The sequence below is a fragment of the Ranitomeya imitator genome, chromosome 3 (assembly GCF_032444005.1).
Source record: "Ranitomeya imitator isolate aRanImi1 chromosome 3, aRanImi1.pri, whole genome shotgun sequence".
In the NCBI taxonomy this organism is placed as follows: domain Eukaryota; kingdom Metazoa; phylum Chordata; class Amphibia; order Anura; family Dendrobatidae; genus Ranitomeya; species Ranitomeya imitator.
In genome coordinates this window covers 201,878,024-201,950,112 of record NC_091284.1, presented here as the reverse complement: position 1 = coordinate 201,950,112, position 72,089 = coordinate 201,878,024, and the positions used below count along the sequence as shown (strand labels likewise).

General features: G+C 44.1%; 1 protein-coding gene across 3 annotated transcripts; it reads left to right on the top strand.

The window, feature by feature from the left end:
• Nucleotides 1-33,655: 33,655 nt before the first annotated feature.
• Nucleotides 33,656-69,433, top strand: LOC138673126 (uncharacterized). 3 transcript variants are annotated; one of them, XM_069761749.1, is made up of 11 exons: nucleotides 33,656-33,695; nucleotides 40,150-40,240; nucleotides 46,113-46,201; nucleotides 54,206-54,333; nucleotides 55,576-55,627; nucleotides 55,710-55,807; nucleotides 56,350-56,489; nucleotides 57,724-57,789; nucleotides 57,993-58,039; nucleotides 58,137-58,285; nucleotides 68,429-69,433. In XM_069761749.1, exons 1-11 carry the CDS (start codon nucleotides 33,667-33,669, stop codon nucleotides 68,725-68,727), a joined length of 1,188 nt encoding a protein of 395 aa, XP_069617850.1. In that variant the 5' UTR covers nucleotides 33,656-33,666; the 3' UTR covers nucleotides 68,728-69,433. The 3 variants fall into 3 exon arrangements, with proteins under 3 accessions (XP_069617850.1, XP_069617849.1, XP_069617848.1); XM_069761748.1 differs by lacking the exon at nucleotides 33,656-33,695 and adding an exon at nucleotides 38,005-38,080; XM_069761747.1 differs by lacking the exon at nucleotides 33,656-33,695 and adding an exon at nucleotides 38,632-38,766.
• The last annotated feature ends 2,656 nt before the right edge of the window (nucleotides 69,434-72,089 follow it).

The window sequence follows — 72,089 nt, the reverse complement described above, 5'->3', positions numbered from 1 at the left end:
ATTGTACTAACAGAAAATGTGCAATCTGCATTGAAATAAAATCTGACAGATGCATAAGTATGGGCACCCCACCAGAAAAGTGACATTAATATTTAGTAGATCCTACTTTTGCAAAAATAACAGCCTCTAGTCGCTTCCTGTAGCTTTTAATGAGTTCATGGATCCTGGATGAAGGTATTTTTGACCATTCCCCTTTACAAAACAATTCCAGTTCAGTTAAGTTTGATGGTCGCTGAGCATGGACAGCCCTCTTCAAATGATCCCACAGATGTTCAATGATAGGTCTGGGGACTGGGATGGCCATTCCAGAACACTGTAATTGTTCCCCTGCATGAATGCCTGAGTAGATTTGGAGTGGTGTTTTGGATCATTGTCTTGCTGAAAGATCCATCCCCTGCGTAACTTCAACTTTGTCACTGATTCATGAACATTATTGTCAAGAATCTGCTGATACTGAGAGAAATCCATGCGTCCCTCAACTTTAACAAGATTCCCGGTGCCGGCATTGGCCACACAGCCCCAAAGCATGATGGAACCTCCACCAAATTTTACTGTGGGTAGCAAGTGTTTTTCTTCGAATGCTGTGCTTTTTGGCCACCATGCATAACGCCTTTTTGTATGACCAAACATCTCAATCTTGGTTTCATCAGTCCACAGGACCTTCTTCCAAAAAGAAATTGGCTTCTCAAAATGTGCTTTTGCATACCTCAGCCGACTCTGTTTGTGGCATGCTTGCAGAAACGGCTTCTTTCGCATCACTCTCCAATTCAGCTTCTCCTTGTGCAAAGTGCATTGTATAGTTGACCGATGCACAGTGACACCATCTGCAGCAAGTTGATGCTGTAGCTCTCTGGAGGTGGTCTGAGGATTGTCCTTGACTGATCTCACCATTCTTCTTCTCTGTCTTTCTGATGTTTTTCTTGGCCTGCCACTTCTGGCCTTAACAAGAACTGTACCTGTGTGCTTCCATTTCCTTACGATGTTCCTCACAGTGGAGATTGACAGGTTAAATATCTGAGACAGCTTTTTGTATCCTTCCCCTGAACAACTATCTTGAATATTCTTTGTTTTCAGATCATTAGACAGTTGTTTTGAGGAGCCCATGATGCCACTCTTCAGAGGAGCTTCAAACAGGAGAACAACTTGCAAGTGGCCACTTTAAGTAGCTTTTCTCATGATTGCATACACCTGGCTATGAAGTTCAAAGCTCAATGAGGTTAGAAAACTAGAAAAAGTGCTTTAGTAAGTCAGTAAAAAGTAGGTAGGAGTATTTAAAATAAGAAAATGATAAGGGTGCCCATACTTATGCACCTGTCAAATTTTGTTTGAATGCAGATTGCACATTTTCTGTTAGTACAATAAACCTCAATTCAAGGCAGAAACATTACTGTGTCCAACACAAAAAAAAAACAATTTTTATAAAACATTAAGCTTAAGATTAATAGGGGTGCCCAAACTTTTTCATATAACTGTAAGATAACAGCATAGGCGCCGGGACAGTTGAAAGTAATGATGAGGAGGCGGCGTTAGGCTCCAAGAGGGCATGAGTGACTGCGGTGCTGCGTCTGAATTAGGGGGGGGAAAGACCTGCCCCAGAACTATTTCAAGGTATTTTGGAGAAATTGCAAAATCGATTATTTCCACAGTTACAGCACCAAGAACTAAAAGAGCCACCTTGTCAGAATGCAGCATTAGTGCTGCACAAGGTGGCTCTTTTAGTTACAAACGCCTGGGGGGTGACATGTTCCCTTTAAGTCCCTGTGTCATGAACAGAGTTTAGCACTTTGTGTTTTAAATGTAGCACCTCTCAGTGAAATAACTAAGCTTGGTACTCAGGGTTCCAAACATACTGAGTGGTGTAAGCTTAGTGTGTCTAGGGTAAACACTCGCTGCTTGGTCACGTCATTGTTCTTACTAGCAGCAGGTTGCATCTCTGCACGGTGGATCCCGGGTTGCAATTGCACTTTAATTTATATTTTATGTGAAATCCGCCAACCCTAACAACAACTCTCATCATTGTTGCATGGGTTCCGTGATCACAGGGAGGCCAGGTGACAATGATGAGAGCTGCCTTCAGAAGTCGGCCCTTGGTACGTGATACACAGTCCATGTGGAAAACCTGACATGTGCGCACAACCTTTAAATACGATGGGTGTGCATGTGTCATTATTTTCTGTCCTTAAAAACTGAACTGCATATGAATGCAAAAAAACAAATGTGTGAAGGGGGCCTTAATGTCACTATCTGTAAACCAGTTCTTCACAGCATAGCTGCGAGTCTCAAATGTTAAGCCCGGAGGCCATATTTTTCCCTTCTGATTCATTTTCAATAATTACACTCTATACATGCTATTGAGCTCTATAAGTAAGGTCTTATCCTTTTTTTTTATAGAAGATAGTAAAAACACTTGTAAAGATTTTCTGTGTTTTTCTGTTAAAATTATTCCTCTCGTCACTAACAGTTATATACCATGGAGATATCAAATACGCTTCTGCCTGAAAGGTAGGTAGTTATCAGGTGAGAACTTTATCTAACAGTAGCACAGTACATTATTCAATGTGTCACTGGCTTTAGTGATAATGGGCTTGTTAACTGTTTTCTGATGCTTGCTTTGAACTTCGACAGTCAGCATTGTGAAATTCTGGTCTCTCTCTTCACATTCTAGAAATCTTATTTAGAACTCTCAGTTACTAGGCTAAATGACTGAAAAAGCGGAAGACAGAATTTGCTTTTAACATACTGTATATGTAGGCCATATATTACACTATTCCAGAGCTAAAATGCACAGGTTTTATGTCAGGTCCTCACATTTAGGTTGGTCTCCAGAGCTGAGCCCCCATACCATCAAGATGCCAACTAATTGGAGAGATGAGCAGATCGGGCAAAACACAAATTTGCCTTTTCAGTTGTTTTCAATCTTGATACGAGGAGAAGTTATTACCTGTCTCATGAGATCCCAGAGCATAATATGTAAAAATACAAAAAATCATTATACTCACGCTCCCCTTACCTCTCCGGGACCTCCACTATTTAACAGTGTTGAGGCTAGTGGATCGCACCGAGTAAATATTGATCATGCTATTAGTGCATTCACAGCCTGGGGTCCACTGTGCAGGAGGAACCCACTACCAGTAAACGGCACCACATGGCGGTATACGCGAACTCTGTTACCTTACAGAGCTGCCGATATTGAAAAGGACTGTGTCCTGTCAAGCTCACAGGAGCACACGGATAACTGCAGAGCAGATAGCAGTCAGTGGTCATGCAGTCAGGAAAGCACACAACCAATTCCTCACCGGAGGAGCTGGTATTCTCGTGGCTTATTTCAGTCAGGCCCTGAATACATGCAACCAAACTCCTGCCCGGAGGTGCCGTATTCTAATGGCTTTTACAGCCGACCCTAACCACAGGCATACATGACCACACTGGCGCAAAGCACATAACAAGGATTAATACTGTTAGGGCTAGCGGAACGCACAAAATAATAAGATAGATTAAGGTGTGTTCGCAGCCCGGGGTCCACCGTGCAGAGATGGAACCTGCTGCCAAGTAATGACGGACTATATGGCGGTACAAAGTGAATACACACACGGGTTAACTTCACCCTGTGTGAAGGAAGCGAACCCTGTTAAGTCACAGGGCCGCGGTACAGCACACAAGAGCGCAAGCAAGGAGTCACCAAGCTCAGTCACAAGACTTGGGATCCGAGTCCGACTAGACTAATTGCGCTCGACATCGCTAATGGGGTGTCAGCGTAACCAAAGTAATAATAAAAGATGCACGAGAGTGCATGCGGTGCCGCATTGGCGGACGCCACTAACCACCCAGGCTTGGGTCAGGAAAGCGCTGTGAAAGCGCACGGCGCCGCACTGGCGGTCACAGCAATTAGACGCTGTAAGGTGTGTAACGTGCTGGTAGCTAAGTCGGGCGCTAGATAGCAATCACCCACCTTCCGCGAACAGTCATCCAATAGGGAGGGGATTTTAATGAACGACTTTCACTCACAACACACACACGTTTACAAATGTACACTAGCGCATGGCCGTGCGGTCATGCGCCGCTTATATAGCTGCAGCACGTTCAGGACCTTCCAATAAAGGACCAATGGGAACCGTTACAGCATCTGAGCATGTGACCCTCGATCTCCAATGGGAGATCTCACACTGGGCATGCTCAGAAGGGAAAAAGCAGGACTTAGATCCCAAAAGCGTCTGCTCACCGCTGCCCAGCACTGGCTTCAATGGCAGAAGCAGGAAAAGCAGCAGTAATCCTATTCAAAGAGTGAGACTGAGCAAGACGCTGGGAACGACGTCTCCGCTGAGCAGACTCCACTGTGGCTGGAGAAGAATGGAAGACCGCAGCAGAGATGGTTCGAGATTCCCCCTGTGCAGAGGCGGGAACTCGACACCTAACATTACCCCCCTCCCAGGGCCCCCCCTCCTTGGACCTTGCTACGCTCAAAGGCAGCAATGAGCTGTGGAGCTTGAATGTGTTCAGCAGGCTCCCAGGACCTATTCTCTGGGCCATAACCCTTCCAATCCACCAAATAGAATTTTTTGCCACGTACCACCTTGCACCCCAAAATAGCGTTCATTTCGTAATCATCCGTAGACGAACCAGATGTCCCGGGAGATGACTCGGAAAACCAGGACATGTATACGGGTTTCAAGAGGGACACATGAAAGGTGTCGGTGATACCCAAGCGTGGAGGAAGGGCCAAACAGTAGACCACAGGGTTAACCTGTTCGAGGACCTTGAAGGGACCCAAGTAGCGAGGTGCAAACTTAGTGGACTCAACACGCTGTTAGGACTGGCGGAACGCACCAAGACAGATGGTATAGATGCGTTCGCAGTCCGGGGTCCACCGTGCAGGTGAAAACCTGCTGCTAGCAATTAGCAGACTATATGGCGGTACAGTAGAGTATACACGCGTGGGTTAACCTCACCCAGCGTGAAAGAAGCAATCCTGTTAAGGCACAGGACCGCGGTACCGCACCTAAAGCGCGAGCAAGTAGTCAGCGAACTCAACCCCAACTGGGATTGAAGTCCGATTAGACCCTTGCTGGCGCAACACCGCAACTGGGTGTGAAATGAAACAGAAGAGCATGCAGTGTCGCACTGACGAACGCCACTAACCACCCAGGCTTGGGTAAGGAAAGCACAGAGGAAGTGCACGGCGCCGTACTGGCGGTCACAGCAACTGGACGCTATAATGTGTGAATAGTGCTGTAGGATAAGTCGGGGGCTAGGTAGCAGCCATACACCTTCCACGAACAGTCATACTATAGGGTAGGGGTATCCAAGGACGACTTGCACTCACAACATACACACATTAGCAATTGTTTGACAATACTAGCACATGGCCGTGCGGTCATGCGCAGTTTATATAGCAGCAGCACAGGAAGTGGCCACAGCACTTTTGCCCTTCTAGGACCTGCCAAGAGGACCAATGGAATGTGCTGCAGAGCCTGAGCACATGACCCTCGATCTCCAACGGGAGACCTTACGCTGGGCATGCTCAGTACGTGCAGACAAGGACTTAGTCCCAGAGAAGTCCGCTCGCTGCTGACCAGCACAGACTTTAATAGCAGAGACTGGAGAAGCAGCAGTAACTCTCAGAACAGAGTGAGAATGAGCAAGACGCTGGGACCGACGTCCTTGCTGAGCAGACTCCACTGCGGCTGGACAAGAATGGGAGACCGCAGCGGAGGTGGCTCGAGATTCCCCCTGTGCAGAAGCGGGAACTCGACCCCTAACATTACCCCCCCTCTTTGGGCCTCGCTACGTTCGAAGGCAGCAATGAGCTGCGGAGCCCGAATGTGCACAGCAGGCTCCCAGGACCTATCCTCAGGGCCGTAACCCTTCCAGTCCACCCAAAAAAATTTTTTGCCACGTACCACCTTGCACCCCAAGATAGCGTTCACCTCGAAATCGTCCGTAGACGAACCCGATGTCCCGGCAGATGACTCAGAAAACCGAGACATGTATAGGGGCTTAAGGAGGGACACATGAAAGGTGTCGGTGATACCAAGGCGTGGAGGAAGGGCCAGACGGTAGACCACAGGATTAACCTGTTCGAGGACCTTGAAGGGACCCAAGTAGCGAGGAGCAAATTTAGTGGACTCAACTCGCAGCCTGATGTTACGGGCGGAGAGCCACACCAAGTCGCCAGGAGCAAAGGACGGGGCGGGGCGCCGATGAGCATCGGCGGAGGACCTCATTCTCTCCTTAGAGGCCCGAATGGCATCCTGAGTGCGGTCCCAAATATCCCGTGCCTCCACAGCCCAGTCTGCCACCCTGGAGTCTGCGGAAGACACGGGCATAGGCACAGGTATCCGTGGATGCTGACCATAGTTGAGGAGGAATGGGGTTTGTCCAGTGGAGTCGGCTACGGCGTTGTTCAGCGCAAACTCTGCCCATGATAGCAAGGATGCCCAGTCATCCTGCCTGGCTGAAACAAAATGTCGCAGGTATGTGACCAAGGTCTGGTTGGCCCTCTCTACCAACCCATTCGTCTCGGGATGATAAGCGGAAGAGAGATTCAACTCAATACTGAGAAGACGACACAGCTCTCTCCAGAACCGAGACGCAAACTGGGGACCCCTGTCACTGACAATTTTGTCAGGCATACCATGTAGGCGGAAGATGTGCTTAATGAACAACACAGCCAAGGCCCGTGCAGAAGGTAACCGTGGTAGCGGCACCAAATGCACCATTTTCGAGAAATGATCGGTGATGACCCAAATGATGGTACAGCCGCGAGACTTGGGCAAACCCACGACAAAGTCCATCCCGACCATCTCCCAGGGCCTATCTGCCACCGGCAAGGGATAGAGCAACCCAGCTGGCCTTTGACGCGGAGATTTATTTTTGGCGCAGGAGACACATGCCAGAATATAATCCCTGACATCCCGGACCATATGCGGCCACCAGTACGTCCTCGCCAGTAGCTCAGATGTCCTCTTTGTCCCAAAGTGTCCACCCACTCTGGACGAATGAGCCCAAGAGAGAACCTCCGGTCGCAAATTAATGGGCACAAAAGTCTTGCCCGGAGGCACAGACTCAAGCGAAACTGGTGCTACGGTTCTCAGGCTCTCAGAGGGAACAATAAGCCGAGGCTCCTCTTCCTCCTCTTCAGTTGACATAAGGGAGCGAGAGAGAGCATCAGCACGAATATTCTTCTCCCCGGCGAGAAAATGAAGAGAAAAGTGGAACCGGGAAAAGAACAAGGACCATCTGGCTTGGCGAGAATTTAGCCGCTGGGCTGTCTGTAAGTAGACCAAATTTTTGTGGTCAGTGTAAACCTGGAAGGGAAACCGCGCACCTTCCAGAAGATGTCTCCACTCTGAAAAGGCCAACTTCATTGCTAGCAGCTCCCTATCCCCGATGGAGTAGTTTCTCTCCGCTGGCGATAAAGTCTTAGAGAAGAAGAAGCATGGATGCTTCCGACCTTGAGCATCCTTCTGGTAGAGGACTGCTCCAGCACCAACGGACGAGGCATCCACCTCCATTAGGAATGGCTTATCCACATCGGGACGATGCAAGATGGGAGCGCTAGCAAAGTGGGACTTAATAGAAGTGAAGGCCTTGGAGACCTCTTCCGACCACAATTTAGGATTTGCTCCCTTCTTGGTGAGGGCTACCAAGGGAGCTACCAGAGTTGAGAAGTGGGGAATGAACTGGCGGTAATAGTTAATGAACCCCATAAAGCGCTGCACCGCTTTAAGAGAATGGGGCTCTTGCCAGTCCATCACAGCCTGTAGTTTGGCAGGATCCATAGCCAATCCCTGGGCGGAGATGATATAGCCCAGGAACGGCAAAGACTCCTGCTCAAACATACACTTCTCCAACTTAGCGTAAAGAGAGTTTGCCCGTAGGAGGTCGAAGACTCTGCCAACATCTCTCCGGTGGGAGTCAATATCTGGAGAAAAGATGAGAATATCATCCAGATAGACAACAACTGAGGTGGAAAGCATAGCCCGGAAGATGTCGTTGACAAAGTCTTGAAAAACGGCTGGGGCATTACAGAGCCCGAAGGGCATCACCAGATACTCATAGTGCCCATCTCTGGTGTTAAACGCCGTTTTCCATTCGTCCCCCTCACGGATGCGAATCAGGTTGTAAGCACCCCGCAGATCTAATTTAGTAAATACCCTTGCTCCCCGAAGCCTATCGAAGAGCTCAGATATCAAGGGCAAAGGATACTTGTTCTTAACGGTGATAGCGTTAAGACCCCTGTAGTCTATGCATGGACGTAGCTCCCCATTCTTCTTCTGCACGAAGAAGAACCCTGCCCCAGCAGGTGACACTGACTTCCTGATAAACCCTCTTGCCAGATTCTCTTAAATGTACTGAGACATGGCCTCCGTCTCCGGGAGAGATAATGGATAAACTCGACCCCGGGGAGGCTCCGCACCAGGCAAGAGATCGATAGGACAGTCATAGGGGCGATGGGGCGGAAGGGTCTCCGCCGCCTTCTTGGAGAACACGTCTGCGTAAGACCAATATTGCTTGGGGAGAGAGGATAGATCTGCGGGTACCTCAGTAGTAGCAACCTGAACGCACTCTCGGTGACACCTACCCCCACATGATTCACCCCATCCCAGAATTCTGCCTGAGGACCACTCGATGTGAGGAGAGTGGTACCGTAGCCAAGGTATCCCCAACAGGACCTCATCAATACCCTCAGGAATGACGAGCAGAGAAATAATCTCTTGATGGGATGGCGACAGGGACAGAGTAACAGGGATGGTCTGATGTGTTATCTGTGCGGGGAGTGTCGACCCATTCACCACTCGTACCGTTACTGGTTGAGATAGCATAACCAGGGGTATTGCGTGACGCTGGGCGAAGGCAGAAGACATAAAATTGCCCTCCGCCCCAGAATCCACGCAGAGGTCTACCGAGTGGGAGGATGAGCCAAAGGTAATTGTCCCCTTAAAGGACAATTTGGAGGCAAACGTCAGTGTCTAGTGCACCTCCACCTACTACCACTAGACGCTGACGTTTCCTCGACCGCTGATGACATCTGGTGGCAAGATGTCCTGACTGTTGGCAAACATGGCAACCCTGGAGTGCACGAGCGGTCTGGGACTTAGATCCCGCTCGTGACACCACCTTAGGTTCCTGGAACTCAGGAGCCTGGACTGAAGATTCCAAAGGTTTGGCGAAGGTGGGAGCCAGCCGAAACCTCTACCTACACTGGGCTCGCTCTAACCTCCGCTCGTGAAAACGGAGGTCAATGCGAGTAGATACTGCTATTAACTCCTCCAGTGTGGCGGGAATCTCCCTAGTGGCCAGAGCATCCTTAACGTGGTCAGCCAGCCCCCTCCAAAATATAGGGATAAGGGCTTTATCCGACCACTCCAGCTCAGATGCCAGAGTGCGAAAATGGACGGCAAAAGGCTGACCAAGGATGAGCCCTGAGTCAGTGCCAACAGTTGGAGCGCCGTGTCATGGGTGACACGAGGTCCTAGAAAGACCTGTTTCAGAGTGCTCAGGAATAACGGAGCACTCTGCACCACATGATCGCCACGCTCCCACATCGGCGTAGCCCACTGCAACGCCCTGTCCGACAATAAGGAAATTATAAAGCCCACCTTAGCCCGCTCTGTAGGGAATCGAGAGGCCAGAAGCTCGAGATGTATTGAGCACTGACTCACGAAACCCCTACAGGACTTACTGTCACCAGAAAATTTCTCTGGTAGCGGGAGGCGAGATATCGTCGGTACAGGAGCGGCAGTGGACAAGGTAGCTGCAGCCACACTTGCAGCCTGAACAGCGACAGCAGTAACATCCACAGCTGAGGTTGAACGCTCAAGAGCCGCCAACCTTCCCTCCAGCTGCTGGATGTACCGCTGAAAACGCTGGTCGTCCGCCATTTTACTAGCCAGACCCTGGCGCTAGTATTCTGTTAGGACTGGCGGAACGCACCAAGACAGATGGTATAGATGCGTTCGCAGTCCGGGGTCCACCGTGCAGGTGAAAACCTGCTGCTAGCAATTAGCAGACTGTATGGCGGTACAGTAGAGTATACACGCGTGGGTTAACCTCACCCAGCGTGAAAGAAGCAATCCTGTTAAGGCACAGGACCGCGGTACCGCACCTAAAGCGCGAGCAAGTAGTCAGCGAACTCAACCCCAACTGGGATTGAAGTCCGATTAGACCCTTGCTGGCACAACACCGCAACTGGGTGTGAAATGAAACAGAAGAGCATGCAGTGCCGCACTGACGAACGCCACTAACCACCCAGGCTTGGGTAAGGAAAGCACAGAGGAAGTGCACAGCGCCGTACTGGCGGTCACAGCAACTGGACGCTATAATGTGTGACTAGTGCTGTAGGATAAGTCGGGCGCTAGGTAGCAGCCATACACCTTCCGCGAACAGTCATACTATAGGGTAGGGGTATCCAAGGACGACTTGCACTCACAACATACACACATTAGCAATTGTTTGACAATACTAGCGCATGGCCGTGCGGTCATGCGCAGTTTATATAGCAGCAGCACAGGAAGTGGCCACAGCACTTTTGCCCTTCTAGGACCTGCCAAGAGGACCAATGGAATGTGCTGCAGAGCCTGAGCACATGACCCTCGATCTCCAACGGGAGACCTTACGCTGGGCATGCTCAGTACGTGCAGACAAGGACTTAGTCCCAGAGAAGTCCGCTCGCTGCTGACCAGCACAGACTTTAATAGCAGAGACTGGAGAAGCAGCAGTAACTCTCAGAACAGAGTGAGAATGAGCAAGACGCTGGGACCAACGTCCTTGCTGAGCAGACTCCACTGCAGCTGGACAAGAATGGGAGACCGCAGCGGAGGTGGCTCGAGATTCCCCCTGTGCAGAAGCGGGAACTCGACCCCTAACACACGCAGCCTGATGCTACGGGCGGAGAGCCACACTATGTCGCCAGGAGCAAAGGTCGGAGCGGGGCGCCGATGAGCATCGGCGGCGGACCTCATTCTCTCCTTGGAGGCCCAAATGGCATCCTGAGTGCGGTTCCAAATGTCCCGTGCCTCCACAGCCCAGTCTGCCACCCTGGAATCGGTGGAAGACACAGGCATGGGCACAGGGACACACGGATGCTGCCCTTAATGTAGGAGGAATGGAGTCTGACCGGTGGATCCGAATACGGCGTTGTTAAGCGCAAACTCTGCCCATGGTAGCAAGGATGCCCAATCATCCTGTCTGGCAGAGACAAAATGTCATAAATATGTGACCAAGGTCTGGTTGGCCCTCTCTACCAACCCATTCGTCTTGGGATGATATGCCGAAGAGAGATTCAACTCAATACTGAGTAGACGACAAAGCTCTCTCCAGAATCGAGACGCAAACTGGGGACCACGGTCACTAACAATTTTGTCTGGCATTCCATGTAGGCGAAAGATGTGTTTGATGAGCAACACAGCCAGAGCCCGTGCAGAAGGTAGCCGTGGAAGAGGCACCAAGTGCACCATTTTGGAAAAATGTTCGCTGATCACCCAGATAATGGTGCAGTTACGAGACTTGGGTAAGCCCACTACAAAGTCAATCCCGACCATCTCCCAGGGCCTGTCCACCACCGGCAGAGGGTAATGCAAACCAGCTGGCCGTTGCTGAGGGGACTTGTTCTTAGCGCAAGAGACACACGCCCGAACATATTTTGTGACATCACGAGCCATATGCGGCCACCAGTATGTCCTCGCCAGTAACTCAGATGTCCTTTTGGAACCAAAATGTCCACCCACCCTGGACGAGTGTGCCCAAGAGAGAACCTCCGGTCGCAAACTGGATGATACAAAAGTCTTGCCCAGAGGCACAGACTCTAGCGAAACCGGGGCCACAGTTCTCAAGCTCTCGGTGGGGACAATAAGCCAAGGCTCCTCTTCCTCCTCCACAGATGACACAACGGAGCGAAAGAGAGCGTCGGCCCGAATGTTCTTCTGCCCAGAAAGAAAATGGAGGGTGAAATGAAACCGGGAAAAGAACAAGGACCATCTGGCCTGGCAAGAATTTAACCGCTGGGCTGTCTGCAGGTACACCAAGTTCTTGTGGTCAGTGAACACTTGGAAGGGAAAGCGAGCTCCCTCCAAGAGGTATCTCCACTCTGAAAAAGCTAACTTCATAGCTAGCAACTCCCTGTCCCCGATGGAATAATTCCTCTCTGCTGGTGTGAAGGTCTTGGAGAAGAAGAAGCAAGGATGCTTCCGACCTTGAGCATCCCTTTGGAAAAGGACTGCCCCAGCACCAACGGAAGAGGCATCCACCTAAATGACAAATGGCTTATCTACATCGGGGAGATGTAGGATGGGAGTGCTAGCGAAGTGTGACTTAATCGAGAGAAAGGCCTTGGAGACCTCCTCTGACCACAACTTGGGATTTGCTCCCTTCTTGGTGAGGGCAACCAAGGGAGCTACCAAAGTTGAGAAGTGTGGTATGAACTGACGATAGTAGTTAATGAACCCCATAAAGCGCTGCACCGCTTTAAGTGAATGGGGTTCCTGCCAGTCCATCACAGCCTGTAGTTTGGCAGGATCCATAGCCAATCCCTGGGTGGAGATGATATAGCCCAGGAAAGGTAAGGACTCCTGCTCGAACATACACTTCTCCAACTTGGCATAGAGGGAGTTTGCCCGTAGGAGGTCGAAGACTTTGCAAACATCTCTCCGGTGGGAGTCAATATCTGGAGAGTAGGGTTGAGCGAAACGGGTCGTTCATTTTCAAAAGTCACCGACTTTTGGCAAAGTCGGGTTTCATGAAACCCGATCCGACCCCTGTGCGGGGTCGGCCATGCGGTACGCGACTTTCGTGCCAAAGTCGCGTTTCAATGACGCGAAAAGCGCCATTTCTCAGCCAATGAAGGTAAACGCAGAGTGTGGGCAGCGTGATGACATAGGTCCTGGTCCCCACCATCTTAGAGAAGGGCATTGCAGTGATTGGCTTGCTGTCTGCGGCGTCACAGGGGCTATAAAGGGGCGTTCCCGCCGACCGCCATGTTACTGCTGCTGATCTGAGCCTAGGGAGAGGTTGCTGCCGCTTCGTCAGAAGCAGGGATAGCGTTAGGCAGGGTCCATTAACCACCAAACTGCTTGTGCTGTAGCGATTTCCACTGCCCAACGCCACCTTCGGTGTGCAGGGACAGTGGAAGCTACATTTTTTTTTTTTCCCCCTCAGCGCTGTAGCTCATTGGGCTGCCCTAGAAGGCTCCCTGATAGCTGCATTGCTGTGTGTACGCCGCTGTGCAAACCAACTGCTTTTTTCAAAACACAAATCCTCTTGTTCCTTCCTTTCTGCACAGCTATCTTTTTGGTTTGTACACACTTTTTATTTAATTTGTGCATCAGTCCACTCCTTATTGCTGCCTGCCATACTTGGCTGAGATTACTGCAGGGAGATAGTAATTGAAGGACAGTTCCTTTTTTTGTTGAGAGGCTCCCTGGAGATTTTTTGTCTCGGTTGAGCACTCCATCAAATCCTGACCACGTACTGACTGCCGTGTCCCCTGAGGATTCTTCCCTGAGATGAAACGCGTAGGGAGGTGGTCTTTTACTCAGGAAGTGGTCCGGGAGTCCAACGGATCTTAGATGGTCGGAACCTGATCCATAGGACTCTGATTTTGACATGGGGAGCACATTTCAATATTACAGTGTTCATTTTAGGACATGGTCACAAATCAAAGTCAAACATCAGAAATACTCTGTCTGATACCTCATTCTGATACTTGACTCTTATACCTGACTTTCACACATGGTCACAAATCAAAGTCAAACATCAGAAATAACATCAGAAATACTCGGTCTGATACCTCATTCTGATACTTGACTCTGATACTTAACTCTGATACTTGACTCTGATACCTAACTCTGATACCTGAGTCTGATACCTAACTCTGATACCTGAGTCTGATACCTAACTCTGATACCTGAGTCTGATACCTAACTCTGATACCTGAGTCTGATACCTAACTCTGATACTTGACTTTGATACCTAACTCAGATACTTGACTCTGATACCTAACTCTGATACCTGAGTCTGATACCTAACTCTGATACTTGACTTTGATACCTAACTCAGATACTTGACTCTGATACCTAACTCTGATACCTGAGTCTGATACCTAACTCTGATACTTGACTTTGATACCTAACTCTGATACCTGAGTCTGATACCTAACTCTGATACTTGACTCTGATACCTAACTCTGATACTTGACTTTGATACCTAACTCTGATACTTGACTCTGATACTTAACTCTGATACTTGACTCTGATACCTAACTCTGATACCTGAGTCTGATACCTAACTCTGATACTTGACTCTGATACCTAACTCTGATACCTGAGTCTGATACCTAACTCTGATACTTGATTCTGATACCTAACTCTGAAACCTGATTCTGATACCTAACTCTGATACTTGATTCTGATACCTAACTCTGATACTTGACTCTGATACCTAACTCTGATACTTGACTCTGATACCTAACTCTGATACTTGACTCTGATACCTAACTCTGATACTTGACTCTGATACTTAACTCTGATACTTGACTCTGATACCTAACTCTGATACTTGACTCTGATACCTAACTCTGATACTTGACTCTGATACCTAACTCTGATACTTGACTCTGATACCTAACTCTGATACTTGACTCTGATACCTAACTCTGATACTTGACTCTGATACCTAACTCTGATACCTGAGTCTGATACCTAACTCTGATACCTGAGTCTGATACCTAACTCTGATACCTGAGTCTGATACCTAACTCTGATACCTGAGTCTGATACCTAACTCTGATACTTGACTTTGATACCTAACTCAGATACTTGACTCTGATACCTAACTCTGATACCTGAGTCTGATACCTAACTCTGATACTTGACTTTGATACCTAACTCTGATACCTGAGTCTGATACCTAACTCTGATACTTGACTTTGATACCTAACTCTGATACTTGACTCTGATACCTAACTCTGATACTTGACTCTGATACCTAACTCTGATACTTGAGTCTGATACCTAACTCTGATACTTGACTCTGATACCTAACTCTGATACCTGAGTCTGATACCTAACTCTGATACTTGACTCTGATACCTAACTCTGATACTTGAGTCTGATACCTAACTCTGATACTTGACTCTGATACCTAACTCTGATACCTGAGTCTGATACCTAACTCTGATACTTGACTTTGATACCTAACTCTGATACTTGACTCTGATACCTAACTCTGATACTTGACTCTGATACCTAACTCTGATACTTGACTTTGATACCTAACTCTGATACTTGACTCTGATACTTAACTCTGATACTTGACTCTGATACCTAACTCTGATACCTGAGTCTGATACCTAACTCTGATACTTGACTCTGATACCTAACTCTGATACCTGAGTCTGATACCTAACTCTGATACTTGATTCTGATACCTAACTCTGATACCTGATTCTGATACCTAACTCTGATACTTGATTCTGATACCTAACTCTGATACTTGACTCTGATACCTAACTCTGATACTTGACTCTGATACCTAACTCTGATACTTGACTCTGATACCTAACTCTGATACTTGACTCTGATACCTAACTCTGATACTTGACTCTGATACCTAACTCTGATACTTGACTCTGATACCTAACTCTGATACTTGACTCTGATACCTAACTCTGATACTTGACTCTGATACCTAACTCTGATACCTGAAATTAGTAAAATTAGTAAAATTAGCTAAAATTAGCACCTGGGAGATTGTGGTGCAATGGTAAGGCCAACGGCTGTAGTCTCTAGACGCAGGATCCGTTTTTTTACCGCCGATCCTTTTTTTTTCCGCCAGATCGGTTTTATTTTTCTGCCGGATTAGTTTTTGTCGGCCGGATCCGTTTTTTTTTCCCACCGGATCCATTTTTTTTCTGACGACTCCATTTTTTTTGCGCAGGATCCGTTTTTTTTTTCTGCCGCATGCGTTTTTTCTGCCGGATCCATTTTTTTGCGCAGGATCCGTTTTTTCTACCGGATCCGTTTTTTTCTGCCAGATCCTTTTTTTTTACGCAGGATCCGTTTTTTTGCCGCATCTGTTTTTTTCCGCCGATCCTTTTTTTCCGTCGGATCCGTTTTTTTCTGCCGGATCCGTTTTATTTGGCGCAGGATCCGTTTTTTTAACCAGATCTGTTTTTTTTCCGCAGGATCGTTTTCTTTTCCGCCGATCCGTTTTTTTTCCGCCGGATCCGTTTTTTTTTTTTGCCGGATCCATTTTTTTTGCGCAGGATCATTTTTTTTTTCTGCCGGATCCGTTTTTTCCTGCCGGATCCATTTTTTTGCGCAGGATCCGTTGTTTTTCTACCGGATCTGTTTTTATCCGCCAGATCCGTTTTTTTGCGCAGGATCCGTTTTTTTCCGCCGATCCTTTTTTTTCTGCCACACGATCCGTTTTTTTCGCCGGATCTGTTTTTTCTCCTGGATCCGTTTTTACGTCGGATCAATTTTTTTCCGCCGCACCCGTTTTTTTGGCGCAGGATCCGTTTTTTTCGCCAGATCCGTTTTTTGTGCCTGATCCGTTTTTTTCCGCCGGATCTAGTTTTTTTGTGCAGGATCCGTTTTTTTTTTGCCGCATCTGTTTTTTTCCACCGATCCTTTTTTTTTTCCGTCGGATCCGTTTTCTGCCGGATCCGGTTTTTTTTGCGCAGGATCCGTTTTTTTCATTGGATCTGTTTTTTTCCGCAGGAACGTTTTTTTTTCCGCCGATCCGTTTTTTTCTGCCGGATCCGTTTTTTTTTGCGCAGGATCCGTTTTTTTCTGACGGATCCGGTTTTTCCTGCCAGATCCATTTTTTTGGCGCAGGATACGTTGTTTTTCTACCGGATCCGTTTTTATCCGCTAGATCCGTTTTTTGCGCAGGATGCGTTTTTTTCCGCCGATCCTTTTTTTTTGCCGGATCCGTTTTTTTGGCACATGATCCGTTTTTTCGCCGGATCGGTTTTTTTCCGCCAGATCCGTTTTTCCGCCGGATCAATTTTTTTCCGCCGCACCCGTTTTTTTGGCGCAGGATCCATTTTTTCGCCAGATCCGTTTTTTTTGCCGGATCCGTTTTATTCCGCCGGATCTAGTTTTTTTGCGCAGGATCCGTTTTTTTCTGACGGATCCGGTTTTTCCTGCCAGATCCATTTTTTTGGCGCAGGATACGTTGTTTTTCTACCGGATCCGTTTTTATCAGCTAGATCCGTTTTTTGCGCAGGATCCGTTTTTTTCCGCCGATCCTTTTTTTTTGCCGCACCCGTTTTTTTGACGCAGGATCCATTTTTTCGCCAGATCCGTTTTTTCTGCCGGATCCGTTTTATTCCGCCGGATCTAGTTTTTTTGCGCAGGATCCGTTTTTTTCCGCCGGATCCGTTTTTTTCTGCCAGATCCGTTTTTTTGCGCAGGATCCGTTTTTTTCTGCCGGATTCGTTTTTTTTCCGCCGATTCTTTTTCCTGTCCGCCATCCCGTTTTTTTTTGCTCAGGATCCGTTTTTTTTTTTTTTTGCAGCATCCGTTTTTTTCCCTCCGGATCCGTTTTTCTGGCGGATCCCTTTTTTTTCCGCAGGATCCGTTTTTTTCTGCCGTATCGGTTTTTTTCCGCCAGATCCGTTTTTTTTTACTGCCAGATCCGTTTTTTTCCGCAGCATCCGTTTTTTGCAAAACTCGCCGGATCGTGCCCGATGACAAAAACCTGATGTGTGAAAGCAGCCTTATGCTTTTTCATCACACATAGTTTTGGTTTAAAATAATAAGAAAAATAATAATAAAATAAAATTAACTTTCATAGCTGGGATTCGAACTCACAGCTCTCTGTTTGCAAGCCTGCACACCTTACCACTGTACTATACACTCTGTTGTAATTTACTTGTCTTCTAGTTGCCTTATGTCACAGTCAATGTAAACATGTGGCAGACACTCCTAGTTCTGTGATTTCCATAAATGAGTTTGATACTTGATACCTGATACTTGACTTTTGTCAAACATCAAAATCAAAATGTTTTTGTCTGATACCTGATACTTGACTCTGATACCTAACTCTGATACCTAACTCTGATACTTGACTCTGATACCTAACTCTAATACTTGACTCTGATACCTAACTCTGATACCTGACTCTGATACTTAACTCTGATACCTGAAATTAGTAAAATTAGTAAAATTAGCTAAAATTAGCACCTGGGAGCTTGTGGCGCAATGGTAAGGCCAACGGCTGTAGACTCTAGACGCAGGATCCATTTTTTTTACCGCCGATCCTTTTTTTTTTTTTTTCTGCCAGATTAGTTTTATTTTTCTGCCGGATCAGTTTTTGTCGGCCGGATCCGTTTATTTCCCGCTGGATCCGTTTTTTTTCTGCCAAATCCTTTTTTTTCCGCCGGATACGTTTTTTTTCTGCAGGATGTTTTTTTTTTGCCAGGTCCGGTTTTTTCTGTTGATCCGTTTTTTTTCCGCCGGATCCGTTTTTTTCCTCCGGATCCGTTTTTTCCGCCGGATCCGTTTTTCTGGCGGATCCGTTTTTTCCGCAGAATCCGTTTTTTTTATGCCGGATCCGTTTTTTTTGTGCAGGATCCGTTTTTTTCTGCCGGATCCGTTTTTTTTGGGCAGGATCTTTTTTTTCCGCCGGATCCGTTTTTTTCTGCCGTATCCGTTTTTTTACATCGATCCGTTTTGTTTCTGCCGGATGCGGGTTTTTTTTTTTCGCAGGATCATTTTTTTACGATCCGTTTTTTTCTGCCGGATCCGTTTTTTTCCGCCAATCCGTTTTTTTCCACCGGACCTTCTTTTTTTCCGAATCGTTTTTTTTTTGCGCAGGATCCGTTTTTTTCCTCCAGATCTGTTTTTTTCCACCGGATCTGGTTTTTTTCGGCCTGATCTGTTTTTTTGGCGCAGGATCCGTTTTTTTCTGCCGGATCCGTTTTTTTTCCATCAATTTGTTTTTTTTGGCCGTCTTGTTTCTTTGCGCAGGATCCTTTTTTTTACCGCAGGATCCGTTTTTTTCTGCCAGATCCGTTTTTTTTTTACTGCCAGATCCATTTTTTTCCGCAGCATCTGTTTTTTGCAAAACTCGCCGGATTGTGCTCCACGACAAAAACCTGATGTATGTTTTTCAGATACTCACAGAATGAAAGGGAAGAAAATGGATCCATCCATCGACTGTTAAGCTCATGGCTGAGTGGTTAAGCTTCTGGTTTATGGAATAGCAAACTTTTGAGTTCTAGCCCCAAATAATTTTTTTTTTTTTCTTAAGTAACATATGATATGTGACTTTCTGCACTCATCAAAGAGATGTTTCACTATGTGACATATGTCAGAAAAAAAATCTAAGTGATTTTTCCAGTAACTGACAGTGTGCATAGTTTTCATAGCCAAAGAAAATCAAAGCATAGTTACATTAGGGCTTATGGGCTGGTGGTAAGATTGCTGGATGCAGAGTCTCATGTGTAGCTTTTCTTCGGTTCGAATCCCATGTTTGATCATTTTTTTTTTTTTTTTTTTTTTTAATTCTGCAGGTTAACACACAAACTCAATCATGTTACACTTTTAATATCTGACATTCTTATCCCCCTACCTTGTTAGCAAATAGTTTCAGATATGCTGTGTATTTACATCACATGGCCAAAGAAATTGGGTGGGAGCCACTGATTTACTATATATCTATTTCCAAGTGACTGTACATTTACTTAAAGTCATAGGAAAGGTTCTAATGGTCAAATTACTTTATACAATTGTTTACTTTGCATCCACCCAAGAACTGGTTGCAAATTCATGACCACTAGGGGTCTCACTAATCCACTGTCTACAGCCTGCGAGGAGTGGTCCTTCTGTAGCAGCAAACACAGGGACGATGGGAGTGTCCTACACGATCTGATTCTGCAGGGGCCGTGCATGTCTGCAGCGCCATCTCACAGATCTGCGGAGCATCGTTTCCCTCTGTAAGTTATACTTTGATGCAACTTGTCCAAGTGTTTTTGCAGCACCATTATATCTCCAACCATGATTTCTCAAGCACTTCTCCAAATTTGTGTAGTCAAGCTAAGGGAATTCACTATCTACCTTTCTGTTATTTCATAGCAGTTGCGATGATGATAGGCATCTTCTCTGACGTACTGATGAACACAGAATCATTTTACTGCTTTTCAAGAACAGTTTAGTGCTTCTCTTGGTTCCTGTTCTCACTTAGCTTGTCCCATGACTTCTATCTCACTAATGATACAAGGAGCTTTCCATTCTCTACCAATGATGTAGCAGCATGTCTCCCAAGTGTCAGACTGGGGTGTTTAGAGTCCAATAGACGAATGCGAAGGGTCACCCTACAGCTGCAAGAAAAGATTTTCTTTTTGGTCTTATGCTCAAGGACCAAGTATTCTACCATTCAGTACATGTGCAAAACAGGACCCTAATGTACACGCTCCAAGTTAAAAACTAGGTGTCCATCAAGCAATTAAAACCCTTTTTTAACAACTTCCACTGCTAATGGCTGGGAGTGCTCCTGTGTGCTGGAAAAAATCAAGGTAAAGTTTATTGTTACTGTTGTACAAATATGTATAAACCTAGATTTGCTATTTCTTTTAAAATCTTTGCATACCCTTTCCAACTTTTTCATAACTCATCACAGTTTTCTCCTGTTAATTGTAATGTAGGCAGCCTCATTTCATAATACACAGTTGGGGGAATATTTACCAAGACTGACATGTCATATGACGGTCGTGATATCTCCCTTGCAGGTGCAGGATGTCCCAAAGGTAATCATAGGGTCACATGACTGATATTTTTCGTTCATGTTTTGTCAGTGCAGTGCGCAAGCTTCCCCCCTCCTTATTTTCTTCCTGACTTCTCGATGTATACATCCTGAATGCGCCCAGTGGCATGAGGTAGTGCACTATGTGTGTCTTACAACACAGTGAGTGTTATAAAGGGCAAAAATACATGTGGAAAATAACATTGAGTTGAAAATATTGTTTGCATGCAGTTTCAGATCTATCCAATATATTTTTTTCCTGTGTTACACAAAAGCATTCCACCTCAAGCCACAAATATTAATGACTTTTAAGAACATATTGTAAAGTAATATCTTATAAAATTAAAAAAATGTATGTCTGTCTATCACCCTACCTGTTCCCTCTGTTCCGCTAATGACCTAAGGCCGACGTCACACTAGCATATTACATCCGATGCGAGAGCATAGGATGCGATATGCTAATGACCCGCAGCTCCTGCTCTGCTGCGAGCGGAGCCGAGTGTCATGCATCTGTGCTCCGAGGCTCTCGCACAGGGAGGATCGGAGCACAGCTGCGGAGGAGGCGGAGAAACTAATTTCTCCATCTCCTCCATTGCTGGGGTCCGCTTATAACGCACAGTACTCGGATGATATCCAAGTGATGTGCGTTGGCTCACTCGCACCCATAGGCTTATGTGGGTGCGAGTGAGCCAAGAGTTGGCCGAGTGTCCATGACAATCGCAGCATGTTGCGATTGTCTTGGCCCGAGGAAAACGGCCAAAAAGTCGGCAGCTTGGAGGGGCCCCACATTGTAACATTGGTCCAAGTCCAATGCGATTTTTTTATTGCATTGCACTCGTCCATTTAAGTTGCCAGTGTGACGTCAACTTTAGACTCTAAGCCTCAATAATCCGAACCTCCCATTCCCGTCTTCAAGACTTCTCACGCGCTGCACCAATGCTCTGTAATGTTCTACCAATAACAATTTAATAACTTCACAATACCCACGGGTTTAAGCATGCCCCAAAAACGCATTTCTGCAGACTTGCCATCTCCTCACCTGACATATCTAACTATCCCCATTCTGCCCTTTACAATTTTTCTCCCCCAAAAAGTCTGGTCCCTTGTATCATCTGATTGCACCCTCCATGGCTGTAATAGCACTTTATCTGACTTGTACAGATCCAGGCTGGTAACCGGTTCATGAAGCGTTATGTGAATCTTCTATTTATTATATTGATAGCTGGACCATATATCAATGCAGTTTTTACCATGTTCCTTTTGTTCCTTCGATTTCTTCATAGATTGTAAGCTCTTGTGATCAGGAACTTCACTCCTCTTGGTATCTGTTGAATTTTCTGTTACTCTGTATTGTCTCATATTGTATGTACATGTCCCCTCTGAATTGTAAAGCTATGTACACACGTTGCGGATCTGCAGCGGTTTTTCAGCGTGGAATTGCACCACATCCGTCAATGATTACTAAAGCAAGGTTCATAAATGGGAATCCAGAATTGATGTGCACATGCTGCGGAAAATTCCATCCTTATTCTCTCCGTTTATTTTTAAGCAGCATGTCAATTCTTTTTGCTGATCTGCAGCATTTCTGCACCAATTGACTTACATTGAAGCACTCAAATCCGCAACAAATCCACATCTTCTCTGAAGTACTGATGAACACATCGAATGCAATACACTAGTGTGACACCGGCCAAAGATTCTTCGCAGCACACAGTGCAGGCGCTTGGAAGATTAATTAGTCTGCAGTCACCTGGAGTGATTGGACAACCCCGTTCAAAAGCGCTGTCAGTGTCCCTTGTTGATCATACAAAAAGTTGTGTGTTTAGGAGCCGAAAGGAGAAGATTATTTGCATTAGGGAATGGAAGTCACTGCAGTAAAATATCGGCAGATTCCTGTGAATTAACCCCTTGGTGCCCACTCCCTTACATGTTTGTCACGCTAAACAGGCAAATGCTCTAACCATACTCACCCAATCAGTAACAGGTGTTCGCCTGTTACTGACAGATTTCCAAAAATAGGCCTGGGAATGAAGATGAGAAATGATTTGGTCTTCAAAGGGTTTAAAACTCTCCTGCTTAAAATACAAATGAAAATTATATTCTACGTGACGACAGGTTGTTACAACACAGCCAGTATAGGACGCAAAAAATGAGGCTTGGTCCATCATATTAAACTTTGCCAATTAAAATACGAATAGTTTATCATGAAGTTCTGGACATATAATTCAGGTGCTGTAGCAATAGAGCAAATTAGATACGAAAAATTGTGTGCAACCATACTTTGCAATCATACAAAACAATGTGAATTCTTGTTAACAAATGTATTGTTGATAATTTTTTTGTTTTATTTTTTAGGCTTTAATTACTATGGACTTGTCACAGAAGTGTAGTATCCTTTACAGGTTATATTTTTCATTAAATATTTATCCCCATTTCTTAGGTATCCATTTATTTTCTTTTTAAATCCAAATGAATGTGCTTTAACCCTTTAATCACCACCACTCTGTGTTTACATGCTGGTCACTAATGTAATGTATATAACACCTTTGAATACTCGCTACATCGGATTCTTAGCTCTCCTAAGTGAGCCTGGCTGCTATTTTAACTGCAGAACAACATATCTGGCCAGTTTAAACACTTAGGTGCCTCTGCCAATAGCAGCTGTTGCATTGAAAGAGTTTTCCACTAATAAATTTACCCCCTTTAGTTTGTCGTAACTCATCCCAAGTAACAATTTCCTAGTATACTTCTACTAGCTTACCTGCTCGTGTAAGCTCATCTCTCCGTGGCTCCTATATTCTTCAGTTCTTGCTTTTGCTCTGCTATTTCCGATCTGAGGACTGGAATCAGACAAACTCAGCAGGGCATCACTGGTGGTGGCAGGGTACCTTACGGTGAGTGACAGCACTCTGGGTCCGCATTGTTAGATCAGACTTCACTCTCCTCTCAGCCTGGAGCTTGGTTTACAGTGTGGTGCTTCCATCTGACAAGTACTACAGTGTGCAGATCACTAGCTAATATATCATCGGGTTTGTCAGCAGAAGCCAGTTCAAAGCTTTATAAGACTCAGGAAGGAGACACACTAGCTAACAAATAATCGGTCTGATTTTGATGCAGGAGAGTCGGACGACTGCAATGCAATTGTCATACAAGTGTCATGCATTTTTTTTCTTTTCGCCACGACACCAACCACTAGAGAGAGGGGATCCGTTCCTAGGAACAGAAAACCTACAGGGAGATAAAAGGGGCGGTCCCCCCCCTCGCTCCTCAGTTGTTTTCCTGTTCCTGTTCCTAGATGGGAACCCACAGAGAAGACTCCGATGGATGCTATGAACGAAGAGGAAAACCCGCCTGGACTGCCGCCTGTGCGTCTCTGCTGAGCGGCAGGGGCTCCAGAGCGGGTAGACAGTCGGGGGGATGATCCTACTGGCTCCCCCCTCATCTGCTAATGCTGCTGCGTTCTCAACAGTCTCCCTGCTGGGACACTGTTGTGTGAGGCTACCGGTGAATGGGTAAGAAGCGGCACCTACCTCGTCCGGCCCTCACTGGGGACAAGTAAGTGGAGTGCGCTCCTGGGGTATGAGCGCTGTGGCTGCTGTGACACTGGCGTCTCCTCTGCCTACAACACTTACCCCGCTTTTCCAGAGTGGGAAGGTGTTGATGGGCGACATGAGATAGCTGCTGCAGGTGCAGCACTTACCACGGCATCTTCTGCTGGTGCAGCAGAGATGAGGACGCATGCGCAGTAGCATCAGCGTCCCGGAAGTGGTTGGTTGAACTTCCGTGTTCGTGAGGTTAGAATGCAACTTCCGGTGGAGGCGCCATGGTTATTACCTGTGCGGTCCGGTACACTATAACAAAGCCTGGATCAGTATACAAAGGTAAAAAAAATAAATAAATAATGGCAGGAAAGGTTGTGTTTAATGGTTCCTACACTATAAAGAGCATGTTGGCAGGTTGCAGTGTGCGCAATCATGTCGTCCCAAGAGGAGGTCACTGAGTGCCCTATGGAGGAGTTAATGTTACCTGTGGGTGATACCAGGAGGAAGAGTACTGGACACTCGAAAGTGAGTGACTCCACTGTCCACTGACAAATCGAGGAAGAAGTCGTCCTGTTCCACACCCCAGGCTGATCAAGCAACCCGATAGCCGGTATATATTTTTATTTCCGGGTGAGTGTATAGACAGCTTCATGGAAGCTTATAGTAGTCTCTTCTGCTTGTGTTTTTTGTAGGCAAAAAACACGGTGAAGTCTAAGCAAAGCAGTGTGCGATATGTACCGAGCCCCTGCCTAACTGTTATATAAAGAAATTTTGTCAGAGTTGTATAAATAACACCTTGCAGCAGGAGGGGTCGGTCAAAATGAATGAGATCCGTCTCATGATCCGTGAAGAGCTTCAGTCATTAGGTGGTGGGCCATCAATGAATATTGATTGGAGAAGCAGGAGAGCACCCTCATCTAGAGCAGACACATCTGCAGAAAGCAGGGAGATTGATTCTGACATCTCTCAGGTTTCGGGTTCCTCTGATGTGAAGGATTGTCTTTTTTCCTACTGACGGTGTGAATAATTTGTTGAAATCAGTAAGGAGCACAATGGGGTTATAAGAGGCTAAGGAACCTCAGACGCCGCAGGAGGTTATGTTTGCAGGTATCTGTCAGCGAAAAGGTCATGTATTTCCTGTAAATCAGACCATTAAGGACCTTGTCAAAAAGGAATGGAGTAAGCAGGGGCAAAAGGAGTTTGTACCGATATCTTTTAAGAGACGTTACCCCTTTGACGATGAGGACTTGGCCACCTGGGCTAAAGTGGATGCGGCCATAGCATCCACCTCTCGCTGTTCCTCTTTACCTGTGGAGGATGCGGGTTCTTTGTCTGATCCAATGGACAGAAAATCAGACGCGCTTCTTAAAAGATCATGGGAAGCCTGTATTACCGCATTTAAACCGACAATCCCAGCCACGTGCACTGGCAGGTCTATGCTGGATTGGCTAGACCAGCTGGATCAGCACATCAAGAGTGGTATATCAAGAGAAAAAATGTGTGCCTCTATTCCCTTGATTAAGGGTGCTGCGGCCTTTCTATCAGATGCCTCAATAGACTCGCTCTGCTTAGCAGCCAGAACAGCTAACCTTACTAATACAGCTTGACGAGCGTTGTGGTTAACCCCTTAATCCCATATGACGTACTATCCCGTCCAGGTGACCTGGGACTTAATTCCCATGGACGGGATAGTACGTCATATGCGATCGGCCGCGCTCACGGGGGGAGCGCGGCCGATCGCGGCCGGGTGTCAGCTGCCTATCGCAGCTGACATCCGGCACTATGTGCCAGGAGCGGTCACGGACCGCTCCCGGCACATTAACCCCCGGCATACCGCGATCAAAGATGATCGCGGTGTGCCGGCGGTGCAGGGAAGCATCGCGCAGGGAGGGGGCTCCCTGCGGGCTTCCCTGAGACGATCGGTACACGGTGATGTGCTCACCGTGTACCGAGCGTCTTCTCCCTGCAGTCCCCGGATCCAAAATGGCCGCCGGGCTGCATCCGGGTCCTGCAGGGAGCACTTCCGGGTCAGGATCAGGCTGCAGCTGCAGCTCTAATCCTGCCCGGCTGTATGTCAGATCACCGATCTGATAGAGTGCTGTGCACACTGTCAGATCGGTGATCTGTGATGTCCCCCCCTGGGACAAAGTGAAAAAGTAAAAAAAAAAATTTCCACACTTGTAAAAAAAAAAATAAAAAAAAAATTCCTAAATAAAGCAGAAAAAAAAAAATATTATTCCCATAAATACATTTCTTTACATAAAAAAAAAACAAAAAAACAATAAAAGTACACATATTTAGTATCGCCGCGTCCGTAACGACCCGACCTATAAAACTGGCCCACTAGTTAACCCCTTCAGTGAACACCGTAAGAAAAAAAAAAAAAAACGAGCCAAAAAACAACGCTTTATTATCATAACGCTGAACAAAGAGTGGAATAACACGCGATCAAAAAGACGGATATAAATAACCATGTTACCTCTGAAAACGTCATCTTGTCCCGCAAAAAACGAGCCGCCATATAGCATCATAACCAAAAAAATAAAAAAGTTATAGTCCTCTGAATAAAGCGATGCCAAAATAATTATTTTTTCTATAAAATAGCTTTTATCGTATAAAAGCGCCAAAACATAAAAAAAATGATATAAATGAGGTGTCGCTGTAATCGTACTGACCCGAAGAATAAAACTGCTTCATCAATTTTACCAAACGCGGAACGGTATAAACGCCTCCCCCAAAAGAAATTCATGAATAGCTGGTTTTTGGTCATTCTGCCTCACAAAAAAATCGGAATAAAAAGCGATCAAAAACTGTCACGTGTCCGAAAATGTAACCGATAAAAACGTCAACTCGTCCCGCAAAAAACAAGACCTCACATGACTCTGTGGACCAAAATATGGAAAAATTATAGGTCTCAAAATGTGGAGACGCAAAAACTTTTTTGCTATAAAAAGCGTCTTTTAGTGTGTGACGGCTGCCAATCATAAAAATCCGCTAAAAAACTCGCTATAAAAGTAAATCAAACCCCCCTTCATCACCCCCTTAGTTAGGCTAGGTTCACATTGCGTTAATGGGTTAACGCTAACGGACAGCGTTGCACGGCGAAAATGTCACAATTAACGCCGTGCAACGGGTCCGTTAGCACAACCATTGACAGCAATGTGATTTTCAGGTGTAGCGCATCGCTAGAGCGTGCCATTTTCGGCTCGCGCTAGCAAGGTGCCATTCTTTTGTGGCGCGCCTCAGACGCTGCTTGCAGCGTCCGCGGCGCGCCCGAGGTCCGATCCCCGATCTTCCAGAGCGGGGACGTTAACGCGACCACTAAACACGACACCTAAAAAGACATTGTGTTAGCGCAATCCGCTAGTGCTAAACGGATTTCCCTAACGCAATGTGAACCTAGCCTTAGGGAAAAATAATAAAATTTAAAAAAATGTATTTATTTCCATTTTCCGGTTAGGGTTAGGGTTAGGGCTAGGGTTGGGGCTAGGGTTAGGGTTTGGATTACATTTACGGTTGGGATTAGAATTAGGGGTGTGTCTGGGTTAGGTGTGTGGTTAGGGTTACAGTTGGGATTAGGGTTGGGATTAGGGTTAGGGGTGTGTCAGGTTTAGAGGTGTGGTTACGGTTACCGTTGGAATTAGGGTTAGGGGTGCGTTTGGATTAGGGTTTCATTTATAATTGGGGGGTTTCCACTGTTTAGACACATCAGGGGCTCTCCAAACGCGACATGGCGTCCGATCTCAATTCCAGCCAATTCTGCATTGAAAAAGTAAAACAGTGCTCCTTCACTTCCGAGCTCTCCCGTGCGCCCAAACAGGGGTTTACCCCAACATATGGGGTATCAGCGTACTCGAGACAAATTGGACAACAACTTTTTGGGTCCAAGTTCTCTTGTTATCCTTGGGAAAATAAAAATTTGGGGGGCTAAAAATCATTTTTGTGGGAAAAAAAAGGATTTTTATTTTCACGGCTCTGCGTTGTAAACTGTAGTGAAACACTTGGGGGTTTAAAGTTTTCACAACACATCTAGATAAGTTCCATGGGAGGTCTAGTTTCCAATATGGGGTCACTTGTGGGTGGTTTCTACTGTTTGGGTACATCAGGGGCTCTGCAAATGCAACGTGACGCCTGCAGACCAATCCATCTAAGTCTGCATTCCAAATGGCGCTCCTTCCCTTCCGAGCTCTGCCATGAGCCCAAACAGTGGTTCCCCCCCACATATGGGGTATCAGCGTACTCAGGACAAATTGAACAACAACTTTTGGGGTCCAATTTATTCTGTTACCCTTGTAAAAATACAAAGCTGGGGGCTAAAAAATCATTTTTGTGAAAAAAAAAAGAATTTTTATTTTCACGGGTCTGCGTTATAAACTGTAGTGAAACACTTAGGGGTTCAAAGTTCTCACAACACATCTAGATAAGTTCCATGGGAGGTCTAGTTTCTAATATGGGGTCACTTGTGGGGGGTTTGTACTGTTTGGGTACATCAGGGGCTCTGCAAATGCAACGTGACTCCTGCAGACCAATCCATCTAAGTCTGCATTCCAAATGGCGCTCCTTCCCTTCCGAGCTCTGCCATGCGCCCAAACAGTGGTTCCCCCCCACATATGGGGTATCAGCGTACTCAGGACAAATTGGACAACAAATTTTGGGGTCCAATTTATTATGTTACCCTTGTGAAAATACAAAACTGGGGGCTAAAAAATTTTTGCGAAAAAAAAATAAATTTATTTTAACGGCTCTGCGTTATAAACTGTAGTGAAACACTTGGGGGTTCAAAGCTCTCAAAACACATCTAGATAAGTTCCTTAGAGGGTCTATTTTCCAAAATGGTGTCACTTGTGGGGGTTTTTAATGTTTAGGCACATCAGGGGCTCTCCAAACCAACATGGCGTCCCATCTTAATTCCAGTCAATTTTGCATTGAAAAGTCAAATGGCGCTCCTTCCCTTCCGAGCTCTGCTATGCACCCAAAAAGTGGTTTACCCCCACATATGGGGTATCGTCGCACTCAGGACAAATTGCACAACAACTTTTGTGGTCTAATTTCTTCTCTTACCCTTGGGAAAATAAAAAATTGGGGGCGAAAAGATCATTTTTGTGAAAAAATAAGATTTTTTATTTTTACGGCTCTGCATTATAAACTTCTGTGAAGCACTTGTTGGGTCAAAGTGCTCACCACACATCTAGATAAGTTCCTTAAGGGGTCTACTTTTCAAAATGGTGTCACTTGTGGGGATTTCAATGTTTAGGCACATCAGGGGCTCTCCAAACGCAACATGGCATCCCATCTCAATTCCAGTCAATTTTGCATTGAAAAGTAAAATGGCGCTCCTTCCCTTCCGAGCTCTGCCATACGCCCAAACAATGGTTTACACCCATATACGGGGTATCAGCGTACTCAGGACAAATTGGCCAACAATTTTTGAGGTTCAATTTCTTCTCTTACTCTTGGGAAAATAAAAAATTGGGGGCGAAAAGATCATTTTTGTGAAAAAATATGATTTTTTATTTTTACGGCTCTGCATTATAAACTTCTGTGAAGCAATTGGTGGGTCAAAGTGGTCACCACACATCTAGATAAGTTCCTTAGGGTGTCTACTTTCCAAAATGGTGTCACTTGTGGGGGGTTTCAATGTTTAGGCACATCAGTGGCTCTCCAAACGCAACATGGTGTCCCATCTCAATTCCTGTCAATTTTGCATTTAAAAGTCAAATGGCGCTCCTTCCCTTCCGAGCTCTGCCATGCGCCCAAACAGTGGTTTACCCCCACATATGGGGTATCAGCGTACTCAGTACAGATTGTACAACAATGTTTGGCATCCATTTTATCCTGTTACCCTTGGTAAAATAAAACAAATTGGAGCTGAAATAAATTTTGTGTGAAAAAAAGTTAAATATTCATTTTTATTTAAACATTCCAAAAATTCCTGTGAAACCCCTGAAGGGTTAATAAACTTCTTGAATGTGGTTTTGAGCACCTTGAGGGGTGCAGTTTTTAGAATGGTGTCACACTTGGGTATTTTCTATCATATAGACCCCTCAAAATGACATCAAATGAGATGTGGTCCCTAAAAAAAAATGGTGTTGTAAAAATGAGAAATTGCTGGTCAACTTTGAACCCTTATAACTCCCTAACAAAAAAAAATTTTGGTTCCAAAATTGTGCTGATGTAAAGGAGACATGTGGGAAATGTTACTTATTAAGTATTTTGCGTGACATATCTCTGTGATTTAAGGGCATAAAAATTTAAAGTTGGAAAATTGCGAAATTTTCAAAATTTTCGCCAAATTTCCGTTTTTTTCACAAATAAACGCAAGTTATATCGAATAAATGTTACTACTAAAATGAAGTACAATATGTCACGAGAAAACAATGTCAGAATCGCCAAGATCCGTTGAAGCGTTCCAGAGTTATAACCTCATAAAGGGACAGTGGTCAGAATTGTAAAAATTGGCCCGGTCATTAACGTGCAAACCACCCTCGGGGCTTAAGGGGTTAAAGAACTGAAAGGGGGATGCCCAGTCTAGGTCTAAGCTGTGTGCCATACCTTGTCAGGGTGAGTAGCTTTTTTGGAGCTGTTCTGGCTGATATACTGACCAAGGCGGGTGAGAGGAAGTTGGGGTTCCCTAGTCCTTTTATTCCTTCTTACAGAAGGGCGTTCAGGAAGCCACCTTTTGGCAAGAAAAGAGACTTTAAGGACCGCTGGAGTAACAAGGAATTCAGGCACAAGGGAAACTTATTCAATAAACGTCCCTTCAAACCAGCGGATAAATTCCGTTAATCCTATTCTACCTGTAGGAGGTAGATTGCTGAAATTTGTAGATCAATGGAAGGAAATAACAGCTAATTCATGGGCCATAAATTTAGTATCTTCAGGCCTCACCTTAGATTTTTTCCGGACACCTCTGGATTCTTTCCTTCTAACTTCCTTAAAATCCAGGCTACAGCAGGAAGCACTTGAACTTGAGCTTAGGTCTCTCTTAACCAAACATTTTTAATAGAGGTTCCGTCATCTCAGTTATGGAAAGGATTTTACTCTCCCTTGTTTCTGATAACTAAACCTGATGGCTCTTTCAGAGCTATAATAAATTTGAGGAAGTTAAACACCATCATAAGATCCAGGACATTTAAAATGGAATCCATTCGTTCAGCTATAAAAACTTTATTTCCAAACTGTTATATGGTAGTCTTGGATCTTAAGGATGCTTACTACCATCTTCCTATACACCAGTTACACCAGCAGCTTCTCTGGGTGGCTGTACTAGTGAATGGTCAGGTTTGTCATTTTCAGTTCAGAGCAATGCCCTTTGGGTTATGTATGGCCCCTACAGTGTTTACTACATTGTTGTTAGAAGTGATGTCCTTTCTACGGTTAAAAGACACTCCCATGTTGTATAATGACCCCCACAATAGCTCCCACTCCTTGGATTCTGTGGGCTGATACTTGCACAGCTCATATATATGTGACAAAGAGCTAAATAGAAGAAAACAGAAAGAGCTAGTAGGTGCGTATAGAGGCCACAATATGGGTATACCTCCCTGAATGTATCCAGGTAACCCTAAAGGAATACTCTTGTCTGGACAAGAACCCAGATGGTAAGGAGGCAACCACAAGAAAGAGAGGGAGGTAGAATATTACCAATCTAAAAGAAGTACACCCCTTGGTTCGTCAGTTCCTTTTCCCCTGCTCCCCCTTTGGGGGTCTTGTTGTCTACATAGAGTATATGTTCAGGGTCTTGCACCCAGATATAATCTCCTTTACACACCTATTTGCTGTTTCCATTTTATTCTGTCTTGCTATTTATCATATATACACAGCCTTAACTTTTTGTTATTTTTAATAAAAGGTTTCATAATGGGGTTTTCATGTTTACCACATTAAATTTACTGATATGAGATCATGCAGACACTGGACTGATAGGATCTTGACCCCGGCTATAAGATGGATGCATAGATAGATATCCTATAGCTGGGGTCAGGGTCCTATCAGACCAGTGTTTGTGTTATCTTATATCAGTAAATGCAGTGTGTGTGTGTATATATATATATATATATATATATATATATATACTGACAAGACTGGTCGGTAATGTGCACCGATAGATAGATATATATCTCCTCATCTGTGGGGTCCTGCAGCCGGGGTCATATCTATCAGTGCACATTACCGACCAGTCTTGTCAGTCTCTGTCTGAGACACCATGAGACTTATGGCTGCTGTTTTGAAGTCATTTACAGATTGGGTCATGCTTGGGTGACCCGCACTGACAGTGATCCGGTTTGTAGTTCTAGCAGCCGCCATAAATCTACAGTGCCTCAGATATAGACTGCAGATATACAGCACAAGGCCTGGTCTTATCAGGAGGGGAGCCGGGTCCTGCCAAATCCACCTTGCACGGTGCTGACATCTCCTGCCAGTACCTGCAGAAATCTGTACTGTTACTTACAGCACCACTGTCCTGTGACTGTCTTGCTCTTCTCTGGACACTCTCAGAAGCCGTGCCGTGGTCCTCCGGACTTCTCTGCAGCAGAGCACACACACTCACACAGCTTGCAATGTGGGCATGTCTGCTGTATACTGGAGCCAGCAGACCGATACAGTGCCGGCACCTATCGTTCTGCAGACATGCGTTCCTCTGGCTCTCCCCGGTCACTTCCTGCGGTAGTGCAGGGAGATCGTGTCTCCCTGCTCTACAACGGAGCATGGAGCTTAACTACTATATCAGCGGGCTGTGAACGCTGATATAATTAAAGGGACACTGTAACCTGAATTTGGAGGGAACAATCTTCAGCCATGGAGGCGGGGTTTTTGGGTGTTTGATTCACCCTTTCCTTTACCCGCTGGCTGCATGCTGGCTGCAATATTGGATTGAAGTTCATTCTCTGTCCTCCATAGTATATGCCTGCACAAGGTGCAATCTTGCCTTGTGCAGGCGTGTACTATGGAGGACAGAGAATGAACTTCAATCTAATATTGCAGCCAGCATGCAGCCAGCGGGTAAGGAAAGGGTGAATCAAACACCCAAAAACCCCGCCTCCATGGCTGAAGATTGTTCCCTCCAAATTCAGGTGACAGTGTCCCTTTAAGTGTAGTGTAGCTTCAGGTGGGCCCCTGTGAGCAGTGGGCCCAGGGCGGCTGCACCCTCTGCCACCTTGGTAGCTACGCTACTGGGTCATACACATCGAGTTAAGTTATCACCTGTATTCTGGTAAGCATGATGCTACATTTTTAAGAACTCCACTTCCTTTGTCAAGCAAATAAAGCTGTGTATGGGAGAAATGGCAAACACTTCATGAGGCATTTGTAAGTTGTCATACATGGGAGCGAGAGTTACGTTAATAATGCTGAGACTTTTCTTACAGGGGTATCAGCCATGAACGATATGAAAATTAAAAAAACAAGGTATTTTAAAAAATTAAAATACAGTAACTAAAAAATAATGTATTAATGCATAATTTGTCTGTTCTGACACTTCAAGGGATATTTATAAGGGTAACTCAACCTTGTAGTGAAAGCATAATTGTGCTGCATTGCTTCTGAGAGCACTCTGCACCTATCAACATTTTTGTGAAATGGCAGCTAAAAATATCACCTTATTCAGCCTCTGCACTGCATTCCCTACATTCTTATAGCACCCCCTAACTACCCTTGCATACTCACAAAAACGTTTTTTAATGTCTCCCACGCTGTATGGTAATCTCAGTCCGGTCCAATGGACGTGCTTTCGGGCCTCTGCATCCCTCCTCCCGGCTTCTGCTTGCCATCCTCCTAAAATGGATAAAGATCCACATCACCATGTGACATCTCGCGCCTGCTCAGAAATATTGCTTTCTTCGCCTGTGCAGTATTCTTTTCCCAACTGTGGGCAAAGCCAAAAAACAGAAGTATGCATGTGCTGGCAAACGTAGTTCCGGTACAAGAGCCGGATGTATGTGTATCTGTGCATGACACTTCTGTTTTTTGTCTTTACGTGCTGTTCGGAATAGCAAGGTGCAAAACTCTGTATTTCTGAACAGGCGCGAGATGTCACTCGGCAATGTGGATGATGCAAGAGGCGTCATCAACAAAGTAGAAGTGCAAGTAACAGTTAATAGGAGGGATTAAGAAAGCCCAAAGGCTCGCACATCGGACAGGACTGAGACAATTACCATACAGTGCGGAAGAAACTAAAAATGGTTTTTGGGGAGTATACAAGGGGAGGGAGGGGGGTTTATAAGGATTTAGGAAATTCATAGCAGATGCTTAATAAGGAGATAGCTTTGGCTGCTATGTCACAAAACTGGTGACAGGTTTCATTTAACTTTTGCTACCCACCAAATCCACTCCAAGGTTGAAGTACCGTTCAATATCCATTGTGCATACTCATTCTCTTTTTTTTTTGCAATTGTTTATTCAGAGAGGAAGAGAACTAGAAGTCTAGTGCCATCTATTGGAAGTAGCAATCCTACAAGTCAATGTTGACCCTTTAACGAACCTTGTCACATAACTTAGTATAATAGTGAAACCAGACTCTCAATTTACAGACACCGTGTTTTGAGGTACTGCCCCTTGCAAGTGAAGAGTGGAGATCTGGTTTGGCTGTGTGAGAGGCGTCTGATCGACATCCAAGAAGTATCGTTTCTCCTTGCGGAGAGTGACATGCTAAGCATGCCGAGATGAAGAGACTTAAAGCCGCAATGCTACTCTGGGAAATATGCTAATTATGCAAATTGTCTCGTCAGAAGACGAGGAAGAGAACTAGAACTCTTGTGCCACCTATTGGAAGGTAGCAATCACACAAGTCAATGTCGACCCTGTTAGGGGTCAAGTTCCCGCTTCTGCACAGGGGGAATCTCGAGCCATCTCTGCTGCGGTCTCCCATTCCTGTCCAGCCGCAGTGGAGTCTGCTCAGCGAAGACGTCGGTGCTCAATCTCACTCTGTTCTAAGAGTTACTGCTGCTTCTCCAGCTCCTGCCATTAAAGTCAGTGCTGGTCAGCGGCGAGCGGACTTCTCTGGGACTAAGTCCGTGCCTGCACACACTGAGCATGCCCAGGGCAAGATCTCCTGTTGGAGATCGAGGATCATGTGCTTAGCCTCTGCGGCACATTCCATTGGTCCTCTTGGCAGGTCTTGGAAGGGCAAAAGTTCTGTAGCCACTTCCTGTCCTGCAACTATATAAACTGCGCATGACCGCACGGCCATGCGCTAGTATTGTTTTTAAATTATATGTGTGTGTGTAGATGGATGTATGTCGATGGATAAAAGCTCCTAAATATTCCTCCCTAGAGTTGTTGACTGCTCGCGGATGTTGGTAGCTATCTAGCGCCCGACTAATCATCTGTGCAATACACACATTACAGCGTCCGTTGCTGTGTTCGCCTGTACGGCACCGTGCGCTTGTCTAGCGCTTTCCATACCCAAGCCTGGGTGGTTAGTGGCGTTCGTCAGTGCGGCATTGCTCGCACTTCTGTGCCTATATCTTACTATTCTGTTTCCTTACACACCCAGTTGCGGTGTAGTGCCAGCATGGGTCTAATCGGACTTCAATCCCAGTTGGGATAAAGTTCGCTGACTACTTGCTCGCGCTTTATGTGCGGTACCGCGGTCCTGTGACGTAACAGGATTGCTTCCTCCACGCTGGGTGAGGTTGAACCCACGTGTGTGTACTTTAGAGTACCGCCATATAGTCTGCAATTTACTAGCAGCAGGTTTTCACCTGTACGGTGGACCCCGGACTGCGAACGCATCTATATCCTCTTTCTTAGTGCGTTCCGTCAGTCTAACAGACCCTTTAACAAGTCAATCTCCGCAAGGAGAAACGATACTTCCTGGATATCTTTTTTTTTTTTTTTTTGGGAAATACATAACCTAAAAAATGAATAATGAGGTTATTTGAGCACCCACACTAAATCTGAAATTAAACATCTAGCAGCCAAATTTTAAGGGTGTATTTATGGCTATTGTGAGGCAGCGACCAGTGTTATTTGTAAGGGTCGCTATGTGTCCCCCCAAATTTTCTCAGAAGCGTATTAAGCCCTTGTGATTGCATTGCAGCCTCAGGTATAGCTGTGGTTGCAATGCACAAGAAAAGTGAGTGTTGGCTTTGGGCAAGCTATTTGTTCAAGGCAGTTGTAGGAAAACCTGTCGTGGGCTTTTACTTTGAAACAGACTACAGGAAGGTAGTGTGGTTGGTCCGTTTCCTCCCTGGGACGAGTTTTCAGAGTGGCCTAAGGCCACATATTGTTTAAAACAGGGGTCCCCAACTCCAGTCCTCAAGGCCCACCAACATGTCATGTTTTCAGGATTTCCTTAGTCTTGCCCAGGTAATAATTGCATCACCTGTGCAATGCAAAGGAAATCCTGAAAACATGACCTGTTGGTGGGCCTTGAGGACTGGAGTTGGGGACCCCTGGTTTAAAAAACAAAACTGTGAAGCAGGGTTTGTGTTTGTCAGTCTGGAGTTTGTAGCTAACAGAGCAGTCGGCTCTTCAAAAGCTTAGCCTGTGTGAGAGTAAGGCCGGGACTTGAGAGAAACTAGTGCGAGTCTCGCACATCAATACCCGGCACTCGGGACCGTAGTACATGTATCTCTATGCAGCCATGCAGCCACACACTCCGCTCACGAGTGCCGGTGGCAGTGGCGGGTATTGAGGTGCGAGACTTGTGCGACTTTCTCGCAAGTCTGATCCCGGCCTAACACAGAGCACTGCAGAGTGAACTCCTGGCACCCTGCAGTGGGATACAGTGGTGCAATTGTGAGTTTTTGAGCTTGAACACGTTTTTGCTGTGAACTTTTACAAGGGTCACTGCCTGTCACACTGCACCCACCCCCACTGCACTACACTATTCTGGTTACCTGACTCTCTTTGGTATTAGAATGCACTGATGCAAAATGTGACTCTGCAAAATATGGATGATATACATGTGACTTCGGAAGTTTTTCATGATACATTCAGTGCAATGTTTTCATAGTCCACATTTGCAGCCACAAATAGGACATAATCTACATATTGCACAATGGACATATGGATGTGCCAATCACATTTGTCCTTCATGTGCATTTTCACACCTGTATGTCCTTACCACAAAAGGCTGTACATGTACATTCTTGGCTGCAGATGTAGATAGCCGACAGTTGTTTAAAGGGACACTGTCACCTGAATTTGGAGGGAACAATCTTCAGCCATGGAGGCGGGGTTTTGGGGGTTTTGATTCACCCTTTCCTTACCCGCTGGCTGCATGCTGGCTGCAATATTGGATTGAAGTTCATTCTCTGTCCTCCATAGTACACACCTGCGCAAGGCAAGATTGCACCTTGTGCAGGCATGTACTACGGAGGACAGAGAATGAACTTAAATCCAATATTGCAGCCAGCATGCAGCCAGCGGGTAAGGAAAGGGTGAATCAAAAACCCCAAAACCCCCGCCTCCATGGCTGAAGATTGTTCCCTCCAAATTCAGGTGACAGTGTCCCTTTAATGCAACAGACCCCTGTATAATGGTGAAAGACTGAAGACCAGGTGGGCCAATGAGTTAACACCTTTACTAGCTGTTGATTTATAGGTTTTATAACTACAGAAGGATGGCAAATTGGTAGAACGTGATAGTTTTAGTGATTAATTTAACAGGCAGTGGTCTTCAGCTTGTTAAAACACATTAGAACATGCAGTATGAAAATCTTCTGTGGAGTCACTGACAAGCCTTAACAATTTTAAAGGAGATAGTATTATAAAACACCTTTTTGAAAAGGGCTGCACCCAAGTGGAAATTTTAAGAATGCTAAAAAATGTTCACAATATTTCTGTTTCGTAAGTATTTAAAAACTAATCTTTTATTAAAAAAAACTATGACACCAATAAGTTGTGATGCTAGTTTTCCATGTGCGTAATATACCGTATTTTTCTGACCATAAGACGCCCTTTTTTTCCTCCAAATTTGAGAGGAAAGTGTGGGTGTGTCTTATGGTACCGATGTAACGTGGGGAGGGGCAGCAGTGAGTGGGATTGCACTGGGAGGCAGAAAAATGTCCCTGTTGGCTTCAGGAATCAGCACTGGGGAAACCACATGGTCCCGATCATTAAAGTGCAGTGAATATTCATTAGCTGCTTCCCCGTCCACCTGTCAGCTGAGCAGTGAGTCAGGAGCAGCAAATGAATACTCCTTAACAGGGACACACATGCTGTGTGTCCGGTGGAGGAGGGGGCAGCAGCAGGGGCCAGAGGGGACAAGATTGCTGCATACCTGCCTGCCGTCTTAGTGCTCCAGCACAATGACCTGTGTGATGTCAGGAGTGGGCGGGCTGGAGCATCACATGGCAGCACAGAGCCCTCCCTCTTCTGATGTCATCACAGGTCCTGCAGACACCACACTACAATCTGTAAGCTTACTCCTGTGCTGTGGAGAGGCAACAAGAGGGAGTACTCTGTGCAGTCATGGGATGGGATGCTCCAGCATTTTACCTCACCACAGTGTGGCTGGCTGCCACAATTAAAAGGTTAGTCTTTACAACACACAATAAAGCACTCTGCCACTGCTGTGGTGAACTATAACTCCCAGCATGCCATAGGTTCTGCAGGACATGCTGGGAGTTATAGTTCTCCCAATGGGATCTTAAAGCCGCACACCAGTGTTATTTTTTAGTGCTGGAGTGGTGCTTTAAATATAAGCCCTGTGCCCCCATCCTTATACTCACCCTCCAGCGTCTTCATATAGTACTTTACAGACACCACACTGGTCCCGCAGCTCCATCTTCTACTCGCAGCTTCCAACATAATAACATACTATTATATATAATAACAGCACATATTATAGTATGTTTATGTTATTAAATTTTTTACCACCTTTTTTGCTTCAAATATTTTTTTCCCTATTTTTCACCTCTAAAACCTGGGTGCGTCTTATAGTCCATTGCGTCTTATAGTCCGAAAAATACGGTAAATGCAATTTCCATGTCATTATGGTGAGATTCATTTAATTATATTTATGTTACCACCCAATTTGAGTCCATAATATATATTGCCAAATTTTTCATTACAATGTGGTTATACGCTTCCTAAAAGGGTAGTCATCGAAATGGTGTGTAAATTAGCCTACACAGCTACCACTGGAATTTTTATATATTTGAACGTCACATAGATCATATCTGTTATACACACAGACAATTCAATTCTAACTTCCTTATTAATATAATTTTTGGGGGTTATTTCGACTTTTGCATTAATTTTTTAATTATAACATATGGGTTAACTTTCCAAAACTCAGTAACTGTAATACAGACGTTTATTAACAGAGCTTTATGTTCTAGTAAATTGTTTGTACAGCATCTTTTCACAATTATGCTTCTTTATGGTAACAGATATCAAAATCACTACAGTTTAATTTGTCTTAAAACGTGCAATGTTTTTGGTAACAAAGTTCTTTTCACTGCAATGAAGACTGCAGTAGAACTTGGATTTCTAATAAAAGCAACCCATTCAAATAAATGAATCTCATATTCTGTAAGATATTTGCTGCAACTAAATGTGCCATATGTGAAGGGAGTTTAACCCCAACATTGTTATACTTTTTTCCGTTTAACACAGCACACGTGTTAAAAGAATGACTTTGTTTTCATTGTTATCTGCTGCAAGTGAATAAATCTGGATAGAACCTCCATTAATGACAGCACAGAATTTGATCAGATGTGCAAAGTCACTAACATTTTCATGTTTTTGGACTTATAATATACACAGTAATCATATCAATTTGCTAGTTATAGAAAATAATTTCCAGTCATATTGTTTTTAATAATTAGCAATAGGTCTAATGTAATGATTGCCAGTGAATCTGTTTCAAGAATTTAAGGCCGTGTTTTTTTTAAATTTATTTATTTATTTAGACAACGCCATTTAAGAAGAATACTGCAAAAACTTGGCTTAAAGCGAAGAAGTGATGAAAGATCAATATCCACAATTTTCAGTGCTGTGAAGGTACGGTTGTCATCAGTGATTTATACAAAATGATTATGTGATGTGCTACAATGTGCAGCATTATCTGTACTGGAGATAATGTTCTGTTTTTTCCCTTCTACACTATCGACTGAAATAGAGCCATGTGCTCATAAAACAGCTCTACCATCTTAGATGTCTGACTATAAAACAAAAAACTATTTTGGATATATTTTGCCTACTTTTACAATGTTTTCTTGATTTGCAAAATTCTGTAGCTTGTCAGTTTATTGATTTATATATTATTTGCCTGATGCACCTTGACATTTGTTTGCACTGCTGCGTATATGCATCTTCCAGTTTATCTGATGAAGGTCTCATTGCTTACAAATATTCATAATCTGTGAAACCTGGGAATCAACACAATAAAAGAGAGAACTTTTTTTCCTTATAAATGCATCTAATGATATGATGCACCTCTGTTTTTATAGAAGTAAAATAAAAAATGAGGATATTTTCATTAGACCTCAGATCAGACACCACCAATGTTAAGTAAACCTCACATTGGACCCTGAAATTTTAAACAGAGCTCAGATCAGATCCCCCCCATTATTAAATCAGACACCTCCACTCCAATATTTTTCTGACTTCAGATAAGCCAAATCTTAATCAGACCTCTTTCAACCAATCAAACCTCCCTCAAATTGAAGCCTGCAATCAGACTTCTCTAATACTTATGAGAACAAAGATCAGACCCCACCAAACAGACCTTCGCCTTAATTATAACCCTTCCACACATTATACCTCCTCAAAAGTTATTAGTCCTCAGATCTGCCAGCACCTCCATTCAGATGCACCTTTCACCTTTAATCATACCCTAAATGTTTAACAGACCTCGGATCAGACCCCCAATAGTACTGAGTACTACTCAGCAATTAGATCATAATGAAAAAAAGGTAACTCTCCTGACTCAGACATTCAGGGTGCTGCATTCTGAAGTGATGTCACATAGTGTAAAGTTTAGTCTAAAGGTACCTTCACACTAAAGCCCCCGTCACACACAGCGAGATCGCTGCTGAGTCACAAGTTTTGTGACGCAACAGCGACCTCAGTAGCGATCTCGCTATGTGTGACACGTAGCAGCGATCAGGCCCCTGCTGTGAGATCGCTGGTCGTGTCGGAATGGCCTGGGCCATTTTTTGATCGTTGCGGTCCCGCTGGGTAGCACACATCGCTGTGTTTGACACCTTACCAACGACCTCGCTGACAGGACGTCCCATTGAATCATCATGAAATAGCATCGTTGTACAGGTCGCTACAGTTCGCCGCATCGCTGCTGCGTCGTTGGGGAGATCGCACTGTGTGACATCTCACCAGCGACCACATAGCGACGCTTGAGCGATCCCTGACAGGTCGTATCGTTGTCGGAATCGCTCAAGCGTCGCTATGTGTGACGGGGCCTTCAACGACGCTGCAGCGATCCAGACAACGATCCGGATCGCTGCAGCGTCGCTGTTTGGTCGCTGGAGAGCTGTCACACAGACAGCTCTCCAGCGACCAACGATGCCGGTAACCAGGGTAAACATCGGGTTACTAAGCGCAGGGCCGCGCTTAGTAACCCGATGTTTACCCTGGTTACCATCCTAAAAGTAAAAAAAACAAACGCTACATACTTACCTACCGCTGTCTGTCCCCGGCGCTGTGCTTCTCTGCTCTGGCTGTGAGCGCCGGGCAGCCGGAAAGCAGAGCGGTGACGTCACCGCTCTGCTTTCCGGCCGCTGTGCTCACAGCCAGAGCAGAGAAGCAGAGCGCCGGGGACAGACAGCCGAAGTTAAGTATGTAGCGTTTGTTTTTTTACTTTTAGGATGGTAACCAGGGTAAACATCGGGTTACTAAGCGCGGCCCTGCGCTTAGTAACCCGATGTTTACCCTGGTTACCAGCGAAGACATCGCTGAATCGGTGTCACACACACCGATTCAGCGATGTCAGCGGGAGAGCCAGCGACCAAAGAAAGGTCTGGCCCTCTAGCCCCGACCAACGACATCACAGCAGGATTCTGATCGCTGCTGTGTGTCAAACTAAACGATATCGCTAGCGAGGACACTGCAACGTCACGGATCGCTAGCGATATCGTTTAGTGTGAAGGTACCTTTAGCCTATACGTCCTTCACTTTATGTTAGAAATCAGAGCAGCGCTGTGACCAGGACAACAACAAAAGGGGGCGGTAAGTAGGACCGTAACTTGCTTCTTACTCCTCTTCCTGACTCACCACGCTGGCTCCAGATCCCCGACCCCGCTCATAGCACTGGATCCCATATCTTGCTAACTTCTTTTTTATAAAACGCACCTTAATTTCTCTACCATTTTTTGCATCTAATAAAAGAAAAAAAATCGGTTCATTGCATTCAATCAGAAATCATATTATTTCTGTGTCTGTAGTTACAATTTGCATATTATCTGCACTACGTTTTAGTAAATTTACATTTATATTTTTATATTTTATTTTAGATATATTTACAAAAGTATTTTTACCCACTTGAAATTCTGCACTCATATCTGGCAATAGCATTTAGTTCATTACATAGCAGTTTGGGTGCATGTTCACAAGTAGGCTATGAGACCAAGTCATGTCTATGTATGCCCCTGAATCATATTCATTATGTTGTATACATGTGCAAATTGAATCTTAGACTATTTTTTTAATAGCCATGCCACCATTCCACATTCCTTTGTTGATAGTCATTACTTCCCAAAATACTGCATTGCTGTCATGATCAAGACCTGGTTTTTCCTGTCTCTCCTTTTCCTTGTCTGTTCATGTCAGGGGTTAATTTTTCTATGGTATCGACCTTGCTTGCTGACTACTCTGCTACCACCTGGTGTAGTTCTTCTCTGTGCAGGACTTCGGTTCATTCTCCACTGTGCTGCCATCTAGTAGAGCTTGCACTACTCAGCAGCCACCAGCAGTGCTGCAGTGTGACAATTGCAATACAACATAGCATAAAAAAATCTGCTACCTTTCATAGTGATGGAATACACAGATATAATGAGTATTATTCTTCTTACTTAGGCCGGCGTCACACTTGCGAGTTTTACGGACGTAAGAGCGCAGAAACTACGTCCGTAAAACTCGCATAACATGTGGCACAATTATTCTCTATGCCCCTGCTCCTATCTGCCGTATTTTCCTGATCAGTATTATACGGCTTTCTACGGCCGTAGAAAATCGCTAAATGCTGCGTTTGTCACCGTATTGCGCAAAGAAAACGCCAATGAAAGTCTATGGAAGCCCCAAAAATACGGATTACACACAGACCAGCAGTGTGATTTGCGAGGAATACGCAGCGCTGTTAGCAAGAAAAGCCGGTAATTCATTGCGGTGTACAGTAAAATCACACTGACAGCTTACAATAGAATAGGTGGAATAAATGTGTACACATAGAATAGGTATATATATATATATATGTCAGTGAGACACATATATGTATATATATTATTACTTCATACAGCACGAGATAGCAGAAAGCCGGTAATTCAATTACCGGCTTTTGCTATCTCCTTCCTAAACCCGACATGATATGAGACATGATTACATACAGTAAACCATCTCATATCCCCTTTTTTTTGCATATTCCACACTACTAATGTTAGTAGTGTGTATATGCAAAATTTGGCCGTTCTAGCTATTAAAATAAAATAACGGGTTAAATGGCGGAAAAAATTGGCGTTGGCTCCCGCGCAATTTTCTCCGCCAGAGTAGTAAAGCCAGTGACTGAGGGCAGATATTAATAGCCTGGAGAGGGACCATGGTTATTGCCCCCCCTGGCTAAAAACACCTGCCCCCAGCCACCCCAGAAAAGGCACATCTGGAAGATGCGACTATTCTGGCACTTGGCCACTCTCTTCCCATTCCCGTGTGACATTAAGCCAAATTAATAATGGAGAGGCGTCAATTATGACACCTATCCATTATTAATCCAATTGCAGCTGCTCAAGGCTGCAAAACCCCAGCGAATGAAGGTAAAGTAGGTCAGTGACCTATATTTAGCTTCATTTGCGGTGAGGCTCCCTCTGCTGGCTGTCCCTAGATCATGGGAACTTTCCTAGAAAGCTCCCTGGCTCGAGTTCATATGAGGACAACCAGCAGAGGGCACCTCTTATGATCTCGAGCCTGGGAGCTTTCTAGGAAAGTTCCCACGATCTAGGGACAGCCAGCAGAGGGCGCCTCACCGCAAATGAAGCTATATATAGGTCATTGACCTACTTTACCTTCATTCTCCGGGGTTTTGCAGCCATGAGCAGCTGCATTAGCAAAGCTCGTGGCTGCAAAATATTTTAACCCCTTCAGATGGATTTACATCGTTGGACGTTTCAGACGTTTTTTAGTTACAGATCGAGGGTCTTCAGTGAGTGGTTTGGGCGTAGAATAAATTATTCCAACAACCTTTGTGATTTTTTACATTAAAATAATTTTTAATAATGTGTTTGTGTGTTTTTTAACCCTTTACTAGTATTGGATTAATAATGGATAGGTGTCATAATTGACGCCTCTCCATTATTAATTTGGCTTAATGTCACCTTACAATAGCAAGGTGGCATTAACCCTTCATTACCCCATATCCCACCGCTACACGGGAATGGGAAGAGAGTGGCCAAGTGCCAGAATAGGCGCATCTTCCAGATGTGCCTTTTCTGGGGTGGCTGGGGGCAGATGTTTTTAGCCAGGGGGGGGGCAATAACCATGGACCCTCTCCAGGCTATTAATGTCTGCCCTCAGTCACTGGCTTTACTACTCTGGCGGAGAAAATTGTGCGGGAGCCCACGCCAATTTTTTCCGCCATTTAACCCTTTAATAGCTAGAACTGCAAAATTTGGCATATACACACTACTGACATTAGTAGTGTGGAATATGCAAAAAAAATGGTGATATGAGATGGTTTACTGTATGTAAACCATGTCTCATATCATGTCGGGTTTAGGAAGTAGAAAGCAAAAGCCGGTAATTGAATTACCGGCTTTCTGCTATCTCGTGCTGTATGAAGTAATAATATATATACATATATGTGTCTACTGACATATATATATATATATATATATATATATATATGTATATATATATATATATATATAGACAGTATATATGTTTTGTTTTGTTTTTTACACATGGATCCCTTGTATATCCGTATGTCGGTTCTGCAAGCCTGCGATAAAAACACGCAGTACGGATGCCATACGGATTACATACGGAGGATGCCATGCGCAAAAAACGCTGACACACCCTGCCTACGGAGGAGCTACGGACCACTATTTTCGGGACTTTCAGCGTATTACGGCCGTATTTTCATACGCTGTGTGTGACGCCGGCCTTATTCAGATAAAAACGCATATCAAGACCACACTGCTCTCATCATCAGGCAGTTGCCTGACTCTAAAGCGGTACATATTGTTTTAATCTTAAGGAATAAGAAAAATCATATTCATCAAATCTGTTGACTCTAGTACGTTAGTCATCTTTTTTTGTGGTTTGATTAAAATGTTTATTAACATGTTATGTGATATACTTCCCTAGGGAAAGATATTTCTTTGCCATAGAAAACCGATGTACAGTTGTGTTTTTTTTTTTTGTTTTTTTTTTTTGTTTTTTACCAAAACTATAACACCATTGCTTTGGGAGTCAGTCTTCAGTTATGGGTTTTGCTTTTATGTGTTTGCTTACAAACTCTGGTATTTACGGTAAGCATTAAAAAAGGTTCCTTATGGAACATGAATATTATTTTAGTGTAGAATGACCATCAGCACTTGAGACCAACCGATATATTTGGTTGGATTGATTATTTACTTGGTAAAGTTCCTTAATGTTCAATTATCAATGTTTACCAATAATTTTATTTTCTCTGTATATTTCATGAAAGGTTGAACTTCAGCACTGGTCACCAGCTAAAGGAATTCGCGCCATGCATAGACGAATCAGAGACGAGAGAAAAATACAGCCTTGCTATAGGTTAGTAATTTAATTCAAAATCCATTTTATTTTACATTGAAAAAACAAGGATAGTTGTAAAGTTCTGCAACATAAAACCTACTCTGGCAGCTGTTTTCACCAAGACACATTGCAGACAGTCATGTTTAGACACATGGGTTTTGTTTTTGGTTATGCAAGTGCCCTCAAGACAGTTCCTCAATTTGAACAGACGTATTACGCCATGTTCAGTATTTGATCAGTATTTCTCATCAGTATTTGTACACAAAACCAGAAGAGGATAAAAAATCTAGAAGTGGTTACATGTTTATATTACACTTTCATGTGATTGTTCCACTCCAGATTTTGGATACAAATACTGATGTGAAATACTTAAGGTACCTTCACACATAACGATATCGTTAACGATATCGTTGCTATTTGTGACGTAGCAACGATATCGTTAATGAAATCGTTATGTGTGACAGCGACCAACGATCAGGCCCCTGCTGGGAGATCGTTGGTCGCTGAGGAAAGTCCAGAACTTTATTTCGTCGCTGGACTCCCTGGAGACATCGCTGGATCGGCGTGTGTGACACCAATCCAGCGATGTCTTCACTGGTAACCAGGGTAAACATCGGGTAACTAAGCGCAGGGCCGCGCTTAGTAACCCGATGTTTACCCTGGTTACCATGCTAAAAGTAAAAAAAAACAAACACTACATACTTACCTACCGCTGTCTGTCCTCCAGCGCTGCGCTCTGCACTCCTCCTGTACTGGCTGTGAGCCGGAAAGCAGAGCGGTGACGTCACCGCTCTGCTTTCCGGCTCCCAGACAGTACAAGAGGAGAGCAGAGAAGCAGAGCACAGCGCTGGAGGACAGACGGCTGTAGGTAAGTATGTAGTGTTTGTTTTTTTTTACTTTTAGCATGGTAACCAGGGTAAACATCGGGTTACTAAGCGCGGCCCTGCGCTTAGTTACCCGATGTTTACCCTGGTTACCGGCATCGTTGGTCGCTGGAGAGCGGTCTGTGTGACAGCTCTCCAGCGACCAAACAGCGACGCTGCAGCGATCCGGATTGTTGTCGGTATCGCTGCAGCGTCGCTAAATGTGAAGGGGCCTTTACCAAATACTGATCAGCTCTCTGCTTTTTGTTGGTTTACAAGCCAAACTTTCTGCTTTTGACTACAGACTGCTTTGTTTTGAATGATTTAGATATCATTTTAAGCAGAGTGGATGTTGTAGATCTCTTAAGGTACCTTCACACTAAATGATATCGCTAGCGATCCGTGACGTTGCAGCGTCCTCGCTAGCGATATCGTTTAGTTTGACACGCAGCAGCGATCAGAATCCTGCTGTGATGTCGTTGGTCGGGGCTAGAAGGCCAGAACTTTCTTTGGTCGCTGGCTCTCCCGCTGACATCGCTGAATCGGTGTGTGTGACGCCGATTCAGCGATGTCTTCACTGGTAACCAGGGTAAACATCGGGTTACTAAGCGCAGGGCCGCGCTTAGTAACCCAATGTTTACCATGGATACCATCCTAAAAGTAAAAAAAACAAACGCTTCATACTTACCTTCGGCTGTCTGTCCCCGGCGCTCTGCTTCTCTGCTCTGGCTGTGAGCACAGCGGCCGGAAATCAGAGCGGTGACGTCACCGCTCTGCTTTCCGGCCGCTGTGCTCACAGCCAGTGCAGAGAAGCAGAGCGCCGGGGACAGACAGCCGAAGGTAAGTATGAAGCGTTTGTTTTTTTTACTTTTAGGATGGTATCCATGGTAAACATTGGGTTACTAAGCGCGGCCCTGCGCTTAGTAACCCGATGTTTACCCTGGTTACCGGCATCGTTGGTCGCTGGAGAGCTGTCTGTGTGACAGCTCTCCAGCGACCAAACAGCGACGCTGCAGCGATCCGGATCGTTGTCTGGATCGCTGCAGCGTCATTTAGTGTGAAGGTACCTTTAGGCTATATTCACACTTTGCGGATTTTGCTGCGGATCCGCAGCGGATTTGACCGCTGCGGATCCGCAGCAGTTTCCCATGAGTTTACATTTCAATGTAAACCTATGGGAAACAAAAAACGCTGTGCACATGCTGCAGAAAAATCCGCGCGGAAACGCTGCGGATTACATTCCGCAGCATGTCACTTCTTTTCTGCGGATTTTCAGCTGCTCCAATAGAAAACTGCAGTTGAAAATCCGCAGAAGAAAACGCAGTAAAAACCGCGATAAATCCGCAGTGAAAACGCGCTGCGGTTTTCACTGCGGATTTTGGAATTCTGCTGCGGAAAAATCCGCAGTGGAATCTGCAAAGTGTGAACATAGCCTTAGGCTACCCTCACGTCTATATGCTGATTAGTCAGTTTCCTATTTGTGGTAAAGTGATTCCTGAACTGATTCCATCATTTTCTCTGGTTTTGTTCTGGCACTTCTGTTTTCAAGCCAGATGTCAAATTGTATCAAACTTACAAGTACTGCATCAATCTTGGTTGTAAAGGGTTTGAAAAATATTTCCAGATCGTGGTCTATCTGTAGTAATACATTAAAGCAACTAGACTTTTTTGTTTTCCTTGACAATCCCATGCTATTTATCTAACTGAAGAAGTTTTTTGGATTACTTTTACTTGCTATGTTAATGAGCCTCTCTCTGTCCACTTTCAATGCAATGCCTTTATCTGTTTTTTCATTTTTTTTTTGCTCCTGACAGTGTTTTAGTGCTTTCTCACTACCTTCCTTGTAATGTAATTCCTTTCTTTTCAGTTTTATTGTCCCCCTTTCCATTTCTGTTTATCCACATTGCCTTTTTCCCTGTTCACAGCCATTGTATTCATATATGGTGTGTATTGTTCACAATGCAATTTGTGTATGCTTTTAAAAATATCTAATTTAGTTTACATAAAGAAAACATACTGTATATACTCGAGTATAAGCTGAGATTTTCAGCCCAAATTTTTGGGCTGAAAGTGCCCCTCTCGGCTTATACTCGAGTCACGGTATCGGTGAGGGCGGCGGGTGAGGGGGAGAGGGCGCTGAGGCATACTTACCTAGTCCCGGCGATCCTGGCGCTCCACCTGCCGTCCCACGGTCTACGGGTGCTGCAGCTCTTCCCCTCTTCAGCGGTCACATGGGACCGCTCATTAGAAAAATGAATATGGACTCCACTCCCATAGGGGTGGAGCCACATATTCATTTCTCTAATCAGCAGTAATGGTGACCGCTGATAGAGGAAGAGGCTGCGGCACCGAAGACCAGCTGTGCGGGAGAAGGAGTGGGATGCCGGGACCAGGTAAGTATCGCATTTTTACCTGTCCACATTCCAGCCTCCGGGCATTGCTCCATCTTCCTGGCGCCGCTCCATCTTCCCGGCGTCTCTCCGCTCTGACTGTGCAGGTCAAAGGGCGCGATGACGCATATAGTGTGCACGGCGCCCTCTGCCTGATCAGTCAGTGCGGCGAGACTCCTGGACGAGACGCCGGGACCTGCAAGCAAGAGGTGAGTATGTGTTTTTTTTTTTTTGTTTTTTTTTGCAGCAGCAGCAATGGCAGAGCTTTCTATGGTACATCAATGGGGCAATAATGAATGGTGCAGAGCACTATATGGCACAGCTATGGGACAAAAATGAACGGTGCAGAGCACTATATGGCACAGCTATGGGGCAATAATGAACGGTGCAGAGCACTATATGGCACAGCTATGGGGCAATAATGAACGGTGTAGAGCACTATATGGCACAGCTATGGGGCAATAATGAACGGTGCAGAGCACTATATCGCACAGCTTTGGGGCAATAATGAACGGTGCAGAGCACTATATGGCACAGTTATGGGGCAATAATGAACGGTGCAGAGCACTATATGGCAGAGCTATGGGACAAAAATGAACGGTGCAGAGCACTATATGGCACAGCTATGGGGCAATAATGAACGGTGCAGAGCACTATATGGCACAGCTATGGGGCAATAATGAATGGTGCAGAGCACTATATGGCACAGCTATGGGACAAAAACGAACGGTGCAGAGCACTATATGGCACAGCTATGGGGCAATAATGAACGGTGCAGAGCACTATATGGCACCGCTATGGGGCAATAATGAACGGTGCAGAGCACTATATGGCACACCTATGGGACAAAAACGAACGGTGCAGAGCACTATATGGCACAGCTATGGGGCAATAATGAATGGTGCAGAGCACTATATGGCACAGCTATGGGGCAATAATGAACGGTGCAGAGCACTATATGGCAGAGCTATGGGACAAAAATGAACGGTGCAGAGCACTATATGGCACAGCTATGGGGCAATAATGAACAGTGCAGAGCATTGTATATGGGGCACAGCATTATATGTGGCACATTTTTATATAGAGCATCTTACGAGGCCCATCATGAACTGTATGGAGCATTATACGGGGCTCCTGATTCAATATGGATATTCAAAAACACTTAACCTACTGATGTCTCAATTAATTTTACTTTTATTGGTATCTAATTTTATTTTCGACATTTAGCGGTAGCTACTGCATTTTCCACCCTAGGCTTATACTCGAGTCAATAAGTTTTCACAGTTTTTTTGTGACAAAATTAGGGGGGTCGGCTTATACTCTAGTACATACGGTAATTTAGTTTATGCATTTTATTTCGGAGGACTTTTTCCCACTTTGTGAGGCTAATTGTTTCTCTAAGCAGCTGCAATTTTCATTTCAGAAGTTCTGTGGTTTGGTGCCTCCCTGAAAAAACTACCTTTTGAATGACAATTGTAAGGTTATTATGTTATGGTCACTATTTACGTCAATCTACACATCAGTTATTCTATCAGGCCTTTTGGTTAATGCTATGTCCAGTAAGGCAGTCCTTATAGTTGGATATTTTTTAAATTGGGAAGTTAAACTGTCTTCTTTTATTCATAAGAACCTGTTTCCTCTTTCAGATTTACAGGATTCAGTTTCACAGTCTATATCCAAGTACTTGAAATCACCCATACTAATGACCTTTGCTGTCTCATCTATTTCCTTTAGTATTACATTTGATTTGATAACATTGTATTTCTATCCACAGTGATTCCACATTTTCATTCTCCTCACAATTCATTCTGGAGTGTGGGCAGACAGGATGTTTCAAAAGTACAAATACCTCCCTATTTCCATTTTGTCACAGCCTTTCTAAATAGACTTTAACCCTTTATGTTAGCTTCCGAATCGTAACTATTTTCCAGCCATGTATCAGTTAATATCTCTCTGTCAGTCATCCTCAGACATTACTAATTCCAGTTAATCACTTTTATTATTGAGGCTTCTGACATTAGTATACACAGGGTCGGACTGGCCCACCAAAGGATTCTCCATTGGGCTGAGGCACTGACACCTGCTGGCACATTGGCCAAACACAGAGTGAAACAGCCCTGGCTCACATCGCAAACCCGATTTCTCCAGCAATGCTCTAGGTGTGCTGAACGCTTATGGAGGAAAACACGCACACCAGAAGACTTCATACACTTCAAATTGATGTTAAGGACCTATAACTCTGCCCTTCACCTCGCCAAACAGACCTACTTCACTACCCTGATCTCCTCACTATCCAACAACCCCAATAAACTTTTTGACACCTTTCACTCCCTCCTCAGGCCAAAATCACAAGCCCCTATCAGACATTTGTGCTGATGACCTGGCCTCCCACTTTATTGAGAAAATAGATAACATCTGTCAGGAAATCCACTCCCAATCACCAAGTTCAGTGACTCCCATCCCTCCCTGCATTTCCCATGGCTCACTCTCCACATTCGATCCCATCACAGAAGAAGTCTCCAAGGTCCTCTCCTCTTCTCGTCCGACTACATGCACTACCGACCCCATTCCCTCACACCTCCTCCAGTCTCTCTCTCCAGTCGTCACAACTCACCTAACTACAATCTTTAATCTCTCTCCCTCTCTTCTGGCATTTTCCCGTCCTCCTTCAAACACCCTATCATTACTCCATTACTAAAGAAACCCACCCTCGACCTATTTTGCACAAACAACTACAGACCAGTCTCCAATCTCCCCTTCATCTCTAAATTCTTGGAGCACCTGATCTACTCCTGCCTTACCTGTTACCTCTCCACTCACTCCCTCCTAGACCCTTTACAGTCCAGTTTTCGCCCCCTACATTCGACAGAAACTGCACTCATCAAAGTGACCAATGACCTTCTGACAGCAAAACGTAACGGTGACCACTCTCTGCTCATTCTTCTCGGCCTTTCTGCAGCTTTCGACACTGTTGACCACCCTCTCCTACTCTGTAGGCTCCAGTCACTAGGCATTAAGGACACTGCTCTCTCCTGGTTCTCCTCCTACCTTTCTGACCGCTCCTTCAGTGTTCTGTTCTCTGGCTCCACTTCATCTCCTCTTCCTCTCGCTGTTGGGGTACCTCAGGGCTCAGTCCTTGGCCCCCTTCTCCTCTCTCTACACGGCACCAATTGGACAGACCATCAGCAGATTTGGCTTTCAGTACCATCTTTATGCTGATGACACACAACTATACACATCATCCCCTGACCTTACCCCCGCTGTACTACAGAACACCAGTGACTGTCTGTCCGCAGTCTCCAACATCATGTCCGCTCTCTATCTGAAGCTCAACCTCTCCAAAACTGAACTTCTTCTACTCCCGCCATCTACTAACCTCCCTAAATCTGACATTTCCCTCTCCGTGGGTGGCACCATAATAACACCCCGGCAGCAGGCGCGCTGTCTGGGTGTTATGTTTGACTCCGATCTCTCCTTCACCTCCCATATACAATCTCTTGCCCGCTCATGCCGCTTACACCTAAAGAACATCTCTACAATCCGCCCTTTTATCACCATGGAAACAACAAAAACCCTCACTGTTACCCTGATCCACTCCTGCCTGGACTACTGTAACGCTCTATTAATTGGCCTCCCCCTCACTCGACTTTCTCCTCTCCAGTCTATCCTTAATGCAGCAGCCAGGGTCGTCCATCTGGCTAATCATTACTCGGACGTGTCCACTCTTCGCCAGTCGTTACACTGGCTGCCCATTCATTACAGGATACAATTCAAAGTTCTTGTTCTCACCCACAAAGCTCTGAACAGTGCAGCCCCACTTACATCTCCTCCCTCATTTCTGTCTATCGGCCTAACCGACCGCTGCGCTCTGCAAATGACTTTCGACTAACCTCTGCACTAATCCGTACCTCCCACTCCCGACTACAAGACTTCTCCCGTGCTGCGCCAATCCTCTGGAATGCTCTACCCCAAGATATTAGGACCGGAATGCTCTACCACAAGATATTAGGACCAGCCACAACTTGCATAGTTTTAGGCGCAAACTCAAAACACATTTGTTCTGAGCGACCTACCACGTTCACTAATCAAAGTCATTTTATGTTTGTGTGTGTAGCCCATTCACTATCTCCATCTATCCCCACCCCCTGAAGATAGCTGGACCCTCATTGTAAATACATCATTGTAAATACACACCTGTACTTTGTATCTCCCTCTCCTTATTGTAGACTGTAAGCTCTCTAGAGCAGGGTTGTCTTATTTCGCTTTAATTATTGTATTGTTAACATTGTTACTTATGACTGTTGTGTTTGAAACTGTTAAACTGTAAAGCGATGCGGAATATGTTGGCGCTATATAAATAAAGATTATTATTATTATATCCTAATCAGCCCCAAACAATTACCTTTTCGGCTTTAGGCTGGTGTTCGCAAGGACGCCGTGCTGCTCTATGACCTGACGTTGCACAGTGTCACGTTATAATACATGTGTATGTGCACCTTCAGGACGCTTGCAGTAAGGTGGTTGGGAGGAAAACCTGAGAGAGGTAAGAATCATACTTCCCTTCTCACTGCTTATCTGTCTCTAGTTCAGGCACAGTGCTAATAGCTCCACTGCTCCAAGAGGCCAACACTTCCCCACTGCCTGACTCCTTTGGTTCATAAGTCACATTTCCTTTTTGTACCCAAAAGTGTGTTATGAGCGAAAAATAACCCAATTTATAATAGCAACTCGTTGAATATATTTTAATGCATATATAATTGCATTTACAGAAATGATGTAAATCAGGCAATGAAACAATTTGATGCTACTGGATTGCGGATGAGAACACCAGGGAAATGCAAAATAGAGAGAAAAAATTATTTCTCGAAAGGTCCCAATGATGTTTGGCATATAGATGGTAAGCTTTATTTTCTACTTGATATCCAATCTTATAAAGGCACACATTGTATGTGTGTATATATATATATATATATATATATATATAATAAATATATATATATATATATATATATATATCCATACAAATATATGTCTATCTATCTATGTATGTGTGTATATATAGATATATCTATCTATCTCTATATGTATGTATGTGTGTATGTGTATATATATATATATATATATATATATATACAGTGTGTATATATACATATATATATATATATATACCGTATACACTCCAGTATAAGCCGACCAGAGTATAAGCTGAGACACCTACTTTAACCATGGAAAACTGAGTAAGCTTATTGACTCGAGTATAAGCCGGTATGCACTGTCCCCTTATCCTGGTCCTGTGATGCGTGGCTCCACTTGTTCTGTCCTGGTCTGATGTGTGGCTCCCCCTGTCCTGGTCTGGTGTGTGGCTCCCCCGTCCTGTCCCGGTATGTGGTTCCCCCGTCCTGTCCCGGTATGTGGCTCCCCCGTCCTGTCCCGGTATGTGGCTCCCCCGTCCTGTCCTGGTATGTGTGGCTCCCCCTGTTGTATGCATAGCTCCCCCCGGTCCCTCATGGCTCTGCTCCCCCCGTCCCTCATGGATCTGCTCCCCCGGTCCCTCATGGCTCGGCTCCCCCACCGTCCTATCGTTTTATGCATTGATCACATCCCCCCCTGTCCTACTTGCGCCATTGCTGCATCATCGCCCCTGCATCTCTGTTGTCACGGCGCCGGCAGCTCTTCCTGACTGTGCTGAGCGATCACGTGCTACCGCTCATTAAAGTAATGAATATGCGCTCCGCCTATGGGATTGGAGATGCAGACATATTCATTACCTTAATGAGTGGTACCACGTGACCGCTCAACACAGGAGCGGAGAGCTGCCGGGACAACGGAGATGCAGGGACAGAGATGCAGAGATGGCACGAGGTGGGTGAGTATGATGTCTTGTGCCTGCGGCTGCAGATGCAGTTGTCACTGTGCCACAGCCGCCGGCTCCTGGCGCTGCTCCGTGGCCCCCTGCCCTGCCAGCTTTCTGCACAGTGACTTGTGTATAATCCAAGGGGGGGCGTTTTCAGAAAAAAACAAAAAGGTGCTAAAAAAATTGGCTTATACACGAGTATATACGTAATTATTGCGCCACCATGTGTTCCATAGCACTCCACATGTGAAAAGGGGCATATAATGTCTATATTTTTTTCCTCAGGCAATGACAAGCTAAAATTTTATGGAATTTGGGTTCACTTGGGTATTGATGGGTAAGTTATAGTTTTTTTTTTTTTTAACTTTTTGAGGATTTCATTTCAAAAGTAAACAAGCCGTATTTAAATATTTATATAGGTTTTCCCGTCGCATCATTTGGTTACAAGCTGGAACCTCAAACCGAAAACCTGGATTCATAGCGAGATACTATCTGGATGCTGTTATTCGAGAAAATGGTGATGTTTACTAATTTAGAAAATCTGTTAATAGAGTAACATTATTTGTAAAGCTGATAAACTGCTTTCTCATAGACTATTCTAGCTTGGTGCTCCCAACAATTAACACTCTGAATAGGCTGTATCACTATGGTAAGCGCCACAACCTCCTTGCAGCTTAAATAATACATTGTCAGCGTCTCTGCTTGATATTGTAGCTCATCCCTATTTGCTTGAATGGAGCTGAACTACGTCTATATCATGAGTGTGATGTTGTTGTCCTTGGAACAGGCCATGGCACTAACTAGTCTATGAAAACATCTGATTGGTTGGGTTGATGGGAGATAGATTTCTGCACTGATATCTTACTAGTGAACTATCCTGGAGATAGGTCAGAGTTATTGAATACTCTGAAAGCTTGTTTAAGGAAATCATTCCTTTCCAACAATCTTGAAATCTGAATAACTCCTTACATCAAAAACCTTTCTTCCTAAATGTAATAACTCTAAATTATTTTAACATGTAAAAACTATTTCCTTCTATCATTTTTTTTCTTTTCTAAGGTTGTCCTCAACTTGTGAGGGCAGACAGAGGAAAAGAGAATAAATTGGTGGCATTGTTGCAGACCTCATTTAGACAACGCCATTGTGACAGTTTGGCTGGAATTAACAGTTTTCGATATGGAAAATCTGTGCACAATCAGGTAACAGTTATATGTTTGCAATTTGTGACAGTATATTTACAAATGTTAATGAGAAACTTGTGTACCATTCTTACAAAATTATTGCTATTGTCTTTAAGTATACTTGTTAATTCTATTTGATTTAACTTTTACATTGAATTTGATTAAAAAGTCATGATTCTTTAATTTTTATGCGAGGTGGCTGCCAAAACTCAAACACATTTTGCTAACATGAAGTATGCAAATTGTCTCTTCAGAGAGGAAGAGAACTAGAACAGTAGTGCCACCTAATGGAATTGGGAATCCTAGAAGTCAATGTTGACCCTTTAACGAGCCTTGTCACATGACTTCTGATAAAAGTTAAACTAGAATCTCAATTTGCAGACACTGTGTTCTGGGGTACTGCCCCTCATCAGTGCAAAGTGTGAGGTGGCACTAGAGTTCTAGTCCTCTTCCTCTCTGAAGAGACAATTAGCATATTTCCCAGAGGAGTATTGCGGCTTTAAGTCTCCTCATCTCGGCATGCTTAGCATGTGAATATCCGCAATAAGAACTGATACTTCTTGGATAGCTAACATGAACTACAACTTTTTATATGTGGAAATATCTATTCCTTTTGATATATGTATACGTCCATCCACTGCATTCGACCTGTATAACAAAAAATGTTGGTGATGTAGCAAAAACATAATATGCCCAAAACGTGGCAAACACTGATTGTGTGCACATACCCTAATAATACAAGCACTACAATTGCCATCTTCAAAACTCCCACAGAAATTATTCTATTATCATGTCATTCCTGCTTTATCCACTTCAGGATAGGGACTTCCCAAGATATATGGCCCCTGTTCTTGTGATTATGGTGGTCCCAATGATTGGACAACCACTAATCTCATAATTATCCACTATTCGGCAGATATGGGATCTTTATATATAAGATCAATGCCTACGGTAAGTAAAGAAACTTCCCATATAGGAGGGTGCCTGAACAATAGGTTCTAGTTAGCTATTGACCTGTAAAGTTGTGTTATATATGTTTGTCTCTGTGTGTCCAAGCTTCTTTGTGCTCCACATTAAACCCACTTGTTATTGATCACTGCCCACTCACTGCTTACATTACTCATCAAGTAATTTTGGACTGCATGGTGTCATAATGATAAACTATACTGAAGACATGTCATTTTTAAAATGATTGCATAATTATTTTGTACATGTATATAACTGAAATTAATTACCTTTTTTTATTTTTTAGAGAGCAGAATGTTTTAATTCATATTTGAAAAAATCTTGGATTTGTCTATGGCAAGAAAGATTTGAGGTAAACATAATTATTTTCATACTTTGTTTATGAAAACATCCTATCAAACTTACACATAACTTTCATAAAGGAAAATGAATATGAAGAAAACTGTCTATTATACAATGGAAAATTCACATATTGCTTATACACTGCACATTTTTCAGTCACATATAATGCTATATATCTAAATGTTACTATACATTACTATTTCCTTTTTGTAGAAAATGGTTGGAAGTGACATTTTGGATATATCAAACCCCGTCCACATGTAAGTTCTACTGTGAAGATATATATAGATATATTTTACTTGTAAATCGACAGGGGTGCCCTCAGTATCTAAAATAAATTTGAGACTTTCTTTTCAGACATTGTTTGCAGTTCAGCTTTCTGCAGCTGATACAAAATGAACTCAAACTGGAGGCTATGGAGTGGAACAACCACAACATACGAAAACAAAGAGGTGTTGTTGGCCCATTTGGGAAACCAGAACTATTATATTATTCTCCACCAGAAGGTAAACTTACTCATTTCAATTATACACTTGTGTATTAAAAAATATTTTTAAATTGTGTTTTATTTGTATATTGGAAAGGAGCATCACATACAAAATTAAAATTGAAAAAACTACCCTGGCCCCAGTAGTCTGCATTTACATTAATACTTATGTTAGGATAGACTTGCACGTATCATAGACATGTTTGAATTTACTTCTTGTCGACTTAATACTATCTAACATCAGCGCTGGTTGGTAAGTATATGAACTAATGTATCAGTCTAAAACTACTTCCAGACTTTTAGTCTGGTCCTTCCCGTGAGTATCTTAAGGTCGATGCTTCCTTGTTCCTGCGTGGAGGTGTTTTAGTGACAAAATAACCCCCTGAACATTATTTCTGCTTTAAATATCTGTAAAGCTTTCAAGCCTTTAACTACTTTCCTTCTTTTGTCATGTAACATATTTAACTGTTTTAGTTTGGTCACCCATTCCCTTCTTTCATTGAGGCAAAACAGATTCAGTTCTTTAAAGGGAATCTGTCAGGTCAAAAAAAAGTATGTATCGGATCTAATTTTTTCCATCATACATGACGGCACCACGAGAGGGGATCCACCCATCAAGGACAGGAAACCTTCAAGATAAAAGGGGCGGCTCCTCTCTCCACATCAGTTGGTTTCCTGTCCTTGACGGGGAACCCTCAAGATGGAAGACTTCTGATGAAGATAGAAGAGGATGCCTGGGTCGGGTGGATTTGGGCAGACGCTGGTCTACTGCACCCATCGTCAGGTACCGGTAGTTGCCTCGGGGGTCAATGTATACCATGCCCCCTTGAGCAAAGCATGGCCACAGCCCGTGAGGTGAACGCCCGGGTGAAGATTCTCCAGGGGGGCCGCAGGTGGCGCTTCTACCCCCCTGTCGAGTTAGAAATCCTGCTGTCCACGGGGATCACCTTTTGGTGCCCCCCCTGTTGACTAATGGTGGCCATGCAGCCCGTGAGGCACATCGGTGCCCGGGCTAGGTAAGCTCCTTGGAGGTATTGGGGCCCTCCCTGTCGAGCATGAAGAGCAAGTCTCCCCCTCCCTCCTTCCCCTCCCCTCCTTCCTGGTCGGTACCTGAGGGGAGAAGCATGGAGCAGTGTCTGGCGATGAGGGACGCTGAGGGTAAGTGCTGCGCTATCTTCCTGTCATCCATGGCGTGGACACCGTCGGCGTTGCGAGCCTCCCTCCAGCCGGCGCCGGGTACCCGGAAATGGAGGTACGCACATGGCACGCATTACCCGGCGGTAGCACTTGGAACATTTGTTGGGAGCTAAGGGGCAGGGGGATCGAAAAAGGCGGCGCACACCGGAAGTGATGCGCCTGGAGCACAGTTCAGCAGTGCGCACCGGAAGTACGTCCGGGTGGGCGCGCAGGCCGTCGGTGGTATTCAGATGGCAGGATCAACCAGGTAAATGGTGAGCGCGCACCGGAAGTGGTTACCGGGTGCGCGCTCTGGCATAATTATACAGCGCAGGCGTTGCGCTTGCAGCGGCAGGATCAACCAGGTGTTTGATTGCTTATAGGAGCACCAGAAGTGGTGCAGGCACGATCAGCCAGGTAATCATTCATGACAGGTGCGATCATACACCTGATTTCTGAAGCGACCAGTAAAGGCAGGATCAACCAGGTGATCCATTAGGGAAAAAAAAAGGGGAATCTATTTAAACGAACCAGATGCGCTGCCCTGTGTCACTAAACCAGGTCAGGTTGAAGGTGACTACTCTTGTTGCGTGGTGGTGTGTATGATGGAGAATTTTTCACCAGAACATTTGATGCCACAGCAAGAGATACAGGATAGGCGGTCTCGCTCAAGCGAAAAGAGCCAGACCCGCCATGGTAGCACCAGAAGCCGCTCGGACAGCATACGGACGGATCGGCATACCAAGGAGGGGTCCCTAGTCTCATTGGGAGACATGGAGAAAACCAATCAACCTCCGGATCCGGTACCCGTACTTTGAAAGCGTCCGAGTGGTGAGTAAACTTCGAGAAAGTCCAGCACGCTAATGTCTGTTCTTTTCTCTTCTCTTGCCTCCATCTTTCCCCTCTTTTCTTACATACATTGGGGGGTGGAGTATAGGAGGTCCCCAAAAAGTTTAAGGCGAAGACTAAAAATAAAGAATGTCCCTTATGTAAAAAGCCTTTAAAGACATCTTGTGATAAAAGTCTGTGTCAGGAGTGTATCAACCAGACTGTGGCGGAGGAAACACCCTCCTTTACGGACAGTCTAAGATCTCTGATCCAGTCCAAAGTCTGCATTACAGACAGCTGACATGGATGCCAGATCTAGGGACAGATCCAGCCCCTCAATAGCATCCCAAAGAGATTCCTCGGAGTCAGAGGGGGACTCGGATACAGCTCGCTGCTCAGATAGTAGCTCAGAGGAGGAGGATACATTTCCAGCAGAGGCTACGGATAAGCTTATAAAAGCTGTTCGCTCTACCATGGGGCTGGTAGATGAGAAGGCCAAGAAGACAGCCCAAGAACTTATGTTCAGTGGTCTACAAAAGAAAAAACGGAGGTCATTCCCTGTTAATGAACAGCTACAAGAACTGATTAAAAGGGAATGGAAAAAAACTGAAAAAAGGTCCCAAATAACCACCTCCCTAACAAGAAGGTATCCTTTTGAAGAGGAGGCATCCTCATCTTGGGATAGAGCCCCAAAAATTGATGTGGCAGTCTCAAACGTTGCCAGGAATTCCTCCATGCCGTTCGAGGACCTAGGTTCTCTAAAAGAACCTCTGGATAGGAAGGTGGACAGTTCCCTGAAGACAGCATGGGAAGCCTCAGCAGGAGCACTAAGGCCAGCTATCACGGCCACTTGTGTAGCCAGATCCCTTAAAATCTGGATAGACAACCTGGAGGAACAGGTAGAGCAAAAAGTTCCCAGAGAAGCTATCCTAGAGGCAATACCAACAATGAGAGCAGCGGCTGTGTTTCTAGCTGAAGCATCAGAAGACTCGGCTAGGCTAGCAGCAAAATCAGCAGCTTTAGCCAACACAGGATGCAGTGCTGTATGGCTTAAATGCTGGCCAGGGGATACTCATGCAAAGATGAAGCTTTGCTCTTTGCCTTGTGAGGGGAAATTCCTGTTCGGACCAGCATTAGACGAGGTATTGGAGAAAGCCGGTGATAAAAAGAAAAACTTTCCAAAACAGCCATTTCAGCACTTTCATCGCTCCTTTCGGAGAGGCCAAAATTTCAAAAGGCAGCAGTATAGAGACCGAGACAGGAGCAACCAGGACAAGCGACCCAGGGGAGGAAAGGGCTTCTATTTTGTCAAATCCCCCAGAGACACCAAAAAACCCTCCCAGTGACCGTCCTTATCAGGTGGGAGGCTCTCTCACTTCCTTCCAGCTTGGGAGAGGATCTCATCCAGCATTTGGATCCGACAGATTGTAGGATCAGGCCTAAAACTAAAATTTCACCACTGGCCTCCAAGAAGATATATGCAGACCCCGGTACAGTCCTCTCAAGAGAAACAAGACAGTCTGGAGGGGGAAGTAACATCACTCCTAGACAAGCACGTCTTGGAAGAAGTTCCTATAGAGGAAAGGAGGGAAGGATTTTATTCCCCTTTTTTTTCTCATAAAAAAACCAGACAATTCCTGGAGGACAATAATAAATTTAAAAGGCCTCAACAAATTTCTTGTAATACCATAATTTAAGATGGAAACCATAAAGTCAGCGGTTAAACTTCTATATCCCCAAAAGGAGTTCCCTGGACATATACAGCCTCCAAAGTGATCACAACGGACGCCAGTCCATGGGTGTGGGGAGCTCACTCAGACATACAATGGGTCCAAGACCCCTGGGCTCAAGAGGAAGAAAATCTATCCTCAATCGAGTGGGAGCTCCTAGCAATAGAAAAGGCACTAGAGAGGTTACTTCCACACTTGGCAGGGCATCATGTGAGAGTCCTATCGGACAACCGAACAGCGGTCGCATACGTGAACCACCAGGGGGGCACACGTTTGAGGTCACTGATGCACATAACCACAAGACTCATGTCTCTAGCCGAAAGGCACTTCCTTTCATTATCGGCCCTGCATATCCGAGGTGTGGACAATATAAAGGAAGACTTTTTAAGCAGGAACCACTTGAGGAAAGGGGAATGGTCCCTAAAAAAGTCCGTTTTTCAATGGATAGTACACATGTGGGGAAGACCCAGTATAGACCTCTTTGCCTCAAAAGCCAACAAAAAAGTTCATAAGTTCTGCTCCCTGAACCCAGCAGACAGGCCGTTGGCAGTAGATGCCGTCCGCATAGAATCAGGACTCCTGTATGCCTTCCCACCGATTTGTCTAATCCCAGCAGTTCTGAGGAAGATCAGGGAAGACAAGGCCAGAGTGATTGTGATAGCCCCCTTGTGGCTGAGAGTGATGTCAGTGACAGACCCGTGGGTTCTCCCGGAAGACCAGGACCTTCTAACGCAGGGTTCCTTCAACCACCCGCAGAATTCCAGGCTACATTTGACAGCCTGGCATTTGAACGGTCGTTACTAGAGAAAGAAGTGTTCTCAGCTGGTTTAATATCCACCTTGCTCAGTAGCAGAAAACCAGTAACGACCAAGAGACATGGGAGAGTATGGAAGAAATTCCTCTCCAGCTCAGGGCCAATACGGGAAGGGGAGGTCCCGATAGTGGCAATACTGGAGTTCCTGCAAAGGGGCTTAGCTCTGCGGTTAGCTGTTAGTACCCTCAAAGTACACATTTCAGCCTTAGCAGCCCTATACAACTTTGACCTGGCAAGCAATAGGTGGGTGGTGAGGTTTATCCGAGCCTGTAGTAGAGCTGACTCTGTTCCATACCCTACTCCTCCACCTTGGGATCTAAATTTAGTGTTGACAGCTCTGACTGAAAGCCCCTTTGAGCCGTTAAATACAACTTCAGATAAAATACTAACATTAAAAACAGCTTTGTTACTGGCACTTACATCGGCCCGTAGAGTGGGGGATTTACACGCGTTGTCAGCTGACCCCCCTTACACACAAATTATGGACGATAGGTTTGTATTAAAGTTTGATCTGGCATATCTCCCCAAAGTGGTATCGAGATTCCATAGGGCTCAGGATATAACCCTACCCTCATTCTGTCCCAATCCTAGTAACAAGAAAGAGGAGAGACTCCATTGCCTAGACGTCAGGAGATGTATCCTACAGTATCTAGAGATGACAAAATCCTGGAGGAAGCAGAGGGCTTTATTTGTTTCATTTCAGGAGTCAAGGAAGGGCCTTAAAGCCTCAAAACAAAATATAGCTAGATGGGTGAGAGAGGCCATTATTCTAGCGTATAGTAGTGCAGGCAGGGTTGTTCCACAGGGTCTGAAAGCCCACTCCACAAGGGCCATGGCGACGTCGATGCTGCCATCGACCAAATCTGTAAGGCGGCCACTTGGCCTGTCTTTTTTAAACATTATAGGCTAGACCTATCTGCTACCTCTGATCTCACATTTGGGAGAAGAGTGTTACAAGCAGTGATCCCTCCCTAAAGAGAATACAAATCTCTGTAACTTTCTCGTGGTGCCGTCATGTATGATGGGAAAAACATGGGTATTACATACCTGGTAATGTTTTTTTTCATGAGACATGACGGCACCCTTATATTCCCACCCTTTAGATCACGTCATTAGTTGGGTGCATTATTTGTATTATACACTCCCTGGGGTATCGGTGAATAGAACCGTATAGGATGTATTATTTGTGTACACTAATCGGCGGAGTTCCTCTCGTACTCTGTAAAACAACTGATGTGGAGAGAGGAGCCGCCCCTTTTATCTTGAAGGTTTCCTGTCCTTGATGGGCGGATCCCCTCTCGTGGTGCCGTCATGTCTCATGAAAAAACACATTACCAGGTATGTAATACCCGTGTTTCCTATTCCTCTGATGAAGCCCTCTCTGTGTATGTATTCCTTTTATTTATACTCACCCCCTATCCTGTGTAAACTGCAAAAAAAACTAAAATATTCACCCCATCTGTCAATCACAGTGAGTGATCCCTTACTTCTGTGCTGCCCACTCCCCAAGGAATCAATATTCATGTAGTTACATCACTGCCCTCTTCTGCAAGCACACAAGGAGAGTTCATTGGAAATCAATAACGTGCATCAGTTTTTTTTTGTTTTTTTTTAATCTTTTGGTAACTTAACATGAAGAAGATCCCTTATCTGAGATGGAAAAATCTTTAGAATTGAGAGTCCTCAGTGGTTAATACCTTTTAATGGGTAACTGAAAAGATGGTTACATATTGCAAGCTTTTGAGACTTCGCAGGTCTCTTTATCGGACACAGACTAATACAAATTCAGAAGAATGCACAATATAGCACAGAGAACAAAAAAACAAAAACAAAAAAAAACACATGGAAAAGACAGGTGACATGAAGCAGAATTACAAGACTACAAGATACCAGGTACTTTCAGCTGCGCCACTTCTAATGTGGTGTACCTAATTATTTGTACTAAATGTCCAATGGGGGGGTCTGTATGTGGGGGAGACAGGGCAGAAACTGAGAACAAGGATGAACTCTCACCGCCACACAATAAGAGAAAAAAGAATGGATCTTCTTGTGGCAATACATTTCTGTCTCCCAAATCATAACATTATGGACATGGAATTACTTGTGTTTAAAAGGTAGCTTCAAATCTAAGAGAGACAGAACAGTATGGGAATATAAACTAATAACGACCTTTGACAGTCATAGTGCAGGAATGAATGTGTCGCATGGATTTATGTGTTTTTACATCAACTAAGGAATTTGCCCCAACAGAACCAGACCAAAATCCGAGGACTTACTATGTTAATTATTTTGGACATATTGATCTGCCCTTTCCATTGTTATGACAATTTATACAGTCAAGTGAAATATATTTCGATGTTAATAATGCATACAGTAATATGTACCCTGTTAAACACATTTGTGTTATCAGCAAACAGGTACAATTAGACTTGTACACCTTCTCTTATGTCACTTGCAAAAGCATAAAAAGGAATAGGATCAAGTACAGATACTTGAGGTCCACAACTGGGAACTTGACTCTCCTCATAATGGACAACATTGATCTCAACACTGTGGTATCTATTTATCAGCCAAATGTTAATTTATTTACTTATTCCTTGATTAAGATTAACATCTTAATGACCGCCAATACGTCTTTTAACTGACCTGAGATATAAGAGAATAGCCTCCCCATACAGGTGACAATCCAGCAGCTGTCGGCTGTACACTATAGCTGACAACTTGCTGCATCAGCCACGATCACTGTTTGCACAGTCCAAGTCTGTTTAACCCCTTAGATGATGCTGTAAATAGTGACTACATCATTATAAATGGTTAACACTGTGGGGGCTTCCTCTTTATCCAAATTGGTGCCCTCAGATCATGATTGTGTGGTCCTGATGTTTGCCATGGCAATTCACATCCAAATAGCGGCCTTAGAGTCTGACAGCTGTAGTAATCTGTTCAGAAGTTGGAGACATTTAGGTAGTAAATATACACATTTTCATTTCTGTCATAACACTTTACATTAATTCCTGTAAAGCATCTGAAGGGTTAATAAACTACCTGACTGCAGTTTTCAATATGTCAGGGAGTGCTGTTTTTAAAATAGTATCACGTTTGGGGGTTTCCCAATATATGAGACCCCTAAAGTCACTTCAAACATGGATAAGTCCCTAAAAAAAATAAATTTAGTACATTTCCTTGAAAAAATGAAAAATTGCTGCTACATTTTTAATCCTCCTAAAATGCTAACAAAATAAAATAACATTTTACAAATGATGGACATGAGGGAAATGTTATTTATTAATGGTTTGCTGTGGTATGGCCATCTGGATTAAAGGGATAAACATTCAAATTTCGAAAATTGCAATTTTTTTTAACATTTTTCTAAAATTTTTGATATTTTTTTACAAATAAACACAAAACATATTGAGCTAAATTTACCATTATCATAAAGTATAATGTGTCATGAAAAAACAATCTCAAAATCACTGGGATTTGTTGAAGCGTTGCAGAGTTATTACCACATAAAGTGACACTGGTCAGATTTAAAAAATTTGGCTCCGTCACTAAGGGGTTAATCTTCAAGAATTTATCAGCTGCCTATGTGGTACTGCATTGAAAAGCACTTGTCTTTCCTGATAGCTGTGCCTAGCCTCTCACAACCTAGTACAGTTGCCGTGTCGTCTCTTGTGATTTAAACACCTTATTGACGCGATCTGTATGGAATGCGGCAGTTATATAATTTTGAGAGGGATTGCGCTACCTCTCTCCTACGATCGGTAGCCCCTTCGATCGTGAGGGCCTGATCGCCACCATCGTGATCCAAGGTCATCATGATCAGTAACGGGCAGCATGATCACGGAAGATTCATACAATGCAGCTTTGATAGCAGCACAGTATTGCAATGATTAAAAGGGTGAACAGATTCCAGAGTAAGTCTGCTAGCTCATTTGTGAATGGATTTGTGGGGGGTTTCACCTGAATCACGCATTTTGAAGATATAGATGGAAACTGTAATGTAAGTGCCTCACATATAGCACAGGATAATAGTGAACAGATCCAAAAAGTTATGTTCCCAAATTGGATGTAGTGTAGGAGTACGTCCTTAGCTGTCTGCCTCCCTTACATGTGGGCTCACTCACTGAGCTTATATCATTCCCCATGAATGGCAGCTGATCTCATCAACCTTCATGTACAGGCAGATCTCTGTTAACTTCTTAGTTTGCGCTGTCAAACACTGACAACGCGATCTAAGACACACCAGCAGGGAATGCTCCATTCCCCTCCACCATCGCTGACCCCAGGACGCAATCAGGGGTTGCCGATACATTGCCATGATATTGTGGGATCAGCTAAGTACCTCCGACGCTGTCTTGACTCACCTCCTGTGGGTGTCCAGTGAGTGTCGGCATACACAGAAAGTTATAATTTCTGTAGCACAGAGGGATATTTTTGTTGTAGTGTACAAGCATGACAACCATTGGATTCCAGGCTCATTATAATCCCTGGATATGAGCAGTGTATGATGTGATTGAAAAATTAATCAAGCCCCCACAGGAGCCAATATGCAAAATCACAAGATATTACTAAGTGCCTTGTATTATATTTCTGTACATGATGAATGCCATTTGTTGAAGTGACACATCTGTATTAAAGGGTACACTTGTCCAAAAGTTTAATTTTGACTATCTTTTAAATTTATCACTTGTCTGAAATATGACATTAAAGAAAAGTTATTATTGTATTATGAAATCATGTTATTTATTCATGTTGAATTTGTATTAAAGATATACAATGTTAAAGTAGCTAGTTCCCATCAACCGATTTCACAAAGGAAGTAAGAAAAGTATGATACTTCCATACCCAAAGAAATAAAGCTAAAAACTAATAGAAAATTGTGTTTGGCAATGTTGAACCTGAGGGAGCTTAAATGTCTAATCAAGTAAACATACTTATCTATAGATAAATAAAGAATGTCATAACAGCCCAGTTAGTACAAAACTGCAAAAAGAACTTTATTTATTACAATAATAACGGCAATAAAATTCAAAAATTCCTATACAAATAAATTGCATCACACAACAGAATAATAATGGCTTAAAACCAGGGAATGACACGGCAACCATGGTGCAACCACACAGGCAAAAAGTAATAATCAGAACAGGAAAAAAATCCATTGAAGTGGCATAACAGCCATATTGTATATCCTGAACCGAAAACCTACGTGGAAAAAAGAAAAGGAGCCAAAGCGGGACACACTAGTGAATCTGAGCTACGTTATGTGAAAAAATCATTTGCAGGTGTATAATGCACAAGTTCCTTTGTCTATATACATTTGACAAGGAATCATAACATCACATATCACTAGCCAGCTATATGTTAAAAAAAGGCCCTTAGTGCTACCATAAATCAAAATAACAAACCCTCTTACCCATGGTTCAATAATGTAATTGCCTGTGCGTCACGCCGAGGCCCCGACACATGTTTCGCTCTTGCTTCATCATGGGAAAATTGTGTTATGGGTGCTAAAATATGCCAGTGTAATTGTACGCACTTTCGGAGTAAATGTATTAATTGCAACCAACCTGATTGGACATTAGGTCATATATTGTACTCTATCTTTTCTTAGGTTCAAACAATCAATTACAACGTGTTGACAAGGACCTCCTGGAATATGCCACAAACTATTGTGGTGATGCAGATGAGCCTTTTCAAGTTGGAAATAAATCTTTTAGATGGCTGTGCAGCACACAACTTCATGGAACAACATTTGAGGATCGATCGACAATTCAAAATGCCACAACTTGCTATATCCATCTAGCATCTTATTTTATGAACAAACTCAAGATAATGAAAGCAGACATTCCTAAGAACTTTAGTGAAGCCAATTCTATCTATACATTTATTGAACAGAATTTGAGAGTGTAATGTTCTATTGTCACATTTTGTTTTTGGTAAACAGTCGGATAGCCAAAGAGTTATTTTTATGTCATAATAATCTAAATAAGTAATAAAAACATAAATATGCATTTTTCAGTCTTAAAGGGAACGTGTTAGCTGTTTTGGCCATCATAACAAAAAAAATAATCTCAACTCTGGTACTGGCATGGTTCCAGCAATGTCTGAAGTCACACAAGAGAGTGTCTTCTCAGGACTTCTTCAGGTATATATATTTAAAGGGGTTGTACAATGCTTGTACACCCACTTTTAATTCCCATTTGCATCCTTTTAAAAAAAAAAATACTTAGACTCACCTAGGTAACAGGGGCCAACTTTATATAGTTACAACATGCTAGCCCAGCAACCAATCACCGTAGAGCATTTTCCTACCCGCCTTGGAAAGCTGAACAGGAAGTCACCAGAAATGCTTACTTCCTGTTAAGCGTCTAAAGGTGGGGAGGCAAACACCACGCGGCGATTGGTTGTGTTGCTCGAGTGTCATAACTATGTAAAGTGTGCCCCTGTTACATATAGGTGAGTCTAGGCTTTTTAAAAAAAAAAATGCAAATGGGAATTAAAAGTGGTTGTACAAGTATTGTACAACCCCTTTAAATATAGCTTAATAAATATATATATACATATATATATCCACGAGTAAGAAGAAAAGCAGCAGCACTCGCCAATCCTTGAAGTTATGTGGTTCCTTTATTCAATCATAATAAAAAGCCTTTACACGGCTCGGGGGTGTGCAATACAAAGAAGTGTGCATGTACCGATGGCAGCCGTTTCGCGCTCGTCACAGCGCTTCCACAGGTCAGTGGTTGAAAGGACGTGACATGGTGAGAAATACACTGGGAGGTCCATTGATTTAAAACAGACGTAGCACATGAATAAGGGATATTTTGGTACGAAACGTATCACTAAGAAAAAATCTAATTGGTTAGAACGGCGCATCCCCAAAGGAAACTAGCGTTGCGGACGCTGCCAATAGAAAAGAGAAATACAGAGAAATAAGATAGATAGTTACCGGCAACCAATTTGTTATTTTCATTCCTCTCCCTTTTATTTCTCAACAAAAGTACTATAGATTAGTGGGGACAATATGTACGCAGTATTGTTTGTCAGGGATATACATATTGCTTTCTTTTTAATATGTTTTCATGCACTTTGATAAGTGGGTGTATCGGGGTAGAGTGGGAGGAGTTTCTGTTTACACAGGTGTATTTCTGACCACACGTCCATTCAACCACTTACCCGTGGAAGCGCTGTGACGAGCGCGAAACGGCCGCCGTCGGTACCTGTACACTTCTTTGTATTGCACACCCCCGAGCCGTGTAAAGGCTTTTTATTATGATTGAATAAAGGAACCATACAACTTAAATGATCGGTCAGTGCTGCTGCTTTTCTTCTTACTCGTGGATGGTAAGATTGCTATTTCCATGCAAGCACCTGCCATCCAAAGGCGAATTCCTGGCAAACACCAAGCACGATTGAAGCCCGACATCTGGTTAAGCTGTTGGTGCTACCTGCTTTTTTTCTTTTTGTGATTTACATATATGTATATACTGTATATACCTGAAGAAGTCCTGAAGAGACACTCTCTTGTAATATTTTACATTAATTGGGGCCTATGTTTATGTATATGTGCTGGGAGCCTTACCAGCACATCCAACAGATAACAACCCCCAAAAAATAAACTTAAAACATCCTCCATAAAAAAAAAATGTTTTAAATCATGTCATTATGCTACCATGAATAGCCATAATGTGATTGTAAGTTTACACCCTCAAGACATTTTATTTGCCCTATTAGATCTGAAGGGGTGGGTCTGTCATCAGCATTGTATGCAAAACAACTTTGGATAATAGTTAAAATTCTGCTATCTACAAATGCCGTTGCATGTGGTGGTATTTGAGATGTCATTGCAACACATAATTCCCTGGCATTCTTTGTGTGCCATGGTGCTTGGTTACTAAATAATTCAAGCAGTGTTGCCCCAAGTGACCACACGTCAGTCTTCATGCTTGGAAGCTCATAATGAATCACGCATTCTGGTGCCATATACATGGCAGTTCCTCCAATAGGTCCAATTTTCTGAGAATAGGATCGGCTTCCTACTTTCAGAATAACTGTATCTCTTATGTTCGCCATTCCCCAGTCTGTTAAGAAGGCTTTTTTTGTTTTTTGGTCAATCTGAAAAAGTGAAGAATATATTTAATACAAAAGCATTTCTTTTACAATAAGTTAGCATAAATATACAATAGTATTTCAGTATGAACAAAACTGGCTTTTAAACATTTTTAGTAATTCTAAGAAATTAGTAGTTGAAGTTGAGAATGAATACAAACAGTTGAAATAAATGATTGTGCTAATTGTTTATGTCTAATATTTTCTCTACACCAATTATGTTTAAAAAATGTTAATCACACAATACACTTAAAAACCTCAGGCAAAACAATAGAACAGTTTGTTCACCTCAAACAATATTTAGGTACATATATTGTTTAATCAGCATGTAATAATAAAACTTTATTTATGTAATATTTTAATGACAGTGTTTATGCATGGGTCTCAATCATTTGTTCTACTTCAACATCACTGCCATTCATGTATGGAAAAATTGGTGGTTTTACAGATGGTGCTTGCTTATGGATGCATTGGGCATATCTGCAAAGTTTATGCTGTTTGAAACAGCAGATACTCTTGCCTATTGTCTACATTTGGTCAATAATGCCGATTTCAAACATTTAACTCATAACATGTCGTCCAAAAATGTGAAGTCTGCATCTGAGATGTATAAAACTACGACCTTGCTCTCGGGCCTGAAATGACCCACTCACTGGCGATGGGGGTAGTCATTCACTGTCTGGAGCAACCCTGAGCTGCATAAACTTTATTGGGTGGAGACAACAGGCAGGTTCACACAGGAACATACCTTTTTTCATACTGAAAGACGCACCTAGCACCTATGTTTTGGAGTAGTAACATAGGAAAAAAAATGTGAAGTCAAGAATGATGTACTGTTAAAAGGTGGGATCTCTTGATGAAACTGTTATGAGGGTAATGCCCCCAAATAGTGTAGGACTGTCTATATGTCCCCAGCCTGGTATGAATGTCATCATCCTGGTGTATATGTCCTCTATCCTGGTATGTATGTTACCCATCCTGGTATATACCTTATATTCCAAATCGTGGGCACATCTGGGTTAATATGCCTCACGTTATGCAGCACACACACATAAACAAATTATACTACTGACCTTCTTTACGCTCCCCACCTGTGCTGCATTATGTTCTAATGCTGGAAACACTAAGGGTACCGTCACACTAAGCGACGCTGCAGCGATACC

What these genes read in the sequence shown, in the direction of transcription:
- LOC138673126 (XM_069761747.1), top strand. Translation starts at nt 38,705, where the DNA reads ATGGGATGGGATGCTCCAGCATTTTACCTCACCACAGTGTGGCTGGCT. An exon ending in GAAAATCTGTGCACAATCAG is followed by an intron (nt 56,490 to 57,723) that starts GTAACAGTTATA and finishes TTTATTTTTTAG; the next exon opens with AGAGCAGAATGTTTTAATTC. An exon ending in ATATCAAACCCCGTCCACAT is followed by an intron (nt 58,040 to 58,136) that starts GTAAGTTCTACT and finishes CTTTCTTTTCAG; the next exon opens with ACATTGTTTGCAGTTCAGCT.